A 72,089-nucleotide genomic window follows, 5' to 3' on the forward strand; every position below is an offset into this window, starting at 1 on the left:
CATTGCGTTAACAGCAGCCCGTTCAACACATGCGTTAACGGGCTGCTGTTAATGCAAGTGCCGATATGTCATCACGCTAGCGCAGATAGAGCTAGCAGATGCTCTATCTGCGCTAGCAGTGATGACCCGGAAACGCTGCAGCCCGCGTCCCAGGGTCCGTCACTCAATGACTGCACAACGCTAGGGCACGCCCACTGTGAGCGTGCGCTAGTGATGCATCCGACATTGGACTAAATGGCGGCGTTAACGGACTATGTTACACCGCGTTATGCCATGGTGTAATGTAGTCCGTCTAACGGATGCCAAAAACGTAATGTGAACCTGGCCTAACAAAGTTCAGCAATGACTGTTGACATTTCCACAAATTTGTGTTAACATTAGCAGCAGCAGCCAGAGCAGACACAGAATCCACACTAAAAGTATCACAGAGTGCAGTTACAGGACATGCATCACACTAAAAAAAAATGCAATATCACCTAGTCTATACAGCAGAGGTGTCACACTGCATTCCTCGAGGGCTGCAAACAGGTCATGTTTTCAGGATTTCCTTAGTATTGCACAGGTGATGGAATCATTCTGTGCAGATGATTAAATTATCACCTGTGCAACACAAGGAAATCCTGAAAACATGACCTGTTTGCAGCCTTCGAGGAATGCAGTTTGACACCTCTGCTGTACAGTCTGCGATTGGGGTGCAAAAGTTCTTGGAGTGTCATGACTTTTTCATCTTGATGAAAGTTAGGAGGTCTACACTTTAAGGGGACAGCCGGCTGCACTTATCAGTCAGGAAACCACCAGCAGCGCTGAAGACACACTCTGAGAGAATGCTGGCTGCCGGGCATGATAAGACCTCCAAGGATTGTGAGGTGAGCTCAGGCCACTCATCCATCTCAGAAGACCAAAATGTGAAAGGATTAAATTATCACCTGTGCAACACAAGGAAATCCTGAAAACATGACCTGTTTGCAGCCTTCGAGGAATGCAGTTTGACACCTCTGCTGTACAGTCTGCGATTGGGGTGCAAAAGTTCTTGGAGTGTCATGACTTTTTCATCTTGATGAAAGTTAGGAGGTCTACACTTTAAGGGGACAGCCAGCTGCACTTATCAGTCAGGAATCCACCAGCAGCGCTGAAGACACACTCTGAGAGAATGCTGGCTGCCGGGCATGATAAGACCTCCAAGGATTGTGAGGTGAGCTCAGGCCACTCATCCATCTCAGAAGACCAAAATGTGAAAGGGTCCAAACCCTCCCTGAAGGTGTTGAGATTAAATTCTAGATACATCCTCTCCATTCATCAACCAAGTGTAAGACTTGGACTCTGTTGTGCTGGTGCACGAGCTGGTCTAAAAAAAGTGTCAAAGGACACTTACACCACTGCTGTTGCTGCTGCTAAAATTTTGGCATTGACAAATTGACATGCCGGTGGTTGGAATTCTGGAGCTGCGATGCAACCTGTGTACTTCACTGCTGTCTTGGAGAAAAGCTCTCTTAAGGTTGTGTAAAGGCATGTTTCGATACTCCAGCATTCGCGGGTCCTTTTCCATGTCGAAAAGCATCTGGCAAAATTTGGTTTTATAACGTGTATCTAACAGAGTGGCAACCCAGTAGTAAGCAGCATTCCTAATCACAACTATAAGGGCAGCATGTTGCAGATAGTGTAGCAAGAAGGCACTCATGTGTCGGGCTCTACCATGAGGTCCAAGCCCATGAGGTGTTGGTGGCTGGGTAACAATGATGCTTGTTTCCTCCATCCCATCCCACCAACCACGAACAACACAGGGGGAGGATTATCCTCTTCATCTGATAGATGCTCGCAAATCACCTCTTCCTCCCTTAGTTGTTCCTCGGATGTTGCACCTTCGATAACTGTTTGTCTATTATCACCAGCCCCCCTCAATTGCAGTAATCTACCTCCCTTGGAACCTGCCTGTGTGACCCGCCAGTTTGGAACTTAGAGACAATGTTATTCCTTCGGCATCCACCTCTGCTTTCTTCTCTTATTCTGGGACCACCATCTCCTCCCCCAGGCTATTCAAAGTCTGCTCCAGCATATAGATGACCAGAATAGTGATGCTGATGATGGCATCGTCAGCGCTAACCATCTTAGTAGCCATTTCAAACTGTGCAGAAGGGTGCAGAGGTCCTTAATTTGTGCCCATTCATTAAAGGTGATATGCGCCACGTCCATACTGCCTTGGCCCAGGCTATATGAGATAACATACTGCGTCAGGCTCATTACTGTTTCCACAGTTGCTGCAACATGTGCAGAGTGGAATTCCATTGTCTCGGCACATCGCATATCAACCTGTTAACTGGCATGGACAAAGACCTCTGTATCGATGCAAGTCGATGACATGAGGGGTGCAAACGTTGGAAATGAGCACACAGCTTATGTGCTTTCTAAAGCAGCACACCCAGGCCAAGATAGGATGATGATGTGAGCCATGCAAGGCACATGTGTGAGCTTGCCTTGACATAGGGCCGCCACCAGGTTTGCAACCTTTTTTGGACACGGCATTCCCTGGATGCAGATTCAGCAGAGACAGCCATTGATCAAATTCAGCCTGGAGAGCTGTCCATAACCATTCAGCTGTATGACTGTGATCATGACTGCGATTTCCAAGGCATATCAATTTTAACGCTGCCTGATTGTGGTGAGTCCTGGCTGTGCAATATGGAGGTGCTGGGGATACGCTCTGCACTGTTGGAACGCATATCTCATTAAGCAGAGGATGAGGGCACAGGTGGAAGCCCTAGAGGAGATAGAGGAGGAGGCAGAAGCAGTGGAGAAAGTGTTAAATGTAGAGGTTTGTCCTGCAAGCCTTGGGGATTCCAGGAATTGTTAAGCAGCACCTGCCCTCAGAGTCACCAGAGTCATCCAGTGTCCAGTCAGCGAGATGTATTGACCTTGGCCATGCTTACTCTTCCAAGTGTTTGAAATGCACCCTGGTAGGCATAGATTTAGTCAAGGAATGGGTGATGGTGTCTGTTACATGCTGGTGCAGCACAGGCACAGCTTTCTTAAAAAAGTATTGGCGACTGTGCAATTCGTTCTGGAGGACTGCAATGGCCATCAGCTTTCAGAAACCGTCTATATCTACCAGGCTGAAGGCAGCATTTCCGCGGCCAACAGATTGGAGATGGTGGAGTTAAACCTCTTTGCTTTGTCATGCATATGAGGAAACAATGTTCACGTGACAACAACAACAACTGCAGAACCTTGGGATGGCTGCAGTGTTTGAAAGAGGGCGGAGTACGGTGAGCCAGGCAAACTGCTGGACCATAAGAGAGGTGGATTGAGAAAGTTCTGGCGTGCTCGTTCTCTGAGATCAGTCAAAAAGAGCAGGCATGCCTACTCCCGCTACAGCTGACAGTGGGCTTTCAGTCAGCGTGACTGGAGCAGATAAAGAACCAGATGATCTGCAGTTGAAGACCTGCATCACAATAGTTGGCATGGTAACAGAGGAGGAGGAAGAAGGAGCAGAAGTGATTAATAGGGCAGCTGATGGTTGTTGAGGTCCGCTGGTCTGCATTTTTGCGCAGTGGGATTCCCACAGTGATGCATGTTGATTGCACATGTCAAGGTTCATACATGTTGTAGTCAAAATATTGCACTTTTACCTCTACTCAGATTACTTTGTAAAGTTGGCAGATTCCGTGAGTTGGCTCATCCTTTACAGTGTCAAAAATATCCCACCACTGCGAGCTGCAAACCCGTAGACTTTGCTGATCACAGCAACAGTTGTGGCTGAGGATGCATTGCTCGTTGTGACTGCATAACTATGTGTCTGTGATGTACGGCACAACGTAACCTCCTTGTCTTCTTCCTCAGATGACCTACTCAGCTGTATGTCTTTATGTTCTTGCCCACTGGGATCTAACACTTCATCATCATCATCCTTTGTGTTATCACATTCCTTGGAGTCACCATCTTCCTATTCCTGCTCTGACAGCATAGTACAGTCCACGTGAGCCTCAGATATCTGAGTCTCATCAGGATCACCTCCCCCCAGAGGATAACATCTGATGACGAGGGTCAGGATGCCGTTTGGACCCTACTTCGTCCTGCCAGATCCAAGCTAAAAAAAATTTGGACATTGGTGCAGATTTCCTCCTCTTGACTCTGTGAAGTTTTTAAGTACACTTCTGATGACCATGGCATAGAATGTGCGAACACCTCTTCAGACTCAGGGAGTTGGGATGCTGGGGAGAAGCAAGGGTAATTTGTGTGACACCTCTGTGGACTGTACTGGGTGTGATGTTGAGGTGGAGAAAGAGGAGGAGAGGCCACTTGAAACTGCGCTTACCATCCATTCGAGCACATGCTCTTTCTGGACCTCATCAACAAAGCGTACCGCTATGTGTATGCCAAAGAAAGGTAGTGGAGTAGCCTGTCCAGTAACAGAAGTTGTCAGATGTCTTTGCATTCACTAACCTTACCACCTACCCCACGTACTCCTTGAACGCCAAGCCTAATTCCCCTCCCACCACGGCCTCACTTTTTCACAGGCATGTTGCTCACATAGTGTGGTAGGCACACAGTATTTGCAACAAAAAAATTTTAATCTCTGCACCACCTCTGCGAACAGCTGAATTTCCTCAGCAGTAAATTCCAAGGTGAAATACGGCATGCTGTATCGCGTAAGTCACAGAAGAAACAATTGTTTGTGTGTGGATGAGGCCTATATGACAAAGAAGATATGCTACAAACAATTTGAAAGTCAGATGTCCCATACTGTATGATGTTAGGAACACAAGAATTTTTTTGTGGCCTCTTAATCTGGCCTCTATAACACACTAGATGCTAAAAACTATTTTAAAGTCAGGTCCCTTACTGTATGACACTAGGAACAAAAGATTTTTTTGGTGGCCTCTGTATCAGCCTCTATAACACACTAGATGATACAAACAATTTTAAAGTCAGGTCCCCTACTGTATGAACTGTAAACAGAAGAATTTTTGTGGCCTATAGATCAGGCCTCTATAACACTCTAGATGCTACAAACTATTTTAAAGTCAAGTCACCTACTGTATAATACTAGGAATAGGAGAATTTTTTGGTGGCATCTGTATCAGGCCTCTACAACACATTAGATGCTGCAAACTATTTTAAAGTCTGGTCCCCTACTGTATGACATTTTGCAACAGAAACATTTTTGGGGTTATGTGTTGTGAATTCTGTGGCAGAGCTCCCTCCTGTGGTCACAAGTGGTACTTCGGCTGATTCTCTCTGTGAGCTTCTGTTGGTGGAGGGAAGTGGTACTGCGGCTTCTGAGTTTCCTTCCTCAGGTGATCTGGTGAGGTTGTTAGGTGCTTCTCTACTTAACTCCACCTAATGCTTTGATCCTGGCTTCCTGTCAATGTTCCAGTGTTGGACTTGCTTTTCCCTGGATCATTCCTGTGGCCTGCTGCTCTACATAGCTAAGTTCTTCTTTGCTATTTGTTTGCTATTTTTTCTGTCCAGCTTGTCTAATTTGTTGCTGGAAGCTCTGGGACGCAAAGGGTGTACCTCCGTGCCGTTAGTTCGGTACGGAGGGTCTTTTTGCCCCCTTTGCGTGGTTTTCTTTAGGGTTTTGTGTAGACCGCAAAGTTACCTTTTCTATCCTCGATCTGTTAAGAAAGTCGGGCCTCACTTTGCTGAGTCTATTTAATCTCTACGTTTGTCTTTTCATCTTAACTCACAGTCATTATATGTGGGGGCTGCCTTTTCCTTTGGGGTATTTCTCTGAGGCAAGGTAGGCTTATTTTCTATCTTCAGGCTAGTTAGTTTCTCAGGCTGTGCCGAGTTGCATAGGCAGAGTTAGGCGCAATCCACGGCTGCCTCTAGTGTTGTTTGGAGAGGATTAGGGATTGCGGTCTGCAGAGTTCCCACGTCTCAGAGCTCGTTCTATGATTTTGGGTTATTGTCAGATCACTGTATGTGCTCTGACCGCTATGTCCATTGTAGTACTGAATTGCCTTTCATAACAGTACAGGAAGCCAAAAGTACTAATGATTCTCAATAGAGGGAAAAAAGAAGTTCTGAGACCATTTTTTTTTCTTTGCACTGTGTTTTGCCTTTTTTTTTCTCCTAGACATTTGGATGGTTCAGTACACAGGTGTAGCGATGGACATTAGAAGTCTGTCTTCATTTGTGGATCAGCTCTCGGCAAGAGTACAAAAGATTCAAGACACTATTGATCAGAAAGCTATGTTGGAACCAAGAATTCCTATTCCTGATTTGTTTTTTGGAGATAGAGCTAAGTTTCTGAGTTTCAAAAATAATTGTAAATTATTTCTGGCCTTGAAACCTCGCTCATCTGGTGATCCAGTTCAACAGGTTTTGATTGTTATTTCTTTTTTGCGCGGCGACCCTCAGGACTGGGCATTTTCTCTTGCGCCAGGACATCCTGCATTGAGTAATATCGATGCGTTTTTCCTTCCGCTCGGATTGCTGTATGAAGAACCTAATTCAGTGGATCAGGCAGAGAAAAATTTGCTGGCTCTTTGTCAGGGTCAGGATGAGATAGAGGTATGTTGTCAGAAATTTAGAAAGTGGTCCGTGCTCACTCAATGGAATGAATCTGCGCTGGCAGCTATGTTCAGAAAGGGTCTCTCTGAAGCCCTTAAGGATGTCATGGTGGGATTTCCTATGCCTGCTGGTTTGAATGAGTCTATGTCTTTGGCCATTCAGATCGGTCGATGCTTGCGTGAGCGTAAATCTGTGCACCATTTGGCGGTATTACCTGAGCTTAAACCTGAGCCTATGCAGTGCGATAGGACTTTGACCAGAGTTAAACGGCAAGAACACAGAAGTCTGAATGGGCTGTGTTTCTACTGTGGTGATTCCACTCATGCTATCTCTGATTGTCCTAAGCGCACTAAGCGGTTCGCTAGGTCTGCCACCATTGGTACGGTACAGTCAAAATCTCTTCTGTCCGTTACCTTGATCTGCTCTTTGTCATCGTATTCTGTCATGGCATTTGTGGATTCAGGCGCTGCCCTGAATTTGATGGACTTGGAGTATGCTAAGCGTTGTGGGTTTCTCTTAGAGCCCTTGCAGTGTCCTATTCCATTGAGAGGAATTGATGCCACGCCTTTGGCCAAGAATAAGCCTCAATACTGGACCCAGCTGACCATGTGCATGGCTCCTGCACATCAGGAGGTTATTCGCTTTCTGGTGTTGCATAATCTGCATGATGTGGTCGTGTTGGGGTTGCCATGGCTACAAGCCCATAATCCAGTATTTGATTGGAAATCCATGTCGGTGTCCAGCTGGGGTTGTCAGGGGGTATATGGTGATGTTCCATTTCTGTCAATTTCGTCATCCACCCCTTCTGAGGTTCCATAGTTCTTGTCTGATTACCGGGATGTATTTGATGAGCCCAAGTCCGATGCCCTACCTCCGCATAGGGATTGTGATTGTGCTATCAATTTGATTCCTGGTAGTAAATTCCCAAAAGGTCGACTGTTTAATTTATCCGTGCCTGAGCACGCCGCTATGCGCAGTTATGTGAAGGAATCCCTGGAGAAGGGGCATATTCGCCCGTCATCGTCACCATTAGGAGCAGGGTTCTTTTTTGTAGCCAAGAAGGATGGTTCGCTGAGACCTTGTATAGATTACCGCCTTCTAAATAAGATCACGGTTAAATTTCAGTACCCCTTGCCATTGTTATCTGATTTGTTTGCTCGGATTAAGGGGGCTAGTTGGTTCGCCAAGATAGATCTTCGTGGTGCGTATAATCTGGTGCGAATCAGGCGAGGAGATGAATGGAAAACTGCATTTAATACGCCCGAGGGTCATTTTGAGTATCTAGTGATGCCATTCGGACTTGCCAATGCTCCATCAGTGTTTCAGTCCTTTATGCATGACATCTTCCAAGAGTACCTGGATAAATTCCTGATTGTGTACTTGGATGACATTTTGATCTTCTCGGATGATTGGGAGTCTCATGTGAAGCAGGTCAGAACAGTTTTTCAGGTCCTGCGTGCTAATTCTTTGTTTGTGAAGGGATCAAAGTGTCTCTTTGGTGTGCAGAAGGTTTCATTTTTGGGGTTCATCTTTTCCCCTTCTACTATCGAGATGGATCATGTTAAGGTCCAAGCCATCCATGATTGGACTCAGCCGACATCTCTGAAAAGTCTGCAAAAGTTCCTGGGCTTTGCTAATTTTTATCGTCGCTTCATCTGCAATTTTTCTAGTATTGCCAAATCATTGACCGATTTGACCAAGAAGGGTGCTGATTTGGTCAATTGGTCTTCTGCTGCTGTGGAAGCTTTTCAAGACTTGAAGCGTCGTTTTTCTTCTGCCCCTGTGTTGTGTCAACCAGATGTTTCTCTTCCGTTCCAGGTCGAGGTTGATGCTTCTGAGATTGGAGCAGGGGCTGTTTTGTCGCAGAGAGGTTCTGATTGCTCAGTGATGAAACCATGCGCTTTTTTTTCCAGGAAGTTTTCGCCTGCTGAGCGAAATTATGATGTGGGCAACCGAGAGTTGCTGGCCATGAAGTGGGCATTCGAGGAGTGGCGTCATTGGCTTGAAGGAGCTAAGCATCACGTGGTGTTATTGACTGATCATAAGAACTTGACTTATCTTGAGTCTGCTAAGCGGTTGAATCCTAGACAGGCTCATTGGTCGCTGTTTTTTGCCCATTTTGACTTTGTGATTTCGTACCTTCCGGGCTCTAAAAATGTGAAGGCGGATGCTCTGTCTAGGAGTTTTGTGCCCGACTCTCCGGGTTTGTCTGAGCCAGCGGGTATCCTCAAGGAAGGAGTAATTGTGTCTGCCATCTCCCCTGATTTGCGGCGGGTGCTGCAAAAATTTCAGGCTAATAAACCTGATCGTTGTCCAGCGGAGAGACTGTTTGTTCCTGATAGGTGGACCAATAAAGTAATCTCTGAGGTTCATTGTTCGGTGTTGGCTGGTCATCCTGGAATCTTTGGTACCAGAGAGTTGGTGGCTAGATCCTTTTGGTGGCCGTCTCTGTCACGGGATGTGCGTGTTTTTGTGCAGTCCTGTGGGATTTGTGCTCGGGCTAAGCCCTGCTGTTCTCGTGCCAGTGGGTTGCTTTTGCCCTTGCCGGTCCCGAAGAGGCCTTGGACACATATCTCTATGGATTTTATTTCTGATCTTCCCGTTTCTCAAAAGATGTCAGTCATTTGGGTGGTCTGTGATCGCTTTTCTAAGATGGTCCATCTGGTACCCTTGTCTAAATTGCCTTCCTCCTCTGATTTGGTGCCATTGTTCTTCCAGCATGTGGTTCGTTTACATGGCATTCCAGAGAATATCGTTTCTGACAGAGGTTCCCAGTTTGTTTCAAGGTTTTGGCGAGCCTTTTGTGGTAGGATGGGCATTGACTTGTCTTTTTCCTCGGCTTTCCATCCTCAGACTAATGGCCAGACCGAATGAACCAATCAGACCTTGGAAACATATCTGAGATGCTTTGTTTCTGCCGATCAGGATGACTGGGTGTCCTTTTTGCCTTTGGCTGAGTTCGCCCTTAATAATCGGGCCAGCTCGGCTACCTTGGTTTCGCCATTTTTCTGCAATTCTGGGTTCCATCCTCATTTCTCTTCAGGACAGGTTGAGTCTTCGGACTGTCCTGGTGTGGATACTGTGGTGGACAGGTTGCAGCAGATTTGGACTCATGTAGTGGACAATTTGACCTTGTCCCAGGAGAAGGCTCAACGTTTCGCTAATCGCAGACGCCGTGTGGGTCCCCGACTTCGTGTTGGGGATCTGGTTTGGTTATCTTCTCGTCATATTCCTATGAAGGTTTCCTCTCCTAAGTTTAAACCTCGTTTCATTGGTCCATATAGGATTTCTGAGGTTCTTAATCCTGTGTCTTTTCGTCTGACCCTTCCAGATTCTTTTTCCATACATAACGTATTCCATAGGTCATTGTTGCGGAGATACGTGGCACCTATGGTTCCCTCTGTTGATCCTCCTGCCCCGGTTTTGGTGGAGGGGGAATTGGAGTATATTGTGGAGAAGATTTTGGATTCTCGTGTTTCTAGACGGAAACTCCAGTATCTGGTTAAATGGAAGGGTTATGCTCAGGAAGATAATTCCTGGGTTTTTGCCTCTGATGTCCATGCTCCTGATCTTGTTCGTGCCTTTCATGTGGCTCATCCTGGTCGGCCTGGGGGCTCTGGTGAGGGTTCGGTGACCCCTCCTCAAGGGGGGGGTACTGTTGTGAATTCTGTGGCAGAGCTCCCTCCTGTGGTCACAAGTGGTACTTCGGCTGATTCTCTCTGTGAGCTTCTGTTGGTGGAGGGAAGTGGTACTGCGGCTTCTGAGTTTCCTCCCTCAGGTGATCTGGTGAGGTCGTTAGGTGCTTCTCTACTTAACTCCACCTAATGCTTTGATCCTGGCTTCCTGTCAATGTTCCAGTGTTGGACTTGCTTTTCCCTGGATCATTCCTGTGGCCTGCTGCTCTACATAGCTAAGTTCTTCTTTGCTATTTGTTTGCTATTTTTTCTGTCCAGCTTGTCTAATTTGTTGCTGGAAGCTCTGGGACGCAAAGGGTGTACCTCCGTGCCGTTAGTTCGGTACGGAGGGTCTTTTTGCCCCCTTTGCGTGGTTTTCTTTAGGGTTTTGTGTAGACCGCAAAGTTACCTTTTCTATCCTTGATCTGTTAAGAAAGTCGGGCCTCACTTTGCTGAATCTATTTAATCTCTACGTTTGTCTTTTCATCTTAACTCACAGTCATTATATGTGGGGGGCTGCCTTTTCCTTTGGGGTATTTCTCTGAGGCAAGGTAGGCTTATTTTCTATCTTCAGGCTAGTTAGTTTCTCAGGCTGTGCCGAGTTGCATAGGCAGAGTTAGGCGCAATCCACGGCTGCCTCTAGTGTTGTTTGGAGAGGATTAGGGATTGCGGTCTGCAGAGTTCCCACGTCTCAGAGCTCGTTCTATGATTTTGGGTTATTGTCAGATCACTGTATGTGCTCTGACCGCTATGTCCATTGTAGTACTGAATTGCCTTTCATAACAGTAATGTGCGTAAGATCTGCAGAAAGCTTAATTTCAACTCAACAAGATGACTAAGTGTGATATGGCAAACTGTCTAACTTTTTGCTACAGAAAAATTATAATTTTTTTTAATGTGTGTTAAGTCTGCAGACAGTTACTTATAACAACAGCACTAAATGACAAGGTGAGATACAGTAGGCTGTTTCACATTTAGCCAGTGAAAAAATAGCATTTAGAATGCTATACTCGAGCATGGAGCACAATAAAAGCAGTGCATAACACATTTGTAGGACATGTGCCCTGCTGGCTTTGTCTTTGGGCCTCAGTAATGATGAAAAAAATGCTGGAAGGTAAATTTAAAATCCACACTGGACATTAGCTAGCTACACTATCTGACTGATATACAACTGCCTAGCTAACTAGTTAAAATCTTTCTGCTACAGTGCCTTGCGAAAGTATTCGGCCACCTGGAACTTTTCAACCTTTTCCCACATATCATGCTTCAAACATAAAGATACCAAATGTAAATTTTTGGTGAAGAATCAACAACAAGTGGAACACAGTTGTGAAGTTGAACAAAATTTATTGGTTATTTTTAATTTTTGTGGAAATTCAAAAACTGAAAAGTGGGGCAATCAATATTATTCGGCCCCTTTAACTTAATACTATGTTACGACACCTTTTGCTGCGATTACATCTGCAAGTCACTTGGGGTATGTCTCTATCAGTTTTGTACATCGAGAGACTGAAATTCTTGCCCATTCTTCCTTGGCAAACAGCTCGAGCTCAGTGAGGTTTGATGGAGATCGTTTGTGAACAGCAGTTTTCAGGTCTTTCCACTGATTCTCGATTGGATTGAGGTCTGGACTTTGACTTGGCCATACTAACACCTGGATACATTTATTTGCGAACCATTACATTGCATATTTTGCTTTATGTTTGGGATCATTGTCTTGTTGGAAGACAAATCACCGTCCCAGTCTCAGGTCTTTTGCAGACTCAAACAGGTTTTCTTCAAGAATGGTCCTGTATTTGGCTCCATCCATCTTCCCATCAATTTTAAATATCTTCCCTGTCCCTGCTGAAGAAAAGCAGGTCTAAACCATGGTGCTGCAACCATCATGTTTGACAGTGGGGATGGGGTGTTCAGGGTGATGAGCTGTGTTGCCTTTACGCCCAACATATTGTTTGGCATTGTTGCCAAAAAAGTTCAATTTTGGTTTCATCTGACCAGAGCACCTTCTTCCACATGTTTGGTGTGTCTCCCAGGTGGCTTGTTGCAAACTTTAAATGACACTTTTTATGGATATCTTTGAGAACTGGCTTTCTTCTTGCCACTTTTCCATAAAGGCCAGATTTGTGCAGTGTATGACTGATTGTTGTCCGATGGACAGACTGTCCCACCTCAGCTGTAGATCTATGCAGTTCAACCAGGGTGATCATTGGCCTCTTGGTTGCATCTCTTATCAGTCTTCTCCTTGTTCAAGATGAAAGTTTAGAGGGACGGCCAGGTCTTGGTAGATTTGCAGTGGTATGATACTCCTTCCATTTCATTATGATCACTTGCACAGTGCTCCTTGGGATGTTTAAAGTTTTGGAAAGAATTTTGTATCCAAATCCAGCTTTAAATGTCTCGACAACAGTATCACGGACCTGCCTGTTGTGTTCCTTGGTCTACATTATACAGAGACTTAATTACACACAGGTGGATTATATTTATCATCACTAGGCATTTAGGACAACATTGGATCATTCAGAGATCCACAATGAACTTCTGGAGTGAGTTTGCTGCACTGAAAGTAAAGGCGCCGAATAATATTTTATACGCCCCACTTTTCAATTTTTGAATTTCCACAAAAATTTAAAATAACCAATAAATTCCGTTCAGCTTCACAACTGTATTCCATTTCTTGATTCATGTTTGAAGCATGATATGTGGGAAAAGGTTTAAAAGTTCCAGGTGGCCGAATACTTTCACAAGGCACTGTAACAGTGCCAGCATCAGGAGCAGCCCCTCTGCGCTGACAGTGTCGAAATGGTACTAAAATATGATGACTGCTCTTTATATGGAGAGGGACATGTGATTTCAGCAGCCAATGACACAAGCCATTGTGTCAGGACATTGTGGGTGTTTCCTGCGCCCTGATTGGCTAGCCGCAATGTGCACACATAAAAATTAGGAAACATTTTTTACTAGAACGCCACGCCTCTGAGCTCTGAAAACCCCTCCCCTCAAACACATGCAAAACGCTCATGATACACCACCATTATTGTTGAAAAAGTGCTGAAAATACTTTTAAGGCAACGCAAATATTTTCCCACACTTATTACCGAATGTTACCGATTTTTACCGATTTTATAAAATTTTGCTCGTGTTCCGATCACGAATTCAAATGTGCCATATTTGTGCCGAATTTATGTTTGGCGATCATTTTCCGAACAAATCACTAGTAATATTTACCCCTTTGGAACTCTCCAAAAGACTTGGAGATTCCTTTCATGACTCTGGACAGGATGGTTCCACCTCCACCCTGGTCAGGTCAGGGTTAATTTTAGTTTGCCTCTCTTTGGTTCTGGGGCAGCTACTTAATGTTGACAGTTTCTGGATTTGGTATCGGTGATTCTTCCATACCCTCGGTTTGTGGTTGCTGACCCAGGTTACTTGATCGTAAACGTTGTGCCTCTGTGCTTGTATGCTTTGCTGTGTACGACCCGGTTTGTCCCCTGAGTTTTGCCTCTGTATCCTGCTTTGTACTAGCCTGTCTTTTCCAGTTATCTGACCCCTTGGCTTGTCTCCGTTTACTCTTTGTATTATCCCTAGGTACTACGCTCTTGACTGGCTTTTGACCCTCAACTTTCCTTGACTATGTTTACTGTCTGTACTTTGCACTCCGTGCAGTCATTTGCCTTCCCTGCCCTCATGTGTGGTGACTCCACCCCTGGTCACGTGACTGCTCAGTGCCAGGTCCTGTTCTCACTGCACAGTCTCAGGTCATTGCACACAGCGTGTCGTGTTTCTGCATCCCTGTGCTCATTCCCGTGCCCCCTGCTAGCGCCCCCCTAGGTAGCGCCAGTGACACCATTGGTGTCATCATAATTCCTAACACATAACAAACAAGGCATACTAGAATCATCATCTCCTCTAATAGATCACTTATGACCAGATGGCACCTTTTTGACATTTCGGGCAATGAAGACACTGTCTACACTGTCTAATCTCACCTTCATTATAAATCTCTAAAAAAGACGGTGCTACATACCATGATGCATGGCAATCCTTCCAGATAGCTTAATGTATACGAACGCGACCCCCCCAAAAAAGTCCTCTCATTTCTTTATAATCTATTACTCACACGAGATACACCGCAAAATAGAGCTTTTATTTTAAAATGGGAAGAAGAATTGAAAATATCGTTCTCGGAAAACCAAACTAAACATATATGTAACCTTTCTCAAGGTCCATTACATTGTGTTTAGAGTTCAAGAAAACTCATATAAAATAGTTACACAATGGTACACAACCCCTCTACAAACACACAGATGGTTCGCATCTACCTCCGATCAGTGTTAGTGCTGCAATATGTATAAGGGATCCTACCGGTATTTACATATATGGTGGTCATGCTGGATTATTCAAGGCTTCTGAAAAGAGGTCTCGCAAATTCTATTAGAATTACTTCATTCTCGTATTACTCTGACTCCTGAACAAATTTCCCCTTCCTTACTCTGACTCCTGAACAAATTTCCCCTTCCTTTTCCCCCTTTTTTTTACCCTTTGTTACCTGTTTTACGCTACCCACACCCGTTTACATAATTCCGATTTTATATTGTTGAATTTATCAAAATAATTAAAATGGAAGGTTCCTTGGCATGTTACACAAAGACGTACATAACCAACAACCCTTCAGATGTATTAATCTGAGTTAGAAGACATTATTCAATGATTTCATGCAAAATGTTATTGTAATTGATTTGGACGGACTTCAATTTAACCCCTTAGCGACCGCCGATACGCCTTTTAACGGCGGCCGCTAAGGGTACTTAAGCCACAGCGCCGTTAATTAACGGCGCTGTGGAAAAAGTACATAGCGCCCCCCAGAGGCCGATTTTCTCCGGGGTCTCGGCTGCTGGGGGTAGCCGAGACCCCAGAGAACATGATTCGGGTCGGTTTTCACCGACCCCGCTTTTGCGATCACCGGTAATTAACCGTTTACCGGCGATCGCAAAAAAAAAAAAAAAAACGCGATTAGTATTGTGTTTCTCTCCCCTCTAATGTGATCGGACATTAGAGGGGAGAGAAATAGGGTCCCCCGAGCCCCCCACGGTACCTTATGTACCGGAGAAGGTGCCCCCCCGGTCCCCGACCCTCCTCCTTCCTGCCCGGGCTCCAAAATGGCGGGCGCATGTGCAGATGCGCCCGCCAAAGCCTAGCTTCCCCCGGTGTATTGGGGTCTGTTTTTACAGACCCCCTGGAGCGATTGCAGACCCCCTGGAGCGATCGCAATCCCAGGGGTCTTTACAGACCCCCGGGATTGCGATCGCTGCAAATAGTTTGTAAAAAAAAAAAATGCTTTGCATTTCTCTCCCCTCTGATGTGATCGCACATCAGAGGGGAGAGAAATAGAGCCCCCGAGCCCCCCACCATACCGCCTGCTCCTGTCCCCGGTCCTCAGTAGTGGTCCCCGGTCCTCAGTAGTGGTCCCCGGTCCCCAGCCCACTGCTCCTGGCCCCCCTTCTTCTTCTCTGCTGGAAGAAAATGGCGGGCGCATGCGCAGTGCGCCTGCCATGATCTGCCAGCAGAGACCCAGCAACCTATGAGAATTTTCTCATTGGCTGCTGGGTTTTGATTACTGTAATATGTCCAATTACAGTGATCAAAACCCCTAATATTTGATAAACATGGCAGCACTTGGGCTGTACCTTTCTCTTCTCTCCTTGTAGTTGTTCTAGGAGAGAAGAGAGAGAGACTACAGTTCAAGTGCTGCTCTGTCAGTGACAAAAAACATAATATCTGCCTCCGCCAGCATCCCATTTACCCACCCCCGTTCTCCGTAATCCCTGCATCACCAGCAGAGGATTATAAAAAAAAAAAAAAAAAAAGAAAAAAAAAATTATAATTTTTTTTTTAAATTTTTTTAGGGTTAGGGTTAGGGTTAGGGGTAGGGTTAGGGTTAGGGTTAGGGTTAGGGTTAGGGGAGGAATTAGATAAAATGGCTCGCAGAACTTTTAGCGCGGAGCAAGCTTACAGCCTGCTTTGCTCCGGCAGCTCCGGCAGCGAAACAGATTCTGCCCCTGAAGTTGAGCAGTTTTCAGACAGTGATGACGACTCTTCCTCCACGGGATCCCCCAGCCCGGTGGTAGCGGAGTCGGTCGTCACTGCTGAAGCTTCAGAGGCAGGACCAAGTACCGCAGTCCCCCCACCGCTGTGGTATAATGACACCTCATTTTCCCCTCAAATTCCCCCTTTTTCTGCAGTCCCTGGAATAAAAGTAGATGTCGCCAATTTTACCCCCATTGATTTTTTTGAAATTTTCATTAGCCCCGAAGTCCTGCAATTAATCGTCCACCAAACTAACCTATATGCCCGGCAATATATTTCCCAAAAACCCACTGCCTTTCATTCCCGTTCCTGGATCCCCACAAATGTCCCCGAAATTAAAAAATTCTTAGGCCTCACCCTGAATATGGGTATAGTAAAAAAAACCACTCTCCGCTCTTACTGGGCAACAAAAGCTGTCCACTGCACCCCTGTATTTGCAGCCATCATGTCCCGAGCCCGTTACGAAGCCCTGATGAGATTCCTCCACTTCAGTGACAATGCCCAAGCTCTCCCAAGAACTGACCCCAACTACGATCGGCTAAATAAATTAAGACCCCTAATTTCCCTCCTAAAAACTTCCTTTCTAAATTCCTATACCCCAGAGCAAAATATGGCAGTCGACGAGTCCTTGATGAGCTACAAGGGCCGTCTTTCATTCCGCCAATTTATTCCCTCCAAGAGAGCCAAATACGGCGTAAAATTATATAAAGCTTGCGAGAGCTCATCAGGGTACACGTCCACCTTCCTAATTTACGAAGGTAGGGACCGCCAAATAAACCCCCCAAACTGCCCCCAGACAATTGGTATCCCAGGCAAAATTGTCTGGGAGCTAATGACGCCCTTTCTCAATCAAGGGTACCACGTGTACACAGATAATTATTACACGAGTATCCCCCTATACAAATCCCTCCATGCTGCAAGTACAGGGGCCTGTGGGACAGTGAGGAAAAACAGAGTGGGGTTTCCGTCACAGTTGGTGTCCAGACGTTTGGAGAGGGGGGCGTCATTTTCACTTGCAAGCGACCAACTACTTGCAGTGAAGTGGAAAGACAGGAAGGACGTCTATATGCTTTCCACACTGCATACGGACACCACTGTGACGGTCAGAGAGAGGGGTGCCACCAGGGACAAAGAAAAACCTGTCTGCGTCACAGAATATAATAGACATATGGGTGGCGTAGACCTGTCAGACCAGGTTCTGCAACCATACCTGGTCAAGAGGAAGACCAGGGCGTGGTATAAAAAGGTGGGAATCTATCTAATTCAGACTGCCACCTACAACAGTTTTGTCCTATACAAAAAATCTCAAGGACCACTAACTTTCCTGCACTTTCAGGAAAAAGTAGTAGAGAGCCTCATATTTGAGTCCATGGCACCGGGGGAAGCCTTCGACTCTGAGGATTCCCGGAGACTGTCAGAACGCCATTTTCCTCACCCTGTCCCTGTCACTCCCACCCAAAGGTATCCTCAAAAAAGGTGCCGAGTTTGCAGAAAGCATGGCAGGCGGAGTGATTCCCGATTTTATTGCCCCACATGCCCATCCCAACCAGGCCTTTGTATCTCCCCCTGTTTTGAGACCTACCACACCACCTACAATTATTAGTTTTTTTTTTTTTTTTCAATCATTTTTATTTTCTGCTTAGTGGCCCCAGTAGTACAATTTGGAACAATTGATAAATATTTTAATTAGTAGATCCCATTTTACCCCATTTCACAATTAATTCCAGAATTTGATCAATCCCATACCAAACTACTATTCCAACAAATTCTCATCCACGTACCCACGTCTGTACGCTCTAGAGTGTGGACCCCACAAATGTTCTTGCAAAGTCAGGTCATCTGAAAATTCTACGACTCGATCAATCCCATACCAAACTACTATTCCAACAAATTCTCATCCACGTACCCACGTCTGTACGCTCTAGAGTGTGGACCCCACAAATGTTCTTGCAAAGTCAGGTCATCTGAAAATTCTACGACTCGATCAATCCCATACCAAACTACTATTCCAACAAATTCTCATCCACGTACCCACGTCTGTACGCTCTAGAGTGTGGACCCCACAAATGTTCTTGCAAAGTCAGGTCATCTGAAAATTCTACGACTCGATCAATCCCATACCAAACTACTATTCCAACAAATTCTCATCCACGTACCCACGTCTGTACGCTCTAGAGTGTGGACCCCACAAATGTTCTTGCAAAGTCAGGTCATCTGAAAATTCTACGACTCGATCAATCCCATACCAAACTACTATTCCAACAAATTCTCATCCACGTACCCACGTCTGTACGCTCTAGAGTGTGGACCCCACAAATGTTCTTGCAAAGTCAGGTCATCTGAAAATTCTACGACTCGATCAATCCCATACCAAACTACTATTCCAACAAATTCTCATCCACGTACCCACGTCTGTACGCTCTAGAGTGTGGACCCCACAAATGTTCTTGCAAAGTCAGGTCATCTGAAAATTCTACGACTCGATCAATCCCATACCAAACTACTATTCCAACAAATTCTCATCCACGTACCCACGTCTGTACGCTCTAGAGTGTGGACCCCACAAATGTTCTTGCAAAGTCAGGTCATCTGAAAATTCTACGACTCGATCAATCCCATACCAAACTACTATTCCAACAAATTCTCATCCACGTACCCACGTCTGTACGCTCTAGAGTGTGGACCCCACAAATGTTCTTGCAAAGTGAGATTATCTGAAAATGAATTCTAGGACTTTATTACTCAAACATTTTTGACCATTTATCTAACTTTGACTGTTTTGTTAGCAAGACCAATTTTATAGTCAGCCATTGTGTTTTAGGAGCATGCCTCCCTCTGTGAGTAATAATTCCTGGAAGGATTTTCTTTTTTGCTCAATGTCTCTAGAAGCTTTGAATGGGTCCTGGATCTTCAATTTCAAATAAAGCCAAATTTGTCACATTGTGCCCCTTTCTGTCCAAGCCCTGCCATTTGTCCAAACAGAACTTTTTTACTACATATGGGATATTGCTGCACTCATAATAAAGTGGGTAACGAATTGTGGGGTCCACTTTTTGATGTTATTTCTGAAAAATCGAGACATTCAGGTCTAAAACAAGATTCTCGTGGAAAAAAATGAATTTTTTCAATATGACAACCTAATGTTATCAAACTCTGTGTCATACATGTGGGTTCAAATTGCTCAATATACCCCTGATTAAAATCTTTGAGGGGTGTAGTTTCCAAAACGGGGTCAGTTGTGGGGGTTTCTGCTGTTAGGCACATCTACAAACCCAAAATGACGTCCGCTCTCACAATTAAGAGATTAAAAAGTCAAACGGCGCGCCTTCCCTTCCAAGCTCCGCAGTGCGCCCAAACAGAGGTTTACCCCCACATACAGGGTATCGACATACTCAAGACAAATTGCACAACAACTTTTGGGGTCTATTTTGTCTTGCTACCCTTGGGAAAATAAAAAATTGGGGGTGAAAAGATCATATTTGTGAAAAAAAAATGATTTTTAATTTTTTCGGCTCTACGTTATAAACTTGTGTGAAGCACTTGGGGGTTCAAAGTGTTAACCACACACCTAGATAAGTTCCTTAGGGGGTCTAGTTTCCAAAATGGTGTCACTTGTGGGGGGTTTCCACTGTTTAGGCACATCAGGGGCTCTCCAAACGCGACATGGTGTCCTATCTCAATTCCAGAGAATTCTATGTTGAAAAAGTCAAATGGCGCTCCTTCCCTTCTGAGCTCTACTGTGCACCCAAACAGAGGTTTACCCCCACATACGGGGTATCGACATACTCAGGACAAATTGCACAACAACTTTTGGGGTCTATTTTGTCTTGCTACCCTTGGGAAAATAAAAAATTGGGGGTGAAAAGATCATTTTTGTGAAAAAAAAATGATTTTTAATTTTTTCGGCTCTACGTTATAAACTTGTGTGAAGCACTTGGGGGTTCAAAGTGTTGACCACACACCTAGATAAGTTCCTTAGGGGGTCTAGTTTCCAAAATGGTGTCACTTGTGGGGGGTTTCCACTGTTTAGGCACATCAGGGGCTCTCCAAACGCGACATGGTGTCCGATCTCAATTCCAGAGAATTCTATGTTGAAAAAGTCAAATGGCGCTCCTTCCCTTCTGAGCTCTACTGTGCACCCAAACAGAGGTTTACCCCCACATACGGGGTATCGACATACTCAGGACAAATTGCACAACAACTTTTGGGGTCTATTTTGTCTTGCTACCCTTGGGAAAATAAAAAATTGGGGGTGAAAAGATCATTTTTGTGAAAAAAAAATGATTTTTAATTTTTTCGGCTCTACGTTATAAACTTGTGTGAAGCACTTGGGGGTTCAAAGTGTTGACCACACACCTAGATAAGTTCCTTAGGGGGTCTAGTTTCCAAAATGGTGTCACTTGTGGGGGGTTTCCACTGTTTAGGCACATCAGGGGCTCTCCAAACGTGACATGGTGTCCGATCTCAATTCCAGAGAATTCTATGTTGAAAAAGTCAAATGGCGCTCCTTCCCTTCTGAGCTCTACTGTGCACCCAAACAGAGGTTTACCCCCACATACGGGGTATCGACATACTCAGGACAAATTGCACAACAACTTTTGGGGTCTATTTTGTCTTGCTACCCTTGGGAAAATAAAAAATTGGGGGTGAAAAGATCATTTTTGTGAAAAAAAAATGATTTTTAATTTTTTCGGCTCTACGTTATAAACTTGTGTGAAGCACTTGGGGGTTCAAAGTGTTGACCACACACCTAGATAAGTTCCTTAGGGGGTCTAGTTTCCAAAATGGTGTCACTTGTGGGGGGTTTCCACTGTTTAGGCACATCAGGGGCTCTCCAAACGCGACATGGTGTCCGATCTCAATTCCAGAGAATTCTATGTTGAAAAAGTCAAATGGCGCTCCTTCCCTTCTGAGTAGAGTTGAGCGACCTTGACCTTTTTAGAGTCGAGCCGGGTTTTGCGAAACCCGACTATGTCCAAAGTCGGGTCGAGTGAAATCGGCCGATTATGACGTAAAGTCGGGATCGACCGAAACACGAAACCCAATGCAAGTCAATGGGGCAGCATAGTCGGCAGTGAGTGGGGGCCAGGAAAACACCTAGAGTGCCCATTTTAATGTCAAAACCATCCATTCTTCTTAATGAAGCTTGTCAAGCGTAATTTACCTTATAATAATTGGAAGGCATTTGAAATTGGGGGTCATTTGGCTAAAGTTGTGGGGGGTAGGGCTGGTTCAAGTAATTAGTGGGCCCAGGAAATCTGGACCACGTCACGGCAGTGGAGCAGGGAGAGGTAAGTATTTCAACTTTGCAAGTGCTGTGAACCTGAGCAAGCAGGGGGGGCCCACTCGTTGGCATTGGCACTGGCACAGGGCCCCTCAAAGTACAGCGGTGTGTTTGCACGGCGGGGGCGCCTCCCACCGGCAGCAACACTTTTGCGTACTATGAGAGGCCCTGTGCCAGTGACGTCGCCAACTAGTATTCCTCCCCCCACCTGATGAAGGAACCTGCACTTTCATCTGCACCTTCCTGTTTGTCCCCGTGTAAGGTGGTATGGTATGCGGGAAGAGCAACCTGACTTTCAGCAGGGTCACAATGTTGTTGTGTAGCGTGCACGGGGAATGTTGCGTTATGGGTCAATGTACCAGCAGACTCATCTATCACTGGCTGGGCAATGGGCACGATGAAGTGGAAACACAGATATAGGCCCAAAGAAGAAAGTGGGCTAAATGCAGTTCAAAATTGGTAACACAGGAATAACCAGGGGGCATTGCAGTGGAGGACAACTGGAATGAGAGGCTGACACAGAGAGTAGGGCCAAATCAGTAAGTAGTCGAAATGCAGTTCAAAATTGGCAACCGTAGTAAACAGGCGGCACAGCTTTGTTCAGTGGAGGAGAACAGCAAGGAGTGGCAGACACCGATAGTAGGCCCCAACCCAACTAGTAGGCCAAATGCAGTTTAACATTAACAACTACTTAACGAGAGGCTGAAAATGGAATTTCAGGACAGGAAACCAGGAGAACAGCAAGGAGCGGCAGACACCGATAGTAGGCCCCAAACCAACTAGTACGCCAAATGCAGTTGTTCCATTTAACCACAATTTAATGAGAGCCTGAAGATAGAAGCTCAGGAAAGGCAACCTGGTGAAAACCTTGGAGTGTAACACAACCTGTCTCTACACCCCATACCAAATTTGTAGGCCTAATGCAGCGTAGTTTCCACCAACTACTAAACGAGAGCCGGAAGATCGAAGCTCATGAAAGGCAACCCGGGGAACACCTTGGAGTGTAACACAACCTCTCTCTACACCACGAAAGGGCTGATTCTTAGGAAGGAAGGCTGTTGTAAATAAGCATTGCGCGTCCGAGGGTGATTATATTCTTATTCGGTATCTACTCACCCTCGGACGCGCCATGCTTCTTGATTTGTAATTAATGTTTATTTGCAATGTGCTTTTGACTTACTCAATTATTTTTTTAATTATTGATTTTATTAAATTAATAGTTTAACATCTTATTGGAAATAATTTAAAGGAGACGCGACAGGACAACACTCGGTGGATGCCATATCTGTGTTAACAACTCCAAAAAACTTTCAGTTAACTTCTTGCAGGAGAAAGAAATTGTAGCTGTTGGACCTTTGTAGTACAGTTCCAGATATTTGTTGTGTGTTTGTTTTGATTGTTAAAATGTCTGCATTTGAGATCTCAACACGATCTTATTTTTTATAATCAAATTAATTTTTTAAATATTTTATTAGGTTGGTTCAAGGGGTACACGGGCCGCAGTAGACAGGTCAGTGGAGGCCTAGTGGAAGGAGGGACCGCAGATGCGCCACTGTTTCACCCATACACAATTAGTAGGCCTAATGCAGCGTAGTTTCCAACAGCTACTAAACGAGAGCCGGAAGATCGAAGCTCAGGAAAGGCAACCTGGGGAACACCTTGGAGTGTAACACAACCTCTCTCTACACCACGGAAGGGCTGATTCTTAGGAAGGAAGGCTGATGTAAATAAGCATTGCGCGTCCGAGGGTGATTATATTCTTATTCGGTATCTACTCACCCTCGGACGCGCCATGCTTCTTGATTTGTAATTAATGTTTATTTGCAATGTGCTTTTGACTTACTCAATTATTTTTTTAATTATTGATTTTATTAAATTAATAGTTTAACATCTTATTGGAAATAATTTAAAGGAGACGCGACAGGACAACACTCGGTGGATGCCATATCTGTGTTAACAACTCCAAAAAACTTTCAGTTAACTTCTTGCAGGAGAAAGAAATTGTAGCTGTTGGACCTTTGTAGTACAGTTCCAGATATTTGTTGTGTGTTTGTTTTGATTGTTAAAATGTCTGCATTTGAGATCTCAACACGATCTTATTTTTTATAATCAAATTAATTTTTTTTATATTTAATGATGTTGGTTCAAGGGGTACACGGGCAGCAATAGACAGGTCAGTGGAGGCCTAGTGGAAGGAGTGACGGCAGACAGGCATCAAAGGCCTAACATTGGGCTGGCTGTAGGCAAGTTAAAATTGGTTCCAGGGGAACACGGCCATCAGTGGCCTGGTCAGTGTAGTTGTAGTTGAAAGAACGGGACGCAGACAGGCTTCGAAGGCCTAACATAATAACATAGGGCTGGCTGTAGGCAAGTTAAAATTGGTTCCAGGGGAACACGGCCATCAGTGGCCTGGTCAGTGTAGTTGTAGTTGAAAGAACGGGACGCAGACAGGCTTCGAAGGCCTAACATAACAAACTTGGGCTGGCTGTAGGCACTTTTAAATTTGTTCCAGGGGTACATGGGCAGCAGTGTATGGTCAGTGGAAGTCTAGTGGAAGGAGTGACCGCAGACAGGCTTCCAAGGCCTAACATAACAAACTTGGGCTGGCTGTAGGCACTTTTAAATTGGTTCCAGGGGTACACGGGCAGCAGTGGTCTGGTCAGTGGAAGTCTAGTGGAAGGAGTGACCGCAGACAGGCTTCCAAGGCCTAACATAACAAACTTGGGCTGGCTGTAGGCACTTTTAAATTGGTTCCAGGGGTACACGGGCAGCAGTGGTCTGGTCTGTGGAAGTCTAGTGGAAGGAGTGACCGCAGACAGGCTTCGAAGGCCTAACATAACAAACTTGGGCTGGCTGTAGGCACTTTTAAATTGGTTCCAGGGGTACACGGGCAGCAGTGGTCTGGTCAGTGGAAGTTTAGTGGAAGGAGTGACTGCAGACAGGCTTCCAAGGCCTAACATAACAAACTTGGGCTGGCTGTAGGCACTTTTAAATTGGTTCCAGGGGTACACGGGCAGCAGTGGTCTGGTCTGTGGAAGTCTAGTGGAAGGAGTGACCGCAGACAGGCTTCGAAGGCCTAACATAACAAACTTGGGCTGGCTGTAGGCACTTTTAAATTGGTTCCAGGGGTACACGGGCAGCAGTGGTCTGGTCAGTGGAAGTCTAGTGGAAGGAGTGACCGCAGACAGGTTTCGAAGGCCTAACATAACAAACTTGGGCTGGCTGTAGGCACTTTTAAATTGGTTGCAGGGGTACACGGGCAGCAGTGGTCTGGTCAGTGGAAGTCTAGTGGAAGGAGTGACCGCAGACAGGCTTCGAAGGCCTAACATAACAAAATTGGGCTGGCTGTAGGCACTTTTAAATTGGTTCCAGGGGTACATGGGCAGCAGTGTATGGTCAGTGGAAGTCTAGTGGAAGGAGTGACGGCAGACAGTCTTCGAAGGCCTAACATAACAAAATTGGGCTGACTGTAGGCACTTTTAAATTGGTTCCAGGGTAACACGGCCAGCAGTGGCCTGGTCAGTGTAGTAGTTGTAGAAAGAAGGGACCGCAGACAGGCTTCGAAGGCCTAACATAACAAAAATGTCAAAACAATGGTATTGTCAGTGCCAGGCATTGAAGGATGTCAGCGCCTAGACTACACATTGGTGAAGCTGTGAGAGATAATTTTGCTAGTGGTAGAGCACTGTTTGAGCTGGGGGGGGGAACTGTCTTGTGGCCGGCGGTACAGGCACAGGGCCCCTCATATTACAACGGTGTGTCTGACGTTGGGTGCGCACCACCACCGCCAGAGACACTTTATTGTACTATGAGGGACCCAGTGGCAGTGCCGTCGACCAAAAGCGGCCACACCCACCTCTTCAGACAAACAGCACTCTCAAGGGTCCAAGCGCAAAGTGGCGATAGCACGGCCCCGTGTGGGGAGTTTGGCCATTTCGTGAGGTGGAAACATGTCGTATGCTGGACAATCAGGTGAAGAAAATTACGAGATTGGAAAAGTCATTCAGAATAGTCCACAGGCAAGACCTTTTCATAGGAAAGCTAGGTGTCAGCCGGGCAGGGTGGGGCAAAAGATTTTGAAATCCAGTTGTGGTTCATTTTAATGAAGGTTAGATCATCTACATTTTGGGTAGCCAGACGAGTCCTTTTTTCTGTTAGTATTGAACCTGCAGCACTGAATACTCTTTCTGATAGGACACTAGCTGCCGGGCAAGCAAGCTCCTGCAATGCATATTCTGCCAATTCTGGCCAGGTGTCTAATTTGGATGCCCAGTAATCAAATGGGAATGACGGTTGAGGGAGAACGTCGATAAGGGATGAAAAATAGTTTGTAACCATACTGGACAAATGTTGTCTCCTGTCACTTTGAATTGATGCTGCAGTACCTGTCCTGTCTGCGGTCATAGAAAAATCACTCCACAACCTGGTCAGAAAACCCCTCTGGCCAACGCCACTTCTGATTTCTGCCCCTCTAACACCTCTGGTCTGCTGGCCCCTGGAGCTCGTGTGAGAACGATCACGGGCGCTGTGTGCAGGGAATGCCAGAAGCAAACGGTCAACAAGAGTTGATTGTTTTGTTGCTAATATTAGTTCCAAGTTCTCATGTGGCATAATATTTTGCAATTTGCCTTTATAGCGAGGATCAAGGAGGCAGGCCAACCAGTAATCGTCATCGTTCATCATTTTTGTAATGCGTGTGTCCCTTTTGAGGATACGCAAGGCATAATCCGCCATGTGGGCCAAAGTTCCCGTTGTCAAATCTGCGGTTGTGCTTGGTTGAGGGGCAGTTGCAGGCAAATCTACGTCACTTGTGTCCCTCAAAAAACCAGAACCCGGCCTTGCCACGCCACCAATTTCCCGTGCCCCCGGGAAAGCTTCCTCATTAAAAATATACTCATCCCCATCATCCTCCTCATCCTCCACCTCCTCTTCGCCCGGTACCTCGTCATGTACACTGCCCTGACCAGACAATCGCTGACTGTCATCAAGGCTTTCCTCTTCCTCTGGTGCAGACGCCTGATCCTTTATGTGCGTCAAACTTTGCATCAGCAGACGCATTAGGGGGATGCTCATGCTTATTATGGCGTTGTCTGCACTAACCAGCCGTGTGCATTCCTCAAAACACTGAAGGACTTGACACATGTCTTGAATCTTCGACCACTGCACACCTGACAACTCCATGTCTGCCATCCTACTGCCTGCCCGTGTATGTGTATCCTCCCACAAAAACATAACAGCCCGCCTCTGTTCGCACAGTCTCTGAAGCATGTGCAGTGTTGAGTTCCACCTTGTTGCAACGTCTATGATTAGGCGATGCTGGGGAAGGTTCAAAGAACGCTGATAGGTCTGCATACGGCTGGAGTGTACAGGCGAACGGCGGATATGTGCGCAAAGTCCACGCACTTTGAGGAGCAGGTCGGATAACCCCGGATAACTTTTCAGGAAGCACTGCACCACCAGGTTTAAGGTGTGAGCCAGGCAAGGAATGTGTTTCAGTTGGGAAAGGGAGATGGCAGCCATGAAATTCCTTCCGTTATCACTCACTACCTTGCCTGCCTCAAGATCTACAGTGCCCAGCCACGACTGCGTTTCTTGCTGCAAGAACTCGGACAGAACTTCCGCGGTGTGTCTATTGTCGCCCAAACACTTCATAGCCAATTCAGCCTGCTGACGTTTGCCAGTAGCTGCCCCATAATGGGAGACCTGGTGTGCAACAGTGGCAGGTGCGGATGGAGTGTTTGTGCGACTGCGGTCTGTGGACGAGCTCTTGCTTCTGCAGGAGGACGAGGAGGAGGAGGAGGAGGAGGGGGTGCGAACGGCTACAGACAACTGTTTACTAGACCGTGGGCTAGGCAGAACTGTCCCAAACTTGCTGTCCCCTGTGGACCCTGAATCCACCACATTTACCCAGTGTGCCGTGATGGACACGTAACGTCCCTGGCCATGCCTACTGGTCCATGCATCTGTTGTCAGGTGCACCTTTGTGCTCACAGATTGCCTGAGTGCATGGACGATGCGCTCTTTAACATGCTGGTGGAGGGCTGGGATGGCTTTTCTGGAAAAAAAGTGTCGACTGGGTAGCTCGTAGCGTGGTACAGCGTAGTCCATCAGGTCTTTGAAAGCTTCGCTTTCAACTAACCGGTAGGGCATCATCTCTAACGAGATTAGTCTAGCTATGTGGGCGTTCAAACCCTGTGTACGCGGATGCGAGGCTAAGTATTTCCTTTTTCTAACCATAGTCTCATGTAGGGTGAGCTGGACTGGAGAGCTGGAGATCGTGGAACTAGCGGGGGTGCCGGTGGACATGGCAGACTGAGAGACGGTGGGAGATGGTATTGTTGCCGCCGGTGCCCTAGATGCAGTGTTTCCTACTACGAAACTGGTGATTCCCTGACCCTGACTGCTTTGGCCTGGCAAAGATACCTGCACAGATACAGCAGGTGGTGCGCTAAATGGTGGTCCTACACTGCCGGAAGGGATGTTGCGTTGATGACTAGCTTCATTGGCCGAGGGTGCAACAACCTTAAGGGACGTTTGGTAGTTAGTCCAAGCTTTCAAATGCATGGTGGTTAAATGTCTATGCATGCAACTAGTATTGAGACTTTTCAGATTCTGACCTCTGCTTAAGGAAGTAGAACATTTTTGACAGATGACTTTGCGCTGATCAATTGGATGTTGTTTAAAAAAATGCCAGACTGCACTCTTTCTAGCATCGGATACCTTTTCAGGCATTGCAGACTGAGCTTTAACCGGATGGCCACGCTGTCCTCCACCAGGTTTTGGCTTTGCCACGCGTTTTGGGCAAGATACGGGCCCGGCAGATGGAACCTGTGGCGATGTTGATGCCTGCTGCGGCCCCTCCTCCTCCTCTGCTTCAGAACTGCTGCCGCCTGCACCCTGTTCCCCCAATGGCTGCCAATCGGGGTCAAGAACTGGGTCATCTAATAACTCTTCTTGTACCTCCTGCGCAACTTCGTCTGTGTCACCGTGTCGTTTGGTGGTATAGCGTTCGTGATGGGGCAACATAGTCTCATCAGGGTCTGATTCTTGATCAGCACCCTGCGAGGGCAATGTTGTGGTCTGAGTCAAAGGACCAGCATAGTAGTCTGGCTGTGGCTGTGCGTCAGTGCACTCCATGTCAGATTCAACTTGTAATGGGCATGGACTGTTAACTGCTTCACTTTCTAAGCCAGGGACGGTATGTGTAAAGAGCTCCATGGAGTAACCCGTTGTGTCGCCTGCTGCATTCTTCTCTGTTGTTGTTTTTGCTGAAGAGGACAAGGAAGTGACTTGTCCCTGACCGTGAACATCCACTAACGACGCGCTGCTTTTACTTTTACCAGTTTCACGAGAGGAGGCAAAAGAGCTAGAGGCTGAGTCAGCAAGATAAGCCAAAACTTGCTCTTGCTGCTCCGGCTTTAAAAGCGGTTTTCCTAATCCCAGAAAAGGGAGCGTTCGAGGCCTTGTGTAGCCGGACGACGAACCTGGCTCCACAGCTCCAGACTTAGGTGCAATATTTTTTTCCCCACGACCACCTGATGCTCCACCACTACCACTACCCTCATTACCAGCTGACAATGAACGCCCCCGGCCACGACCTCTTCCACTAGACTTCCTCATTGTTTTAAAAACGTAACCAAACTAACGTTATTTGTTGCAGTCACACAACTTACACGGTGAGCTATAACTTCAGTATGATTTAGCTACCCCTTTACAGGTTGGTGAGACCACAGCGAAAATCAGGCCCAATGTTACACACTCTGTTTTTGGTGGCTGCAAATTAGAGAGATGCCCCACACGCAGGACTGTCACTGAAGCACAAATGTTAATATTAATGTCACACTATTATTTTTTTTTTATTTTTATTTTTTTCAGGAACACTTTAGAAACCCCCCAAAAAAAAAAAAATAGATTTTTGCAGGGAGAATTTAGAAAACAAATGTAACAAACTATATGCTTTCTATGGGCCACTGAGTGAGAGATGACGCACACAGGAATCAGGAGTGGCACACAAGCCCAGAGGCCAATATTTTTCTACCAATGATTGATGGAGTTATTTTCTCTGGTAGATTTTGGAACCCAAATCAAGGAAAAAAAATATAGGCTTTCTATGGACCACAATTGGAGAGAGAGAGAGAGAGAGAGAGAGAGAGAGAGAGAGAGATGGCACACCCAGGAGTCAAGACTGGCACACAAGCAGAAAGGCCAATATTAATCTCCCATTTTTTTGGGGTTTTTTTTTTTTTTTTTTTTTTTTTTCAGGGAGACTTTAGAAAAAAAAATAATAAAAAAAATATGATTTTATCAGGAAGAATTTAGAAACCAAATAAAATAAAATGATTTTTTCAGGAAGAATTTATAAAACAAATAAAACCAAAAATAGGCGTTCTATGGCCCACTGACTGAGAGATGACGCACACAGGAGTCAAGACTGGCACACAAGCAGAAAGGCCAATATTAATCTCCCACTGTTTTTTTTTTTTTTTTTCAGGGAGACTTTAGAAAAAAAAATAATAAAAAAAATATGATTTTATCAGGAAGAATTTAGAAACCAAATAAAATAAAATGATTTTTTCAGGGAGAATTTATAAAACTAATAAAACAAAAAATAGGCGTTCTATGGCCCACTGAGTGAGAGATGACGCACACAGGAGTCAAGACTGGCACACAAGCAGAAAGGCCAATATTAATCCCCCACTGTTTTTTTTGTTTGTTTTTTTTTTTGTTTTGTTTTTTTCAGGGAGACTTTAGAAAAAAAAATAAAAAAAATATGATTTTATCAGGAAGAATTTAGAAACCAAATAAAATAAAATGATTTTTTCAGGGAGAATTTAGAAAACAAATAAAACCAAAAATAGGCGTTCTATGGCCCACTGACTGAGAGAGAGAGAGAGAGAGATGGCACGCTTAGTACTGGCACACAAGCCCAAAGGGCAATATTAATCTCCCTTTTTTTCAGGGAGAATTTCTAAAACCCCAAAAAAAAAAAAAATAGGCTTTCTATGGCCCACTATTTGTGAGAGAGATGGGACGCTCAGGACTGGCACAGATGGCACGCTCAGGACTGGCACAGAAGCCCAGAGGCCAATATTAATCTCCCTTTTTTTCTGGGAGAATTTATAAAACCAAAAAAATATTTAAATAGGCTTTCTATGGCCCACTATTTGTGAGAGAGATGGCACGCTCAGGACTGGCACAGATGGCACGCTCACAACTGGCACACAAGCCCAGAGGCCAATATTAATCTCCCTTTTTTTCAGGGAGAATTTATAAAACCAAAAAAAAAATTAAATAGGCTTTCTATGGCCCACTATTTGTGAGAGAGATGGCACGCTCAGGACTGGCACAGATGGCACGCTCACAACTGGCACACAAGCCCAGAGGCCAATATTAATCTCCCTTTTTTTCAGGGAGAATTTATAAAACCAAAAAAAAAATTAAATAGGCTTTCTATGGCCCACTATTTGTGAGAGAGATGGCACGCTCAGGGCTGGCACAGATGGCACGCTCAGGACTGGCACACAAGCCCAGAGGCCAATATTAATCTCCCTTTTTTTCAGGGAGAATTTATAAAACCCAAAAAAAAATAAAATAGGCTTTCTATGGCCCACTATTTGTGAGAGAGATGGCACACTCAGGACTGGCACACAAGCCCAAAGGCTAATATTAATCTCCCACTGTATTTTTATCAGGGAGAATTTATACACCCCACAAAAAAAAATACAGAAAAATGAAAAGGCTTTCTATGGCCCACTATGTGAGAGAGATGGCACACACAGGGATGGCACTCTAGCAGAAATGCCAAATTGCCAATCTTAATCTCCCACCAAAAAAAAAAAAAAACAGGGAATGTCCTACAATTACTATCTCCCTGCCTGCAGTAATCTCAGCCAGGTATGGCAGGCAGCAATAAGGAGTGGACTGATGCACAAATCAAATAAAAAGTGTGGACAAACAAAAAAGATAGCTGTGCAGAAAGGAAGGAACAAGAGGATTTGTGCTTTGAAAAAAGCAGTTGGTTTGCACAGCGGCGTACACACAGCAATGCAGCTATCAGGGAGCCTTCTAGGGCAGCCCAATGAGCTACAGCGCTGAGGGGGAAAAACAAAAAAAAAACTTCCACTGTCCCTGCACACCGAGGGTGGTGTTGGACAGTGCAAATCGCTGCAGCACAAGCGGTTTTGTGGTTAATGGACCCTGCCTAACGCTATCCCTGCTTCTGACAAAGCGGCAGCAACCTCTCCCTAAGCTCAGATCAGCAGCAGTAAGATGGCGGTCGGCGGGAACGCCTCTTTATAGCCCCTGTGACGTCGCAGACAGCAAGCCAATCACTGCAATGCCCTTCTCAAAGATGGTGGGGACCAGGACCTATGTCATCACGCTGCCCACACTCTGCGTTTACCTTCATTGGCTGAGAAATGGCGCTTTTCGCGTCATTGAAACGCGACTTTGGCGCGAAAGTCGCGTACCGCATGGCCGACCCCGCACAGGGGTCGGATCGGGTTTCATGAAACCCCGACTTAGCCAAAAGTCGGCGACTTTTGAAAATGTTCGACCCGTTTCGCTCAACCCTACTTCTGAGCTCTACTGTGCACCCAAACAGAGGTTTACCCCCACATACGGGGTATCGACATACTCAGGACAAATTGCACAACAACTTTTGGGGTCTATTTTGTCTTGCTACCCTTGGGAAAATAAAAAATTGGGGGTGAAAAGATCATTTTTGTGAAAAAAAAAATGATTTTTAATTTTTTCGGCTCTACGTTATAAACTTGTGTGAAGCACTTGGGGGTTCAAAGTGTTGACCACACACCTAGATAAGTTCCTTAGGGGGTCTAGTTTCCAAAATGGTGTCACTTGTGGGGGGTTTCCACTGTTTAGGCACATCAAGGGCTCTCCAAACGCGACATGGTGTCCGATCTCAATTCCAGGGAATTCTATGTTGAAAAAGCCAAATGGCGCTCCTTCCCTCCTGAGCTCTACTGTGCACCCAAATAGTGGTCCCTCCCCACATATGGGGTATCGGCATTCTCCGGACAAATTGCACAACAAATTATGTGGTTCATTTTCTTTTTTTACACATGTGAAAATAAAAAAAATTGATTCTGAAGTAAAATATTTGTGAAAAAAAGTAAAATGTTCATTTTTTCCTTCCACATTGCTTTAGTTCCTGTGCAGCAACTGAAGGGTTAATAAACTTCTTAAATGTGGTTTTGCGCACCTTGAGGGGTGCAGTTTTTAGAATGGTGTCAATTTTGGGCATTTTCTGCTACATAGACCCCTCAAACTGACTTCAAATGTGAGGTGGTCCCTAAAAAAAATGGTTTTGTAAATTTTGCTGTAAAAATAAGAAATTGCTGGTCAAATTTTAACCCTTATAACTCCCTAATAATTTTTTTTTTTTTCCAAAATTGTGCTGATGTAAAGTAGACATATGGGAAATGTTATTTATTGACCATTTTGTGTGACATATCTCTCTGATGTAAGGGCATAAAAATTCAAAGTTTGAAAATTGCAAAATTTTCAAAATTTTCGCCATATTTCCGTTTTTTTAATAAATAAACGCAAGTAATATCGAAGAAATGTTACCACTAACATGAAGTGCAATATGTCACGAAAAAACAATCTCAGAATCAGCGGGATCCGTTGAAGCGTTCCAGAGTTATAACCTCATAAAGTGACAGTGGTCAGAATTGTAAAAATTGGCCTGGTCATTAAGTACCAAATTGGCTCTGTCACTAAGGGGTTAAGTATTGTTATGTGAATCATCTAACAAATAAAACATTGAAAAGAGCTGTAGTATGATCAGACCATGTTCCTGCATGGTAAGACCCAGACATTACACAACACATAGCAGGGGCACATTTAAATGATTATCTCAGCACAGGAACATTTTATTTTTAACTTATTTTTATTCCAAGATCTAGTAAATAAAATGAACTTATGTTCATGGGAAAATACCTTTAAATCTCCAAGGGAGCCACAAATACCACATTCCATTCTTAACAAAGCTTTACCATGATTGGGCTTACAGTTTTCGAAAACTACTCAAATATCTATAGATCTGGTGAATAGAGTTGAGCGACCTTGACCTTTTTAGAGTCGAGCCGGGTTTCGCGAAACCCGACTATCTCAAAAGTCGGGTCGAGTGAAATCGGCCGATTATGACGTAAAGTCGGGATCGACCGAAACACGAAACCCAATGCAAGTCAATGGGGCAGCATAGTCGGCAGTGAGTGGGGGCCAGGAAAACACCTAGAGTGCCCATTTTAATGTCAAAACCATCCATTCTTCTTAATGAAGCTTGTCAAGCGTAATTTACCTTATAATAATTGGAAGGCATTTGAAATTGGGGGTCTTTGGCTAAAGTTGTGGTGGGTAGGGCTGGTTCAAGTAATTAGTGGGCCCAGGAAATCTGGACCACGTCACGGCAGTGGAGCAGGGAGAGGTAAGTATTTCAACTTTGCAAGTGCTGTGAACCTGAGCAAGCAGGGGGGGCCCACTCGTTGGCATTGGCACTGGCACAGGGCCCCTCAAAGTACAGCGGTGTGTTTGCACGGCGGGGGCGCCTCCCACCGGCAGCAACACTTTTGAGTACCATGAGAGGCCCTGTGCCAGTGACGTCGCCAACTAGTATTCCTCCCCCCACCTGATGAAGGAACCTGCACTTTCATCTGCACCTTCCTGTTTGTCCCCGTGTAAGGTGGTATGGTATGCGGGAAGGGGGACCTGACTTTCAGCAGGGTCACAATCTTGCAGTGTAGCGTGCACGGGAAATGTTGCGTTATGGGTCAATGTACCAGCAGACTCATCTATCACTGGCTGGGCAATGGGCAGGATGAGGAGGAAACACAGATATAGGCCCAAAGAATAAAGTGGGCTAAATGCAGTTCAAAATTGGTAACACAGGACTAATCAGGGGGCATTGCAGTGGAGGACAACTGGAATGAGAGGCTGACACAGAGAGTAGGCCCAAATCAGTAAGTAGTCGAAATGCAGTTCAAAATTGGCAACAGTAGTAAACAGGCGGCACAGCTTTGTTCAGTGGAGGAGAACAGCAAGGAGTGGCAGACTCCGATAGTAGGCCCCAACCCAACTAGTAGGCCAAATGCAGTCTAACATTAACAACTACTTAACGAGCGCCTGAAAATGGAATTTCAGGACAGGAAACCAGGAGAACAGCAAGGAGCGGCAGACACCGATAGTAGGCCCCAAACCAACTAGTACGCCAAATGCAGTTGTTCCGTTTAACCACAATTTAATGAGAGCCTGAAGATAAAAGTTCAGGAAAAGCAACCTGGAGAACACCTTGGAGTGGAACACACCATCTCTCTACACCCCATACCCAATTTGTAGGTCTAATGCAGCGTAGTTTCCAACAACTACTAAACGAGAGCATGATGATCGAAGCATTGGCGAGGAAACCTGGGGAACACCTTGGAGTGGAACACACCATCTCTCTACAGTGGAACACACCATCTCTCTACACCCCATACCCAATTTGTAGGCCTAATGCAGCGTAGTTTCCAACAACTACTAAACGAGAGCCGGAAGATCGAAGCAATGGAGAGGAAACCTGGGGAACACCTTGGAGTGTAACACACCATCTCTCTACACCCCATACCCAATTTGTAGGCCTAATGCAGCGTAGTTTCCAACAACTACTAAACGAGAGCCGGAAGATCGAAGCAATGGAGAGGAAACCTGGGGAACACCTTGGAGTGTAACACACCATCTCTCTACACCCCATACCCAATTTGTAGGTCTAATGCAGCGTAGTTTCCAACAACTACTAAACGAGAGCCGGAAGATCGAAGCAATGGAGAGGAAACCTGGGGAACACCTTGGAGTGTAACACACCATCTCTCTACACCCCATACCCAATTTGTAGGCCTAATGCAGCGTAGTTTCCAACAACTACTAAACGAGAGCCGGAAGATCGAAGCAATGGAGAGGAAACCTGGGGAACACCTTGGAGTGTAACACACCATCTCTCTACACCCCATACCCAATTTGTAGGCCTAATGCAGCGTAGTTTCCAACAACTACTAAACGAGAGCATGATGATCGAAGCATTGGCGAGGAAACCTGGGGAACACCTTGGAGTGGAACACACCATCTCTCTACAGTGGAACACACCATCTCTCTACACCCCATACCCAATTTGTAGGCCTAATGCAGCGTAGTTTCCAACAACTACTAAACGAGAGCCGGAAGATCGAAGCTCAGGAAAGGCAACCTGGAGAACACCTTGGAGTGGAACACACCATCTCTCTACACCCCATACCCAATTTGTAGGCCTAATGCAGCGTAGTTTCCAACAACTACTAAACGAGAGCCGGAAGATCGAAGCAATGGAGAGGAAACCTGGGGAACACCTTGGAGTGTAACACACCATCTCTCTACAGCCAATACCCAATTTGTAGGCCTAATGCAGCGTAGTTTCCAACAACTACTAAACGAGAGCCGGAAGATCGAAGCTCAGGAAAGGCAACCTGGGGAACACCTTGGAGTGTAACAAACCCTCTCTCTACACCACGGAAGGGCTGATTCTTAGGAAGGAAGGCTGTCGGAAAGAAGCAGGGCGCGTCCGAGGGTGATTATATTCTTATTAGGTATATACTCACCCTCGGACGCGCCCTGCTTCTTTATTTGTAATGAATGTTTATTTGCAATGTGGTTTTGACTTACTCTATTTTTTTGGTAAATAATGATTTTATTATTTTCATTGTTTTGCATCTTCTTGGCAATAATATAAAGAAGACGCGACAGGACAACACTCGGTGGATGCCATATCTGTGTTTAAAATTGAAAAAACCTTTCAGTTAACTACTTGCAGGAGAAAGTTATTGTAGCTGGTGGCCATTTTTAGTACTGTACCAGATTTTTGTTGTATGTGTTTGTTTTAATGTTAAAATGTCTGCATTTGATATCTCTCCAGTATATTCTTTTTTATAAGCAAAATACTTATTTTTATATTTTCTGATGTTGGTTCCAGGGGTACACGGGCAGCAGTGGTGTGGTCAGTGGAGGCCTAGTGGAAGGAGTGACCGCAGACAGGCATCAAAGGCCTAAAATAATAACACATGGCTGTAGGCAATTTTAAATTGGTTCCAGGGGTACACGGGCAGCAGTGGTGTGGTCAGTGGAGGACTAGTGGAAGGAGTGACCGCAGACAGGCATCGAAGGCCTAAAATAATAACACATGGCTGTAGGCAATTTTAAATTGGTTCCAGGGGTACACGGGCAGCAGTGGTGTGGTCAGTGGAGGCCTAGTGGAAGGAGTCACCGCAGACAGGCATCGAAGGCCTAAAATAATAACACATGGCTGTAGGCAATTTTAAATTGGTTACAGGGGTACACGGGCAGCAGTGGTGTGGTCAGTGGAGGCCTAGTGGAAGGAGTGACCGCAGACAGGCATCGAAGGCCTAAAATAATAACACATGGCTGTAGGCAATTTTAAATTGGTTCCAGGGGTACACGGGCAGCAGTGGTGTGGTCAGTGGAGGCCTAGTGGAAGGAGTGACCGCAGACAGGCATCGAAGGCCTAAAATAATAACACATGGCTGTAGGCAATTTTAAATAGGTTCCAGGGGTACACGGGCAGCAGTGGTGTGGTCAGTGGAGGCCTAGTGGAAGGAGTGACCGCAGACAGGCATCGAAGGCCTAAAATAATAACATATGGCTGTAGGCAATTTTAAATTGGTTCCAGGGGTACACGGGCAGCAGTGGTGTGGTCAGTGGAGGCCTAGTGGAAGGAGTGACCACAGACAGGCATCGAAGGCCTAAAATAATAACACATGGCTGTAGGCAATTTTAAATTGGTTACAGGGGTACACGGGCAGCAGTGGTGTGGTCAGTGGAGGCCTAGTGGAAGGAGTGACCACAGACAGGCATCGAAGGCCTAACATAACAAAAATGTCAATACAATGGTATTGTCAGTGGCAGGCATTGAAGGATGTCAGCGCATAGACTAAACATTGGTGGAGCTGTGAGATAATTTTGCAAGTGGTAGAGCACTGTTTGAGCTGGGGTGGGGGGAAACTGTCTTGTGGCCGGCGGTACAGGCCCAGGGCCCCTCATATTACAACGGTGTGTCTGACGTTGGGTGCGCACCACCACCGCCAGAGACACTTTATTGTACTAGGAGGGACCCAGTGGCAGTGCCGTCGACCAAAAGCGGGCTCACCCACCTCTGCAGACAAACTGCACTCTCACGGGTGCTGTCGCCAAGTGTCGATACCACGGCCCCGTGTGGGGAGTTTGGCCATTTAGTGAGGTGTAAACATGTCGTATGCTGGACAATCAGGTGCAGAAAATTACGAGATTGGAAAAGGCATTCAGAATAGTCCACAGGCAAGACCTTTTCATAGGAAAGCTAGGTGTCAGCCGGGCAAGGTGGGGCAAAAGGTTTCGAAATCCAGTTGTGGTTCATTTTAATAAAGGTTAGATCATCTACATTTTGGGTAGCCAGACGAGTCCTTTTTTCTGTTAGTATTGAACCTGCAGCACTGAATACTCTTTCTGATAGGACACTAGCTGCCGGGCAAGCAAGCTCCTGCAATGCATATTCTGCCAATTCTGGCCAGGTGTCTAATTTTGATGCCCAGTAATCAAATGGGAATGACGGTTGAGGGAGAACATCGATAAGGGATGAAAAATAGTTTGTAACCATACTGGACAAATGTTGTCTCCTGTCACTTTGAATTGATGCTGCAGTACCTGTCCTGTCTGCGGTCATAGCAAAATCACTCCACAACCTGGTCAGAAAACCCCTCTGGCCAACGCCACTTCTGATTTCTGCCCCTCTAACTCCTCTGGTCTGCTGGCCCCTGCAGCTCGTGTGAGAACGATCACGGGCGCTGTGTGCAGGGAATGCCAGGTGCAAACGGTCAACAAGAGTTGATTGTTTGGTTGCTAATATTAGTTCCAAGTTCTCATGTGGCATTATATTTTGCAATTTGCCTTTATAGCGAGGATCAAGGAGGCAGGCCAACCAGTAATCGTCATCATTCATCATTTTAGTTATGCGTGTGTCCCTTTTGAGGATACGTAAGGCATAATCCGCCATGTGGGCCAAAGTTCCAATTCTCAAATCTGCGGTTGTGCTTGGTTGAGGGGCAGTTTCAGGCAAATCCACGTCACTTGTGTCCCTCAAAAAACCAGAACCCGGCCTTGCTGCGCCACCAATTTCCAGTGGCCCCGGAAAAGCTTCCTCATTAAAAATATAATCATCCCCATCATCCTCCTCGTCCTCCTCCTCCTCTTCGCCCGCTACCTCGTCCTTTACACTGCCCTGGCCAGACAATGGCTGACTGTCATCAAGGCTTTCCTCTTCCTCAGCTGCAGACGCCTGATCCTTTATGTGCGTCAAACTTTGCATCAGCAGACGCATTAGGGGGATGCTCATGCTTATTATGGCGTTGTCTGCACTAACCAGCCGTGTGCATTCCTCAAAACACTGAAGGACTTGGCACATGTCTTGAATCTTCGACCACTGCACACCTGACAACTCCATGTCTGCCATCCTACTGCCTGCCAGTGTATGTGTATCCTCCCACAAAAACATAACAGCCCGCCTCTGTTCACACAGTCTCTGAAGCATGTGCAGTGTTGAGTTCCACCTTGTTGCAACGTCTATGATTAGGCGATGCTGGGGAAGGTTCAAAGAACGCTGATAGGTCTGCATACGGCTGGAGTGTACGGGCGAACGGCGGATATGTGAGCAAAGTCCACGCACTTTGAGGAGCAGGTCGGATAACCCCGGATAACTTTTCAGGAAGCACTGCACCACCAGGTTTAAGGTGTGAGCCAGGCAAGGAATGTGTTTCAGTTGGGAAAGGGAGATGGCAGCCATGAAATTCCTTCCGTTATCACTCACTACCTTGCCTGCCTCAAGATCTACAGTGCCCAGCCACGACTGCGTTTCTTTCTGCAAGAACTCGGACAGAACTTCCGCGGTGTGTCTGTTGTCGCCCAAACACTTCATAGCCAATACAGCCTGCTGACGTTTGCCAGTAGCTGCCCCATAATGGGAGACCTGGTGTGCAACAGTGGCAGCTGCGGATGGAGTGGTTGTGCGACTGCGGTCTGTGGACGAGCTCTCGCTTCTGCAGGAGGATGAAGAGGTGGAGGAGGGGGTGCGAACGGCTACAGCCAATTGTTTCCTAGACCGTGGGCTAGGCAGAACTGTCCCAAACTTGCTGTCCCCTGTGGACCCTGCATCCACCACTAGTGTTGAGCATTCCGATACCGCAAGTATCGGGTATCGGCCGATATTTGCGGTATCGGAATTCCGATACCGAATTCCGATACTTCCCGCGTATCGGATACCGGAATCGGAAGTTCCCAGAATTCAAATTGAACGCAGCAGCCAATGAGGAATGAATGAAAGTGTGGGCACATCCTGTTCAGCATGGTGGGCATGTAAGTACTGGCAAGGCTGGGATTGGCTGCTGAAATGATGTCACTCTGCACTATAAAAAAGCGCTGCCGCCATTTTGCGCTCACTCTGCTGTGATTTCAGTTAGGGACAGGACGCTGTGTTCTAACTGAGGGCCAGTTGAGCTTGCTAATTGCTTTATTTTCCTTTCCAAAGGCTAATTTAGCAAAACGCTGTGTGTTCTTCACTGTTCACCTTGCTCTTGCCTTGCAGCGCTGTTTTAACAGCGTTCTGCAAGGTCTCTGTGTGTGTGTGTGTGTGCAGCTCACTCTGTAGTCTGTGTGCAGCCATATACCCGGTTGTATTCAGCTCAGGGGGGGTTCACACTGCCTCACACAGTTGTTCTTTTTTGCTCTTAGTGCAGCCTGCTGCACATTTTTTCTCAAATTTCCTATTAGTGTTTTTCCACCAGTCTCCAGCTCTATTGTGGAAAAACACTACATAGGATAACCTAGAGGGGGGTTTTAGGGCCTTGCAGCGCCGTTTACGGCTGTCTGCACGCTCTCCGTGTGAGCCCAGCTCGCCCTGCAGTCTGTGTGCAGCCATAGCCGGTTGGATTCAGCTCAGGGTTCGTTACTGGCTCATACCTTGAGAAAAATTTTCCTTTTTTTCAAATAGTGCAGCCTGTTTAAAATTTGAAAAAAAAAATTCCTATTAGTGTCTTTCCACTCGTATCCAGCTAAATAGTGGAAAAACACTATATAGGATAACCTAGAGGAGGGTTTTTTGGCCTTGCAGCGCCGTTTACGGCTGTCTGCACGGTCTCCGTGTGAGCCCAGCTCGCCCTGTAGTCTGTGTGCAGCCATAGCCGGTTGGATTCAGCTCAGGGTGCGTTACTGCCTCATACCTTGAAAAACAATTTCCTTTTTTTCAAATAGTGCAGCCAGTTTAAAATTTGAAAAAAAAAATTCCTATTAGTGTCTTTCCACTTGTATCCAGCTAAATAGTGGAAAAACACTATATAGGATAACCTAGAGGAGGGTTTTTTGGCCTTGCAGCGCCGTTTACGGCTGTCTGCACGGTCTCCGTGTGAGCCCAGCTCGCCCTGTAGTCTGTGTGCAGCCATAGCCGGTTGGATTCAGCTCAGGGTTCGTTACTGGCTCATACCTTGAGAAAAATTTTCCTTTTTTTTCAAATAGTGCAGCCTGTTTAAAATTTGAAAAAAAATCCTATAAGTGTCTTTCCACTCGTATCCAGCTAAATAGTGGAAAAACACTATATAGGATAACCTAGAGGGTTTTTTTTGGGCCTTGCAGCGCCATTTACGGCTGTCTGCACGGTCTCTGTGTGAGCGCAGCTCGCCCTGTAGTCTGTGTGCAGCCATAGCCGGTTGGATTCAGCTCAGGGTGCGTTACTGCCTCATACCTTGAAAAACAATTTCCTTTTTTTCAAATAGTGCAGCCAGTTTAAAATTTGAAAAAAAAAATTCCTATTAGTGTCTTTCCACTTGTATCCAGCTAAATAGTGGAAAAACACTATATAGGATAACCTAGAGGAGGGTTTTTTGGCCTTACAGCGCCGTTTACGGCTGTCTGCACGGTCTCCGTGTGATTTAAACTAGCTCTGTAGCCCGATCTGCACCAAAAAAAAAGTTAAGTTCACCAAACACAACTTAACACTTGTGTAGGCCACATTTGAAAAATAATAAAGTTTAGTCCACAATTTACAACATTAGTGTTTCTTACACCTGTTAGGAGGAGCATTACAGGAATAAGCACACTAAGGCCTTAGTACTTTTCTGCTTATCTTTATCTGTCAACCAAGATGAAGAGGGCAGGGAGTAAGTGGGCGTGGGCGCGGAGCAGGGAGAGGAGCAGGGAGAGGACGTGGTGATTCTGTGCCTGCTGCGGGCGCCGGTGACTCGTCGTCACTCAGTTTCAGCAGGGAACAGTCCTTCATGCGCAGCTTTGTCGGAGAGCGCCGTGCACCGCTGCTGCGTGAAGACCAAATTGAAGCTGTTGTCGGGTGGATGGCAGCTAACGCCTCGGCATCGACTTCAGTTAGTGCCACATCCTCTCAGGCACAGAGCACTGGAGAGCAGCCATCTGTCTCTTCACCACCTGCCAAATTGGCCAGGCAGTCAGAGAGCCCAGGACAGGAGCCGTCTCTACTTCTGTTCTCTGAATCTCTTGGCTTGGAAACAGGGGGCCAGCCAAGCAGCATTGGAGAAATGGAAGAAGAGGCAGTGTGCAGTGATGCCCAACACCTTTTTCTCTCTGACTCTGAAGAGGCAGGTGGGCCAGTGCCTCCGGTGACCACAGCGCAGTACGCATCTGATGATGAAACTCAGGTGCCGCTTTCTCGTGCGTACTGTGCTGCTGAGACTACCCAGGAGGAGCAGTTGGTGGCAGAGGGTAGTGGAGATGATGAGGTCCTTGACCCATCGTGGCGTGAGGAACAGGAAGGTGGTGGGAGCAGCTCAGAGGAAGAGCTTCCTCTTACGGGCCAAAGAGGGAGAGGGAGGGGGAAGACTGCGGAGCCTGTAGCCTCCACTTTGGCACCCGTTAGGAGCCTGTCTCTTTCCAAAGCCAAAAAGGGCGCTCCCAAGACTTGCAGTGCCTGGTCCTTTTTTGACACAGTTGCAGATGACATTTGTTTTGTCAAATGCAAGCTCTGTCATCATAAAGTAAAAAGAGGGAAAAATGTCAGCAACCTCAATACCACAAATATGTGGAAACATGTGCGGACCAGGCACGCGGTGGAGTTACAGAAACACACTGAAGATGTAGGCCAACCAACAGCGGCAGCTACCACCTCTTCAGCTCGTGTTGCCTCTTCCTCCAGCTCACGCACAGCTGGTTTGGCTTCCTCCCAGAGACCTTGTGTAATTCCACCCACAGCACCACCTTCCCAGTCATCCTCACACTCCCAGTCTACTCTACAGCCATCGGTAGTACAGGCATGGGAGAAAAGGCGGGCATTCTCGGCCAACCACCCACGAGCACAGGCTCTGAATGCAGGCATTGCCAAACTGTTGTCCCTGGAAATGCTCTCGTTCAGGCTGGTGGAGACTGACAGCTTCCGTCACTTGATGGCATTGGCAGTCCCACAGTACAAGGTGCCCAGCCGCTTTTACTTCAGCAGGCAGGCTGTCCCTGCCCTGCACAGGTATGTTGAGGCAAACATAAAACATGCGCTACTGAACGCCGTCAGTAGCAAGGTCCACCTCACCACCGATGCGTGGACCAGTCAGCATGGACAGGGGCGATATGTTTCCCTCACTGCCCATTGGGTTAATGTTGTTGAGCCAGGTACAGATCGTGCGAGTGGCGCAGGACGTGTCCTGCCCACTCCAAGGATTGCAGGAATCCAGTCTGTACGCATCGACTCCTCCTCTTACACCAGTTCCTCTGATTCCTCTCTGCAGGATCCGTCACAGTCCACCCCCACATGGACCCGTGAACGTTTACCTATGACCGACATGAGCACAGCCGTGGCCAAACGTCAGCAGGCCGTCTTGAAACTAGTTTCATTGGGGCATCGAAGCCACACAGCGCAGGAGCTCTGGAATGCCATCAAGCAGGAGAGCGATGTGTGGTTACTGCCAGTGAATCTCCAGCCAGGCATGGTAGTGTGTGACAATGGCCGAAATCTGGTGGCAGCTTTGGCCCTTGGCAACCTCACTCACATCCGATGTCTGGCACATGTGCTCAATTTGGTTGTGCAGAGTTTTCTGAGGGACTATCCGGATCTTGATGCCCTGCTGCACAAGGTCCGCCTAGAGTGTGCTCACTTGCGGCGTTCCAGCTTGGCCAGATCCCGCATTGCTGCTCTGCAGCGCAGATTCCGCCTTCCGGAACACCGCATCATATGTGACCTACCTACCCGGTGGAATTCCACGTTACATATGTTGGAGCGGTTGTGTGAGCAGCAGCAAGCAGTTATGGAGTACCAGCTGCATCAGGCGCAAAGAAGTCGCAGTCAGCGCCGATCAGACTTCACAACCACAGAGTGGGCCACTCTGAAGGACGTCTGCCAGGTTTTGCGTCCTTTTGATTATTCCACGCGGATGGCAAGTGCAGATGATGCACTAGTCAGCATGACTGTCCCCCTTATCTGCCTGCTTCAGCAAACTTTGCAAGGGTTAAGGGATGATGTGGTGGAAGAGGTGGAGGATGAGGAGTCACCTTTTCCATCAGCTTCTGGAGAGTCAGCGCCACGTGGTTCCTCACAAAGGGGTACGCAGGGGCCAATTTGTGAGGAGGATGAGGAGGAGTCAATGGACGAGGAAGAGCTCCGTCCAGAGGAGGGAGCGACACAATTGTCCAGTGGTCAGTGTGTACAGCGAGGGTGGGGTGATGACGAGCGGGCAGAGATCATGTCTCAAGCAGGGGACAGCGTTTCTGGGCCGGTTGGCACTCTGCAGTACATGGTGGATTTTATGATGCAGTGCCTGAGAAATGACCGCCGCATCGACCACATTCTCAACATGCCTGATTATTGGGTGTTCACCCTCCTCGATTCTCGCTACCGGGACAACGTCCAAAACCTCATCCCTGCGTTGACCCGGGAGCGTAAATTGCGGGAGTACCACGACACACTGGTGAATTCCATCATCTTCTCCTGTCCAACTGAGAGGAGTGCTGCTAGTGCTTTACAAAGCAGCTCAGTGCGTCGAGGCAGTGGGGGAGGCTCTGCCCAAAGAGGGAGCAGAAGCAGTGCCTCTGCCCAAGGCAAGCCGAGTATGGCACAACTCTGGCACACTTTTGTGTGCCCGCCCCAAATGTCTACACCATCACCGGCGGCTCCAGTCAGCAGGAGGCAACGGTTCCGTCAGATGGTGACAGACTACATGGCTTGCCCTATTACTGTACTCCCCGACGGCTCTTCCCCGTTCAAGTTTTGGGTCTCTAAGCTGGATACATGGCCAGAGCTAAGTCAGTATGCATTGGAGGTGCTGGCTTGCCCTGCGGCCAGTGTCTTTTTGGAACGTGTCTTTAGTGCCGCAGGTGGTGTTCCAACAGACCGTCGCATGCGACTATCCTCCGATAACGTTGACCGGCTTACTTTCCTGAAAATGAACCAGGCCTGGATCTCGCAGGAATTTGCCACTCCTCTGCCTGATTAATTAATTGGGTGTCATCCAGGTCTTCTGCTGTGTTCATCTTTCTACCACCTGAAATGCTATTCCTGGGCTCCAACACCGCCAGTTGCGGCTCAGAAGTGCAGGCTGCACAGTCAAAACATACGACCCAGTGTTATTGGGTTTCAGTAACGTCAGCTGATCCCCAGCTGTGTAGCCGGCAATGTGTCCTGCGACCGCTACGCTGGCACAACAACCTGAATGTAAGGGAACCTGCCCCCCCCCCCCACGTCGTTTGTTACTGAAAGAGCCATCTTGTGCAGCAGTAATGCTGCACAAGGAAAAGGTAGCTATTTTTTTTGGGCTCCTTGCACACGCAGAACTTAACACTTATAAAATGTGTTCACTGATACCGTTATACCGTCCCAGAGCTGGGACTTTCCTTCGTAATGTGACGCAGCACAGCCGTCATTCCTACCCCCTTGGTGCCATGCGCTGCCTCCTCAGCGTTGTTTTAAGCTGTCACGGAGCCTGCGCTGTTCTGTTATCCCTTGGCCATGCCCTATTTGTGCTGCCTGTCTTCTGACATAATTTGGTGTCAGGCTGGCTGCGCCTGTGCGGCCGCGCTGCCATAGATCCCGCCTCGCAGTGTCTTCTGATTGAGTCACACTGCGGGCCTGGGATCCATGGGCATGCGCAGTGCATATCTTCCCCTCGGGCTCTCGCTCATTTCCCTCCGCCTTCTTTAGACTGTGCGCCGTCAGCTGATCCCTAATAGTATGCCACGGCCGTGACAACGCACAGTCTGAAGAAGAGGGAAGGAGGGGAGTGAGAGTCGAGGATATGCACTGTGCATGCCCATGGATCCAAGGCCCGCAGTGGGATTACGTTAGACGAGACTGCGAGGTGGGATCTGGAGCAGCGTGGACGCACAGGCACTGACAGCCTGACACCAAATTATGTCAGAAGACAGGCAGCGCTAATTGGGCATGGCCAAGGGATAACAGAACAGCGCAGGCTCCGTGACAGCTTAAAACAACGCTGAGGAGGCAGCACACGGCACCAAGGGGATAGGAATGACAGCTGTGCTGTGTCCCATTACGAAGGAAATTCGCACCTCCGTGACGGTTTAACGGTATAAGGGGACACATTTTTAGTGTTTACTTCTGTGTTTGCAAGGAGCATAATTAAAAGAGCAACCTTTTCCTTTTGCATCCTTAGCGCTGCACAAGATGGCTCTTTCAGCTACAAACGTCTTGGGGGGGGGGGTTAAAGGTTCCCTTTCAACTTGCTCCAATCAGGCTTCGGCCTACACTCTGTTCCTCTGCTCCTCCTGCTGTCCCTGGGCTCTAACACCGCCAGTTGGTGCCTGGAAGTGCTGTGTGCACAGTCAACAGTCGCTCCTCTGTTATTGGGGTTCAGTAACGTCAGCTAATCCCCAGCTGTGTGTGCGGTAATACCTCCAATCTGCTCCTCCTGCTGTCCCTGGGCTCTAACACCGCCAGTTGGTGCCTGGAAGTGCTGTGTGCACAGTCAACAGTCGCTCCTCTGTTATTGGGGTTCAGTAACGTCAGCTGATCCCCAGCTGTGTGTGCGGTAATACCTCCAATCTGCTCCTCCTGCTGTCCCTGGGCTCTAACACCGCCAGTTGGTGCCTGGAAGTGCTGTGTGCACAGTCAACAGTCGCTCCTCTGTTATTGGGGTTCAGTAACGTCAGCTGATCCCCAGCTGTGTATCCGGCAACGTGTCATGCGACCGCCACGCTGGCACAACTAAAATGTAAGGGGACCTGTCCCCCCCCCCCCTAGGCGTTTGTTACTGAAAGAGCCACCATGTGCAGCACTAATACTGCACAAGGGAAAGGTCGCTCTTGAAATTAGGCTCCTTGGAAACGCTGAACTACACACTCATGTAATGTGTCCCCTCACACCGTCCAACCGTCCCAGAGGTGGGACTTTCCTTTGTAATGTGACGCAGCACAGCCGTCATTGCTACCCCCTTGGCACCGTGCGCTGCCTCCTTAGCGTTGTTTGATTCCGTCATGGACCCTGCACTGTTATGTTATCCCTTGGCCATGCACAGTTTGCGCTGCCCTTCCTCTGACATCATTTGTTGTCATCCTGGCTGCGCCTGTGCGTCCACGCTGCCCGAAATCCCACCTCGCAGTGTCGTCTAATGTGATCCCACAGTGGGCCTGGTATCCATGGCCATGCGCAGTGCATATACTAGCCTCTCATTCCCCTTCTTCATGCTTCTTCAGACTAGGCGGCGTCAGCTGATCCCTAATAGCATGCCACGGCCGTGACGCCGCACAGTCTGAAGAAGCATGAAGGAGGTGAGTGAGAGGCGATGATATGCACTGCGCATGCCCATGGATCCCTGGCCCGCAGTGGGATTACATTTGATGACACTGCAAGGTTGGATCTCGGGCAGCTTTGACGCACAGGCACTGCCAGCCTGACACCTAAATGATGTCAGAAGACGGGCACCGCTAACTGTGCATGGCCAAGGGATAACATTACAGCGCGGGCTCCGTGACAGAACCAAACAACGTTGAGGAGGTGGCGCACGGCACCAAGGGGGTTGGAATGACGGCTGTGCTGTGTCACATTACAAAGGAAAGTCCCACTTCCGGGATGGTTTGACGGTGTGAGGGGACACATTATATGAGTGTGTACTTCAGCGTTTGCAAGGAGCATTATTTTCGGAGCCACCATTTTCCATGTGCGGTATTACTGCTGTACAAGATGGCTCTTTCAGCAACAAATGCCTGGGGGGGGGGTTAAAGGTTCCCTTTACACTTGCTCCACTGCAGGCTTCGGCCTACACTCTGCTCCTCTTTGATTCCCTGGGTTTCAACACTGTCAGTTGACACCTGGAAGTGTTGTCTACACAGAAAAAACACTAGGTGATGTGTCAGTGGGGTTCAGCACCGCCAGCTGTTCCCCTGCTGTGTAGTCGGCATCGTGTCCAGCACAAGCCACGCTGGCACAACCGACCAAAAGCTTCCACCAGTGCAGGCTTCGGCCTACACTTTGCTCCTCTCCTCCTCCTCCTGCTGACCCTGGGCTCTAACACCGCTAGTTTTTGCCCGGAACTGCTAGCTGCACAGAGAAAAACACCAGCCAATGTGTTAGTGGGGTTCAGCAACGCCAGCTGTTCCCCTGCTGTGTAGCTGGCAACGTGTCCTGCAAACGCCACGCAGGCACATGAACTGAAATTGAAGGGAGCTTGGCCCCCTCTCCCCCAGGTGTTTCTATGTATAACAGCCACCTTGTACAGCAGTACTGCTGCATTTGTACAAGGTGGCTGACTTTTTCTCCTTGCCCACGTGGAACTCAACACGTACAAAATGTGTCTCATTAGAGACCATTACAATGTCCCTGAGGTGTGACTTTCCTTTGTAATGACACGCAGCACCACCCTTGTTAGCGCTGCCCGTCTTTTGACATCATTTGACATCTCCCCTGCTCGAAACAACGCCCCTCGGTGTCTTATTTTTTTGGACAGCGAGGGTGTGATTGATGGGCATGTGCAGTGCATATGTTTGCCTGTGTTCTCTCATCTCCTTCCGCCTTCTTCAGACTGGGTGTCCTCATGGCCGCGGCATGCGATAAGGGATCAGATGAGGCCGCCCAGTCTGAAGCAGGTGTAAGGACATGTGTGAGCGTCAAACATATTTACTGCACAAGGCCACGAATCCCAGCAACGCAGTGTGATTTTTTGAAAACACACTGTGGGTCTGGGATTCATGTCCATCGCTAACCGCAACGGCCAACATAAAATGAGGTCAGAAGACAGGAAGCGCTCACAGCGCATGGCCAAGGGATCACACAATAGCGCAGACTCCTGTACAGCAAATAACAACGCTCAGGAATCTGCGCACAGCAGCTATGTGTTAATTTTGACACCTGTGCTGCATCTCCGTAAAAAGGAAAGTCACGCCTCCACTACTGTTTGACAGTATAATGGGCTAAATAGTGTACGTGTTTTATTCATCGTGTGCAAGGAGCAAATTAAATAGAGCAACCTTTTACTTGTGCAGCATTAATGCTGCACAAGGTGTGGCTCTTGTACCTTGCAACACCTGAGGGGGGGGTTAAAGGTAACCTTTGAAATTGGTTCAACTAGGCTTCGGCCTACACTCTGCTCCTCTACTCCTCCTGCTGACCCTGGGCTCTAACAACGCTAGTTTTTGCCCGGAAATGCTAGCTGCACAGAGAAAAACACCAGCCAATGTGTTAGTGGGGTTCAGCAACGCCCGCTGTTCCCCCGCTGTGTAGCCGGCATCGTGTCCAGCAAAAGCCACACTGGCACAACCGACCAAAAGCTGCCACCAGTGCAGGCTTCGGCCTACACTTTGCTCCTCTCCTCCTCCTGCTGACCCTGGGCTCAAACACCGCTAGTTTTTGCCCGGAAATGCTAGCTGCACAGAGAAAAACACCAGCCAATGTGTTAGTGGGGTTCAGCAACGCCAGCTGTTTCCCTGCTGTGTAGCTTGCATCGTGTCCAGCACAAGCCACGCTGGCACAACCGACCAAAAGCTGCCACCAGTGAAGGCTTCGGCCTACACTTTGCTCCTCTCCTCCTCCTCCTGCTGACCCTGGGCTCTAACACCGCTAGTTTTTGCCCGGACATGCAATCTGCACAGAGAAAAACAACAGTCAATGTGTCAGTGGGGTTCAGCAACGCCAGCTGTTCCCCTGCTGTGTAGCTTGCAACGTGACCTGCAAACGCCACGCAGGCACATGAACTGAAATTGAAGGGAGCCTGCCCCCCACCCCCAGGTGTTTCTATGTATAACAGCCACCTTGTACAGCAGTACTGCTGCATTTGTACAAGGTGGCTGACTTTTTCTCCTTGCCCACGTGGAACTCAACACGTACAAAATGTGTCTCATTAGAGACCATTACAATGTCCCTGAGGTGTGACTTTCCTTTGTAATGACACGCAGCACCACCATTGTTAGCGCTGCCCGTCTTTTGACATCATTGGTTAGCTGGCTGCGCCTGTGCATCTCCCCTGCTCGAAACAACGCCCCTCGGTGTCTTATTTTTTTGGACAGCGAGGGTGTGATTGATGGGCATGTGCAGTGCATATGTTTGCCTGTGTTCACTCATCTCCTTCCGCCTTCTTCAGACTGGGTGTCCTCATGGCCGCGGCATGCGATAAGGGATCAGATGAGGCCGCCCTGTCTGAAGCAGGTGTAAGGACATGTGTGAGCGGCAAACATATTTAGTGCACAAGGGCAAGAATCCCAGCACCGCAGTGTGATTTTTTAAAAAAACACTGTGGGTCTGGGATTCATGTCCACCGCTAACCGCAACGGCCAACATGAAATGAGGTCATAAGACAGGAAGCGCTCACAGCGCATAGCCAAGGGATCACAAGAGCGCAGACTCCTGTACAGCAACTAACAACGCTCAGGAAGCTGCGCCCATGCAAAAAGGTGTTATTTTCGACACCTGTGCTGCTTTTCTTTAAAAAGACAAGTCACGCCTCCACTACTGTTTAACAGTATAATGGGCTAAATAGTGTACGTGTTGCATTCAGCGTGTGCAAGTAGACAAATTAATAGAGCAACCTTTTACTTGTGCAGCATTAATGCTGCAGAAGGAGTGGCTCTTGTACTTTGTAACACCTGAGGGGGGGTTAAAGGTAACCTTTGAAATTGGTTCAACTAGGCTTCAGCCTACACTCTGCTCCTCTCCTCCTCCTGCTGACCCTGGGCTCTAACACCGCTAGTTTTTGCCCGGAAATGCTAGCTGCACAGAGAAAAACACCAGCCAATGTGTTAGTGGGGTTCAGCACCGCCAGCTGTTCCCCCGCTGTGTAGCCGGCATCGTGTCCAGCAAAAGCCACGCTGGCACAACCGACCAAAAGCTGCCACCAGTGCAGGCTTCGGCCTACACTTTGCTCCTCTCCTCCTCCTCCTGCTGACCCTGGGCTCTAACACCGCTAGTTTTTGCCCGGACATGCGATCTGCACAGAGAAAAACACCAGTCAATGTGTCAGTGGGGTTCAGCAACGCCAGCTGTTCCCCTGCTGTGTAGCTTGCAACGTGACCTGCAAACGCCACGCAGGCACATGAACTGAAATTGAAGGGAGCCTGCCCCCCACCCCCAGGTGTTTCTATGTATAACAGCCACCTTGTACAGCAGTACTGCTGCATTTGTACAAGGTGGCTGATGTTTTCTCCTTGCCCACGTGGATCTCAACACGTACAAAATGTGTCTCATTAGAGACCAATGCTAATGTCCCTGAGGTGTGACTTTCCTTTTTAATGACACGCAGCACCCCCATTGTTAGCGCTGCCCGTCTTCTGACATCATTGGTTGGCTGCCTGTGCCTGTGCGTCCGCCCTGCCCGACACAACGCCCCTCGTTGTCTCATATTTTGGATGCGAGGGTGTTATTGATGGGCATGTGCAGTGCATATGTTCGCCTGTTTTAAGTCACCTCCTTCCGCCTTCTTCAGACTTGGTGTCCTCATGGCCGCGGCATGCGATAAGGGATCAGATGAGGCCGCCCAGTCTGAAGCAGGTGTAAGGACATGTGTGAGCGGCAAACATATTTAGTGCACAAGGGCAAGAATCCCAGCACCGCAGTGTGATTTTTTAAAAAAACACTGTGGGTCTGGGATTCATGTCCACCGCTAACCGCAACGGCCAACATGAAATGAGGTCATAAGACAGGAAGCGCTCACAGCGCATAGCCAAGGGATCACAAGAGCGCAGACTCCTGTACAGCAACTAACAACGCTCAGGAAGCTGCGCCCATGCAAAAAGGTGTTATTTTCGACACCTGTGCTGCTTTTCTTTAAAAAGACAAGTCATGCCTCCACTACTGTTTAACAGTATAATGGGCTAAATAGTGTACGTGTTGCATTCAGCGTGTGCAAGTAGACAAATTAATAGAGCAACCTTTTACTTGTGCAGCATTAATGCTGCAGAAGGAGTGGCTCTTGTACTTTGTAACACCTGAGGGGGGGTTAAAGGTAACCTTCGAAATTGGTTCAACTAGGCTTCGGCCTACACTCTGCTCCTCTCCTCCTCCTGCTGACCCTGGGCTCTAACACCGCTAGTTTTTGCCCGGAAATGCTAGCTGCACAGAGAAAAACACCAGCCAATGTGTTAGTGGGGTTCAGCACCGCCAGCTGTTCCCCCGCTGTGTAGCCGGCATCGTGTCCAGCAAAAGCCACGCTGGCACAATCGACCAAAAGCTGCCACCAGTGCAGGCTTCGGCCTACACTTTGCTCCTCTCCTCCTCCTCCTGCTGACCCTGGGCTCTAACACCGCTAGTTTTTGCCCGGACATGCGATCTGCACAGAGAAAAACACCAGTCAATGTGTCAGTGGGGTTCAGCAACGCCAGCTGTTCCCCTGCTGTGTAGCTTGCAACGTGACCTGCAAACGCCACGCAGGCACATGAACTGAAATTGAAGGGAGCCTGCCCCCCACCCCCAGGTGTTTCTATGTATAACAGCCACCTTGTACAGCAGTACTGCTGCATTTGTACAAGGTGGCTGATGTTTTCTCCTTGCCCACGTGGAACTCAACACGTACAAAATGTGTCTCATTAGAGACCAATGCTAATGTCCCTGAGGTGTGACTTTCCTTTTTAATGACACGCAGCACCCCCATTGTATTAAAGCAAAAAGGAAAAAGAAGCCACTAGAACATATTCGCACACCACCAATACTACATATCAAAAAGGAACAACTTTATTGGAAGCATAATTAAAAACAATTAAAATCAGTACAAATAACAGCTACCTCCACCCACATATAAAGCCTGGACAATACTTCAAATACTGCAGAAATAGCGCCAAAATGGTAGAGAATTATTATATACAATAAACATATATCGGGATACAATGCACAGAATCAAAAATCTGCTACTGGGCAAGGGTACATCCACATCATTTTATGGCCCCACCAGATGTATGTGGAGGAGGCTCGTAGACAGCTGGAGAATGTGCGCTTTTATCGTAGGCTGCCTTCGGATCCGACAGGGGTCTATTCCAGTAAACTGAGAGTACTGTTGGATAGAACTTTTGAACTAGGTATCATTAATGTGCATGAGCGGAACTTTATTTGGGTGGAACATTCTATCACGCCGACTTTTTATATGCTACCAAAAGTTCATAAATGCACTAGTAAGCCTCCTGGTCGCCCAATAGTCTCCAGTATTGGGAGTTTATGTGAAAAGGCATGTTCTTACATAGATTTCTTTCTACAGCCTTTGGTTACCACACTCCCTTCATATATCAGGGATTCCTCTCACTTCATCAGTATGCACAAAGGGGTTCGGCTGAATCCTGGGGACCTCCTGGTCACTTGCGACGTTGAGTCGTTATACTCTAATATTAATCATGATGACGGCATGCAAGCGGTTCTATTCTTTTTGGACCTACAGGTAAACTCCGATAGATTACATGATTCTTTTATTATTGATTTACTTGATTTTGCGTTAAGGCACAATTTTTTCTTATTTGACAGGGTATATTATTTACAGACATCGGGTGTGGCGATGGGGGCGCGATGTGCCCCCTCGTTCGCAAATCTTTTTTTAGGGTGGTGGGAGGCTACTATTGTTTTTGCTTCTGATTACTTTAGGAATAGGGTGCGACAGTGGTCACGTTTCATTGATGACGTTTTTTTCATTTGGTCAGGTTCATCTGAGGAACTGTGTCAGTTTATGGACCTTCTCAACAATAATTCCATCAATGTTTTTTTGACTTATCAATTCTCTTCTATTTCAGTCAATTTTCTGGATTTGGAGATAGGGTTTCAGGACGGCACACTCTCAACATGCCTTTACCGTAAGCCCACAGCAGCTAATGGACTTTTGGATTATCGGAGTTTTCACCCCAGGCACACGAAGGATGGAGTGCCGACTGGCCAATTCCTTAGAGCCAGGCGTAATTGCACTCGGGACGTGGATTTTAGGAGAGAGGCTCAGGATCTTACGAGCAGGTTTAAAACCAGGAACTATCCCAAGAAATGCATTTCTCGTGCATTCCAGAGGGCTAATCAACAGTCGCAGGATTCTCTATTGGTTGCGAGGGAAAGGAAATCGGATGGCCTTGTACGTTTTATTACGGGCTATCATACCCATTGGTCTGAGGTGAGTAGGATTCTCAATAATCATTGGAGAATTTTGACCTCTGACACGCAAACATCTCAAATCATTAGTACTCGGCCACTAATCACGGCCAGGAGGGCACCAAATTTTAAGGACATACTCACGCAGAGTCACTATAGAAGGCCAACACAGAGATTGAATCGCGGGGTAATCATGAGGGGGTCTTTTCCATGCGGTGACTGCAGCATTTGCCAGTTTATGCATCCTACGCGTGATGTTTTTTGTGACCCTGTTGATCACACACAGCATAAATTGAGGGCCTACATAAACTGCAAAACGAACAATGTTGTCTATGCCTTGATTTGTCCATGTCCTTGCATCTATGTAGGCCAGACCTCGCAAGAACTACGACGCAGGATTCAAAGTCATCTCTCTACCATCAACACGGCAGCAGTAGACAAACGGAAGGGCAAGACGCTCAGCACGGTTGCCTCTCACTTTCTTCTGCAACATGGGGGCAGCTGCGCTAACATCAAGATAATTGGCTTGGAACATATCAGGAGCTCGGGCAGAGGTGGTTCTCTACATAAAAGACTGTTACAAACTGAGTCACGATGGATTTATTCCCTCCATTCCACAGCACCTCAGGGGATCAATGAGGACCTGCTATTTACGGGCTTCCTGGGTTAAACTGTCCTCTTTGTGGGGTATGCTTTGGTATCTTTGTATATTGGAGATGCTTTCTATTTCCATCTAGGGGTCTGGATACTGGACTATATATCACTGGATGATAGATTATTGGGTCCATGCGTTTATGATTCAGTGGGTTCTCCATTGATATTAGTGGACATGATTAGAGCTGACAAGATATTCATCGTATCAGTCCCGACTCTGAGACAGCCAGCCCTATTTTATTTTATTTTATGTTTTGTATTTGTCAGTTATTGTGTTTTATTACTTTTTGTCAATATTCCATGTTTTTTGAGTTTTTGTTCAATATCTCAGGGTTGGTGTGTTTTTTTTTTTTTTTTTTTTTTTTTTTTTTTTTGGGGGGGTTTTTTGGTCCGTTGCTCTATCTGGGTGATATAACATCTATATGTCCCTCCACTATGACCCTAATAGCCCTGTGCCCTTGTTCTGGCTTTGCCTTCCCTGAAGAGGTTAATGCGGACCGCTGGCTCCCTTGCCGGGGTGTGCGCATTCTCCTCTTTGGTTCTGATGCGGACCGCGGGCTTTCCTGCCGGCGCGTGCGCATTTGATCCTTGTGGGCAGAGACGTCTGCCCACTTTGTATATGCTGGGTCCATTGCGCAGCTGCGTTCTGCTCTGATTTCCGGTCTTCTGGCTTCCGGTCCGCGGCGGTGCACACGCCGGCGTCTGGGGACAATTGCTGTCGATTATAAAAGGAGTGCACTTATGGAGGTAAGCATTTCCCCTGACGAAGCGGCTTTTTTCTGCCGCGATACGCGTTGGGCTCAGCTGCCTCCCGGGCCTGTGACACTGCTTGGTTGCCATTTTAACCCTCTCTATTGCAGGTGACTATTGGGTGCCTGGGTTATACTCTGTCTTGTCTGGGATATTTTTCCCTATGGTATTGCTCTGGGCTTTGGCCTCTATACAGAGGTGACCGGGGTGGCTTCATCTTTATTATGTCTTGGTCTTGAATATGTGCCCACTTCCTGGTCAAATAGGGTTATGAAGGACCATTAATGTATTATGTCTATTAGACTTTGATGTTCCTTATCTGTGGATGTACCCTTGCCCAGTAGCAGATTTTTGATTCTGTGCATTGTATCCCGATATATGTTTATTGTATATAATAATTCTCTACCATTTTGGCGCTATTTCTGCAGTATTTGCAGTATTGTCCAGGCTTTATATGTGGGTGGAGGTAGCTGTTATTTGTACTGATTTTAATTGTTTTTAATTATGCTTCCAATAAAGTTGTTCCTTTTTGATATGTAGTATTGGTGGTGTGCGAATATGTTCTAGTGGCTTCTTTTTCCTTTTTGCTTTAATACTATTTCAGCCACTTTGGTTCGCACCCCCATTTTGTTTATATTAGTATGTGGCATTAGAGTTGTTCATGTTGTAGATTTTGAACATCTCTTTGATGTTCTTTCTTGCTTGGCAGCACCGGGTTTATTAGGACCAATTGTCTATATTAATTCCTTATTTTCATATATTTTGTTTTGTGCAGTGTTGGGCCAGACGGTGTCTGGCGTGTGCATCATGGACTGGGACACCAGAGAGGCCGCATGGAGGGCTTCGGCTTCCACGGCCTTCATGGATAATATACAGAGTGGCCCTGATTCGGACTTTATACGGGTTTCCTCTAAACTTATGGCGGCCCAGAAGCAGGGGATTAAATTATTATGGAACATCAGATGCTTGGAGGAATATCTCAAACTAAAATTGGTGCCCAGGGGCTTGAGGATTCCTATCTTCCCTGCCTGGGAACCATCTGATAGCTTTCGGGCTACCTGGGAAGGAGGGCTTTTGCAGTGCTCGCAGATTTTGATCAATTTATTGGTGTCACATGATAGGGACCTGTTGGGTCAGGTGAAAATGGAGATCAAGAGTTTGGAAGGTGATCTCAGTAAGTTTGATGAAGTGTCGCAAATCCAGCCTTTTAAGGTTAAAATCAAAGAAGTTCTGGACAAATATGACCGAGAAATCATGGACAAAAAGAGGTCCAAATTCTTGAGAGACAAATCGGACTTTGACCAGAATAGGGCTTATAAGTGGAAACATCAGGGGAATCAAAGACGGGGTCATGTAACCAAAGCCCATGTCGGTGAGCCAGCGGCTCATGGCTCAACTTTTGAAAGACAATCGTCTAGTGATTTTTTATCCTCCACGGAAAGCGAGCCAGAAGGAGGGTCAGGACCAGGCGTGGTCGGAGGAGATACAAATCTCTTCACCCGGATCACCAGGAATGGAGGCTACAGGCCGGTTTATCACAACCAACGGAAGAAGAATCGCAAGTAACTCCTGAGACCACCGATGACGCCCGTGAGTATGATAACTCTACAGTAAATGATCCTTTACAAATTATAAATCTGTCTGAACATCAGCTAAGCCCTATTGAAATATCAGTACTTAGGAGAGGCTTGACTTTTTCACCATCACAGGTGATTGATAAATTCACCTTGATCAAAGACCTTTTTCTTTTTTGTAGAAAAATTATTCTACAAGTTTTACACAACCAATCAGGCCCTGCACCAACTTCCGATCAGATTGAACAAAGAGTTCTTCAGGACCTTCTGGATTTGCTACAAGATGAGGAGTCCGCTAGAGGTAGGCCACGATTTCCATATAGGAATAGATCAATGGTATGCCCCCCTCTGTCTACAGTGCCTGCAGTAAAGATCTTCTTTGATATGGTCAAACAGGACATTGAGGCATTGTCCAGTCGGCCTCACATTGGTGTCAATCTTACCAACCAAGAGCGTAAGGCGCTTTATGGCCTGCGAGATAATCAGGACTTTGTGATTAGAGAGGCGGATAAGGGGGGTAACATCATTTTATGGCCCCACCAGATGTATGTGGAGGAGGCTCGTAGACAGCTGGAGAATGTGCGCTTTTATCGTAGGCTGCCTTCGGATCCGACAGGGGTCTATTCCAGTAAACTGAGAGTACTGTTGGATAGAACTTTTGAACTAGGTATCATTAATGTGCATGAGCGGAACTTTATTTGGGTGGAGCATTCTATCACGCCGACTTTTTATATGCTACCAAAAGTTCATAAATGCACTAGTAAGCCTCCTGGTCGCCCAATAGTCTCCAGTATTGGGAGTTTATGTGAAAAGGCATGTTCTTACATAGATTTCTTTCTACAGCCTTTGGTTACCACACTCCCTTCATATATCAGGGATTCCTCTCACTTCATCAGTATGCACAAAGGGGTTCGGCTGAATCCTGGGGACCTCCTGGTCACTTGCGACGTTGAGTCGTTATACTCTAATATTAATCATGATGACGGCATGCAAGCGGTTCTATTCTTTTTGGACCTACAGGTAAACTCCGATAGATTACATGATTCTTTTATTATTGATTTACTTGATTTTGCGTTAAGGCACAATTTTTTCTTATTTGACAGGGTATATTATTTACAGACATCGGGTGTGGCGATGGGGGCGCGATGTGCCCCCTCGTTCGCAAATCTTTTTTTAGGGTGGTGGGAGGCTACTATTGTTTTTGCTTCTGATTACTTTAGGAATAGGGTGCGACAGTGGTCACGTTTCATTGATGACGTTTTTTTCATTTGGTCAGGTTCATCTGAGGAACTGTGTCAGTTTATGGACCTTCTCAACAATAATTCCATCAATGTTTTTTTGACTTATCAATTCTCTTCTATTTCAGTCAATTTTCTGGATTTGGAGATAGGGTTTCAGGACGGCACACTCTCAACATGCCTTTACCGTAAGCCCACAGCAGCTAATGGACTTTTGGATTATCGGAGTTTTCACCCCAGGCACACGAAGGATGGAGTGCCGACTGGCCAATTCCTTAGAGCCAGGCGTAATTGCACTCGGGACGTGGATTTTAGGAGAGAGGCTCAGGATCTTACGAGCAGGTTTAAAACCAGGAACTATCCCAAGAAATGCATTTCTCGTGCATTCCAGAGGGCTAATCAACAGTCGCAGGATTCTCTATTGGTTGCGAGGGAAAGGAAATCGGATGGCCTTGTACGTTTTATTACGGGCTATCATACCCATTGGTCTGAGGTGAGTAGGATTCTCAATAATCATTGGAGAATTTTGACCTCTGACACGCAAACATCTCAAATCATTAGTACTCGGCCACTAATCACGGCCAGGAGGGCACCAAATTTTAAGGACATACTCACGCAGAGTCACTATAGAAGGCCAACACAGAGATTGAATCGCGGGGTAATCATGAGGGGGTCTTTTCCATGCGGTGACTGCAGCATTTGCCAGTTTATGCATCCTACGCGTGATGTTTTTTGTGACCCTGTTGATCACACACAGCATAAATTGAGGGCCTACATAAACTGCAAAACGAACAATGTTGTCTATGCCTTGATTTGTCCATGTCCTTGCATCTATGTAGGCCAGACCTCGCAAGAACTACGATGCAGGATTCAAAGTCATCTCTCTACCATCAACACGGCAGCAGTAGACAAACGGAAGGGCAAGACGCTCAGCACGGTTGCCTCTCACTTTCTTCTGCAACATGGGGGCAGCTGCGCTAACATCAAGATAATTGGCTTGGAACATATCAGGAGCTCGGGCAGAGGTGGTTCTCTACATAAAAGACTGTTACAAACTGAGTCACGATGGATTTATTCCCTCCATTCCACAGCACCTCAGGGGATCAATGAGGACCTGCTATTTACGGGCTTCCTGGGTTAAACTGTCCTCTTTGTGGGGTATGCTTTGGTATCTTTGTATATTGGAGATGCTTTCTATTTCCATCTAGGGGTCTGGATACTGGACTATATATCACTGGATGATAGATTATTGGGTCCATGCGTTTATGATTCAGTGGGTTCTCCATTGATATTAGTGGACATGATTAGAGCTGACAAGATATTCATCGTATCAGTCCCGACTCTGAGACAGCCAGCCCTATTTTATTTTATTTTATGTTTTGTATTTGTCAGTTATTGTGTTTTATTACTTTTTGTCAATATTCCATGTTTTTTGAGTTTTTGTTCAATATCTCAGGGTTGGTGTGTTTTTTTTTTCTTTTTTTTTTTTTTTTTTTTTTTTGGGGGGGTTTTTTGGTCCGTTGCTCTATCTGGGTGATATAACATCTATATGTCCCTCCACTATGACCCTAATAGCCCTGTGCCCTTGTTCTGGCTTTGCCTTCCCTGAAGAGGTTAATGCGGACCGCTGGCTCCCTTGCCGGGGTGTGCGCATTCTCCTCTTTGGTTCTGATGCGGACCGCGGGCTTTCCTGCCGGCGCGTGCGCATTTGATCCTTGTGGGCAGAGACGTCTGCCCACTTTGTATATGCTGGGTCCATTGCGCAGCTGCGTTCTGCTCTGATTTCCGGTCTTCTGGCTTCCGGTCCGCGGCGGTGCACACGCCGGCGTCTGGGGACAATTGCTGTCGATTATAAAAGGAGTGCACTTATGGAGGTAAGCATTTCCCCTGACGAAGCGGCTTTTTTCTGCCGCGATACGCGTTGGGCTCAGCTGCCTCCCGGGCCTGTGACACTGCTTGGTTGCCATTTTAACCCTCTCTATTGCAGGTGACTATTGGGTGCCTGGGTTATACTCTGTCTTGTCTGGGATATTTTTCCCTATGGTATTGCTCTGGGCTTTGGCCTCTATACAGAGGTGACCGGGGTGGCTTCATCTTTATTATGTCTTGGTCTTGAATATGTGCCCACTTCCTGGTCAAATAGGGTTATGAAGGACCATTAATGTATTATGTCTATTAGACTTTGATGTTCCTTATCTGTGGATGTACCCTTGCCCAGTAGCAGATTTTTGATTCTGTGCATTGTATCCCGATATATGTTTATTGTATATAATAATTCTCTACCATTTTGGCGCTATTTCTGCAGTATTTGCAGTATTGTCCAGGCTTTATATGTGGGTGGAGGTAGCTGTTATTTGTACTGATTTTAATTGTTTTTAATTATGCTTCCAATAAAGTTGTTCCTTTTTGATATGTAGTATTGGTGGTGTGCGAATATGTTCTAGTGGCTTCTTTTTCCTTTTTGCTTTAATACTATTTCAGCCACTTTGGTTCGCACCCCCATTTTGTTTATATTAGTATGTGGCATTAGAGTGCGCCAGCTTTTTTCTTGTTTCAGCACCCCCATTGTTAGCGCTGCCCGTCTTCTGACATCATTGGTTGGCTGCCTGTGCCTGTGCGTCCGCCCTGCCCGACACAACGCCCCTCGTTGTCTCATATTTTGGATGCGAGGGTGTTATTGATGGGCATGTGCAGTGCATATGTTCGCCTGTTTTAAGTCACCTCCTTCCGCCTTCTTCAGACTGGGTGTCCTCATGGCCGCGGCATGCGATAAGGGATCAGATGAGGCCGCCCAGTCTGAAGCAGGTGTAAGGACATGTGTGAGCGGCAAACATATTTAGTGCACAAGGGCAAGAATCCCAGCACCGCAGTGTGATTTTTTAAAAAAACACTGTGGGTCTGGGATTCATGTCCACCGCTAACCGCAACGGCCAACATGAAATGAGGTCATAAGACAGGAAGCGCTCACAGTGCATAGCCAAGGGATCACAAGAGCGCAGACTCCTGTACAGCAACTAACAACGCTCAGGAAGCTGCGCCCATGCAAAAAGGTGTTATTTTCGACACCTGTGCTGCTTTTCTTTAAAAAGACAAGTCACGCCTCCACTACTGTTTAACAGTATAATGGGCTAAATAGTGTACGTGTTGCATTCAGCGTGTGCAAGTAGACAAATTAATAGAGCAACCTTTTACTTGTGCAGCATTAATGCTGCAGAAGGAGTGGCTCTTGTACTTTGTAACACCTGAGGGGGGGTTAAAGGTAACCTTTGAAATTGGTTCAACTAGGCTTCGGCCTACACTCTGCTCCTCTCCTCCTCCTGCTGACCCTGGGCTCTAACACCGCTAGTTTTTGCCCGGAAATGCTAGCTGCACAGAGAAAAACACCAGCCAATGTGTTAGTGGGGTTCAGCACCGCCAGCTGTTCCCCCGCTGTGTAGCCGGCATCGTGTCCAGCAAAAGCCACGCTGGCACAACCGACCAAAAGCTGCCACCAGTGCAGGCTTCGGCCTACACTTTGCTCCTCTCCTCCTCCTCCTGCTGACCCTGGGCTCTAACACCGCTAGTTTTTGCCCGGACATGCGATCTGCACAGAGAAAAACACCAGTCAATGTGTCAGTGGGGTTCAGCAACGCCAGCTGTTCCCCTGCTGTGTAGCTTGCAACGTGACCTGCAAACGCCACGCAGGCACATGAACTGAAATTGAAGGGAGCCTGCCCCCCACCCCCAGGTGTTTCTATGTATAACAGCCACCTTGTACAGCAGTACTGCTGCATTTGTACAAGGTGGCTGATGTTTTCTCCTTGCCCACGTGGAACTCAACACGTACAAAATGTGTCTCTTTGAGACCATTCCACTGTCCCTGAGGGGTGACTTTCCTTTCTAATGATACGCAGCACCCCCCTTGGTAGCGCTTCCCGTCTTCTGACATCATTGGTTGGCTACTTGCGCCTGTTCGTCCGCCCTGCCTGAATAAAATGCTCCTCGTTGTCTTACTTATTTTGACTGCGAGGGTGTGATTGATGGGCACGAGCAGTGCATATCTTCGCCTGTCTTAACTCATCTCCTTCCGCCTTCTTCAGACTGTGCAGCCTCATGGCCGCGGCATGCGAGAAGGGATCAGCAGAGGCCGCCCAGTCTGAAGCAGGTGTAAGGACGTGTGTGAGCGGCCAAAATATTTACTGCTCAAGGCCACGAATCCCAGCACCGCAGTGTGGCTTTATGAAAAGACACTGTGGGTCTGGGATTTATGGCCATCGTTAACCGCACCGGCCAACATGAAATGATGTCATAAGATGGGCAGCGCTAACAGGGCATTGCCAAGGGATAACACAAGAGCGCAGACTCCTGTACAGCAAATAACAACGCTCAGGAAGCTGCGCCAAGCACCAAGGCGTTATTTTGGACACCTGTGCTGCGTCTCATCAAAAAACCAAGTCACGCATCCACTACAGTTTGACTGTAGAATGGGGTAAATTGTGTATGTCTTTCATTCAGCGTGTGCAAGTAGACAAATTAATAGAGCAACCTTTCACTTGTGCAGCATTAATACTGCACAAGGTGTGTCTCTTGTACTTTGTAACACCTGAGGGGGGGGGTTAAAGGTTTCCTTTGAAATTGGTTCAACTAGGCTTCGGCCTACACTCTGCTCCTCTCCTCCTCCTCCTGCTTCAACACGGGCTCTAACATCGCTAGTTTTTGCCCGCAAGTGCTAGCTGCACAGAGAAAAACACACGCCATTGTGTTAGTGGGGTTCAGCAACGCCAGCTGTTCCCCCAGTGTGTAGCCGGCAAAGTGTCCTTCAAACGCAACGCAGACACAAAGCTGCCTCCAGTGCAGGCTTCGGCCTACACTCATCTCCCCCTGCTTACCCTTTGCTTCAACACCGCTAGTTGGGGCTCTAGGAAGACAATCTTTAATAGGCAACGCATCCGGGTTCCAGCACCGCCAGCTGGTTCTCGGCAGTGTTCTTGTCACAGGTACTCCCTCGTGCCAAGCCTGGTTTCAGCACCGTCAGCTGTTTCCGGGTTGTGTCAAGCTCACTGAGACGCCTATGCTTGCCCCGTCGTGGTGCGGTCGAGTTAGCCAACTCCAGGGTGCCTCCAGTTTAGGAGCTTCCTATGTGGGCTGCGTGAACTGGTAGTCAAGGCTGGTTCTGTAGTGCCAGTAGGCCCAGCTCCCCCTGTAGGACTGTTGGGGTTCGGTAACTGCGGCTGCCTCGCGGCCTAGCTGTTCTCTCCTCTCCTGTAGACCTTCGGGTCCACCACCTGGTTCCAGCACCGTCAGCTGGTTCCGGGCCGAGCCTTTGGCTTAGGTGCCTCCTCCTGGGTATCCGAGTTCCGCCAACACCAGGCGGTCCTTGGTAGTGCTTTTAAGCGCGGGCACCTACAGCTTAGTAACCGGGTTCCAGCACCGTCAGCTGGTCCTCGGTCGTGCCATTGGCTCTTGCACACTGGGGCAACGCATCTGGGTTCCAGCACCGCCAGCTGGTTCTCGGCAGTGTTCTTGTCACAGGTACTCCCTCGTGCCAAGCCTGGTTTCAGCACCGTCAGCTGTTTCCGGGTTGTGTCAACTTCACTGAGACGCCTATGCTTGCCCCGTCGTGGTGCGGTCGAGTTAGCCAACTCCAGGGTGCCTCCAGTTTAGGAGCTTCCTATGTGGGCTGCGTGAACTGGTAGTCAAGGCTGGTTCTGTAGTGCCAGTAGGCCCAGCTCCCCCTGTAGGACTGTTGGGGTTCGGTAACTGCGGCTGCCTCGCGGCCTAGCTGTTCTCACCTCTCCTGTGGACCTTCGGGTCCACCACCTGGTTCCAGCACCGTCAGCTGGTTCCGGGCCGAGCCTTTGGCTTAGGTGCCTCCTCCTGGGTATCCGAGTTCTGCCAACGCCAGGCGGTCCTTGGTAGTGCTTTTAAGCGCGGGCACCTACAGCTTAGTAACCGGGTTCCAGCACCGTCAGCTGGTCCTCGGTCGTGCCATTGGCTCTTGCACACTGGGGCAACGCATCCGGGTTCCAGCACCGCCAGCTGGTTCTCGGCAGTGTTCTTGTCACAGGTACTCCCTCGTGCCAAGCCTGGTTTCAGCACCGTCAGCTGTTTCCGGGTTGTGTCAACTTCACTGAGACGCCTATGCTTGCCCCGTCGTGGTGCGGTCGAGTTAGCCAACTCCAGGGTGCCTCCAGTTTAGGAGCTTCCTATGTGGGCTGCGTGAACTGGTAGTCAAGGCTGGTTCTGTAGTGCCAGTAGGCCCAGCTCCCCCTGTAGGACTGTTGGGGTTCGGTAACTGCGGCTGCCTCGCGGCCTAGCTGTTCTCTCCTCTCCTGTGGACCTTCGGGTCCACCACCTGGTTCCAGCACCGTCAGCTGGTTCCGGGCCGAGCCTTTGGCTTAGGTGCCTCCTCCTGGGTATCCGAGTTCCGCCAACGCCAGGCGGTCTGTTGTGAATTCTGTGGCTGAGTTCACTTCTGTGGTCACAAGTGGTATTGCAGTCTCTGGGCTTCCTCCCTCAGGTGTTTTGGTGAGCTCGTTGGCTGCCTTGCTATTTAGCTCCACCTGAGTCTGTCTTCCTTGCTCCTTGTCAATGTTCCAGTGTTGGATCTGAGCTACTGCATCTTTCCTTGGGCCTGCTGCTCTGCTAGATAAGTGCTTCTAGTTTGTTTTCTGTTTTTTCTGTCCAGCTTGCTATTAACTTTTGCTGGAAGCTCTGAGAAGCAAAGGGGTGCACCGCCGTGCTGTTAGTTCGGCACGGTGGGTCTTTTTGCCCCTTTGCGTGGTTTTCGTTTTAGGGTTTTTTGTAGACTGCATAGTTCTCTTTGCTATCCTCGCTCTGTCTAGAATATCGGGCCTCACTTTGCTGAATCTATTTCATTCCTACGTTTGTCTTTTCATCTTGCTAACAGTCATTATATGTGGGGGGCTGCCTATTCCTTTGGGGTATTTCTCTGAGGTAAGTCAGGCTTGTATTTCTATCTTCAGGCTAGTCAGCTCCTCAGGCAGTGCCGAGTTGCATAGGTAGTGATAGGCGCAATCCACTGCTGCTTATAGTTGTGTGAGGATAGATCAGGTACTGCAGTCTACAGAGATTCCACGTCTCAGAGCTCGTCCTATTGTTTTTGGTTATTGCCAGATCTCTGTATGTGCGCTGATTACTGCACGCTGTGTTGCCTGATTGCCAGCCATAACAGCGGTCCTTGGTAGTGCTTTTAAGCGCGGGCACCTACAGCTTAGTAACCGGGTTCCAGCACCGTCAGCTGGTCCTCAGTCGTGCCATTGGCTCTTGCACACTGGGGCAACGCATCCGGGTTCCAGCACCGCCAGCTGGTTCTCGGCAGTGTTCTTGTCACAGGTACTCCCTCGTGCCAAGCCTGGTTTCAGCACCGTCAGCTGTTTCCGGGTTGTGTCAACTTCACTGAGACGCCTATGCTTGCCCCGTCGTGGTGCGGTCGAGTTAGCCAACTCCAGGGTGCCTCCAGTTTAGGAGCTTCCTATGTGGGCTGCGTGAACTGGTAGTCAAGGCTGGTTCTGTAGTGCCAGTAGGCCCAGCTCCCCCTGTAGGACTGTTGGGGTTCGGTAACTGCGGCTGCCTCGTGGCCTAGCTGTTCTCTCCTCTCCTGTGGACCTTCGGGTCCACCACCTGGTTCCAGCACCGTCAGCTGGTTCCGGGCCGAGCCTTTGGCTTAGGTGCCTCCTCCTGGGTATCCGAGTTCCGCCAACGCCAGGCGGTCCTTGGTAGTGCTTTTAAGCGCGGGCACCTACAGCTTAGTAACCGGGTTCCAGCACCGTCAGCTGGTCCTCGGTCGTGCCATTGGCTCTTGCACACTGGGGCAACGCATCCGGGTTCCAGCACCGCCAGCTGGTTCTCGGCAGTGTTCTTGTCACAGGTACTCCCTCGTGCCAAGCCTGGTTTCAGCACCGTCAGCTGTTTCCGGGTTGTGTCAAGCTCACTGAGACGCCTATGCTTGTCCCGTCATGGTGCGGTCGAGTTAGCCAACTCCAGGGTGCCTCCAGTTTAGGAGCTTCCTATGTGGGCTGCGTGAACTGGTAGTCAAGGCTGGTTCTGTAGTGCCAGTAGGCCCAGCTCCCCCTGTAGGACTGTTGGGGTTCGGTAACTGCGGCTGCCTCGCGGCCTAGCTGTTCTCTCCTCTCCTGTGGACCTTCGGGTCCACCACCTGGTTCCAGCACCGTCAGCTGGTTCCGGGCCGAGCCTTTGGCTTAGGTGCCTCCTCCTGGGTATCCGAGTTCCGCCAACGCCAGGCGGTCCTTGGTAGTGCTTTTAAGCGCGGGCACCTACAGCTTAGTAACCGGGTTCCAGCACTGTCAGCTGGTCCTCGGTCGTGCCATTGGCTCTTGCACACTGGGGCAACGCATCCGGGTTCCAGCACCGCCAGCTGGTTCTCGGCAGTGTTCTTGTCACAGGTACTCCCTCGTGCCAAGCCTGGTTTCAGCACCGTCAGCTGTTTCCGGGTTGTGTCAACTTCACTGAGACGCCTATGCTTGCCCCGTCGTGGTGCGGTCGAGTTAGCCAACTCCAGGGTACCTCCAGTTTAGGAGCTTCCTATGTGGGCTGCGTGAACTGGTAGTCAAGGCTGGTTCTGTAGTGCCAGTAGGCCCAGCTCCCCCTGTAGGACTGTTGGGGTTCGGTAACTGCGGCTGCCTCGCGGCCTAGCTGTTCTCTCCTCTCCTGTGGACCTTCGGGTCCACCACCTGGTTCCAGCACCGTCAGCTGGTTCCGGGCCGAGCCTTTGGCTTAGGTGCCTCCTCCTGGGTATCCGAGTTCCGCCAACGCCAGGCGATCCTTGGTAGTGCTTTTAAGCGCGGGCACCTACAGCTTAGTAACCGGGTTCCAGCACCGTCAGCTGGTCCTCGGTCGTGCCATTGGCTCTTGCACACTGGGGCAACGCATCCGGGTTCCAGCACCGCCAGCTGGTTCTCGGCAGTGTTCTTGTCACAGGTACTCCCTCGTGCCAAGCCTGGTTTCAGCACCGTCAGCTGTTTCCGGGTTGTGTCAAGCTCACTGAGACGCCTATGCTTGCCCCGTCGTGGTGCGGTCGAGTTAGCCAACTCCAGGGTGCCTCCAGTTTAGGAGCTTCCTATGTGGGCTGCGTGAACTGGTAGTCAAGGCTGGTTCTGTAGTGCCAGTAGGCCCAGCTCCCCCTGTAGGACTGTTGGGGTTTGGTAACTGCGGCTGCCTCGCGGCCTAGCTGTTCTCACCTCTCCTGTGGACCTTCGGGTCCACCACCTGGTTCCAGCACCGTCAGCTGGTTCCGGGCCGAGCCTTTGGCTTAGGTGCCTCCTCCTGGGTATCCGAGTTCCGCCAACGCCAGGCGGTCCTTGGTAGTGCTTTTAAGCGCGGGCACCTACAGCTTAGTAACCGGGTTCCAGCACCGTCAGCTGGTCCTCGGTCGTGCCATTGGCTCTTGCACACTGGGGCAACGCATCCGGGTTCCAGCACCGCCAGCTGGTTCTCGGCAGTGTTCTTGTCACAGGTACTCCCTCGTGCCAAGCCTGGTTTCAGCACCGTCAGCTGTTTCCGGGTTGTGTCAACTTCACTGAGACGCCTATGCTTGCCCCGTCGTGGTGCGGTCGAGTTAGCCAACTCCAGGGTGCCTCCAGTTTAGGAGCTTCCTATGTGGGCTGCGTGAACTGGTAGTCAAGGCTGGTTCTGTAGTGCCAGTAGGCCCAGCTCCCCCTGTAGGACTGTTGGGGTTCGGTAACTGCGGCTGCCTTGCGGCCTAGCTGTTCTCTCCTCTCCTGTGGACCTTCGGGTCCACCACCTGGTTCCAGCACTGTCAGCTGGTTCCGGGCCGAGCCTTTAGCTTAGGTGCCTCCTCCTGGGTATCCGAGTTCCGCCAACGCCAGGCGGTCCTTGGTAGTGCTTTTAAGCGCGGGCACCTACAGCTTAGTAACCGGGTTCCAGCACCGTCAGCTGGTCCTCGGTCGTGCCATTGGCTCTTGCACACTGGGACAACGCATCCGGGTTCCAGCACCGCCAGCTGGTTCTCGGCAGTGTTCTTGTCACAGGTACTCCCTCGTGCCAAGCCTGGTTTCAGCACCGTCAGCTGTTTCCGGGTTGTGTCAACTTCACTGAGACGCCTATGCTTGCCCCGTCGTGGTGCGGTCGAGTTAGCCAACTCCAGGGTGCCTCCAGTTTAGGAGCTTCCTATGTGGGCTGCGTGAACTGGTAGTCAAGGCTGGTTCTGTAGTGCCAGTAGGCCCAGCTCCCCCTGTAGGACTGTTGGGGTTCGGTAACTGCGGCTGCCTCGCGGCCTAGCTGTTCTCTCCTCTCCTGTGGACCTTCGGGTCCACCACCTGGTTCCAGCACCGTCAGCTGGTTCTGGGCCGAGCCTTTGGCTTAGGTGCCTCCTCCTGGGTATCCGAGTTCCGCCAACGCCAGGCGGTCCTTGGTAGTGCTTTTAAGCGCGGGCACCTACAGCTTAGTAACCGGGTTCCAGCACCGTCAGCTGGTCCTCGGTCGTGCCATTGGCTCTTGCACACTGGGGCAACGCATCCGGGTTCCAGCACCGCCAGCTGGTTCTCGGCAGTGTTCTTGTCACAGGTACTCCCTCGTGCCAAGCCTGGTTTCAGCACCGTCAGCTGTTTCCGGGTTGTGTCAACTTCACTGAGACGCCTATGCTTGCCCCGTCGTGGTGCGGTCGAGTTAGCCAACTCCAGGGTGCCTCCAGTTTAGGAGCTTCCTATGTGGGCTGCGTGAACTGGTAGTCAAGGCTGGTTCTGTAGTGCCAGTAGGCCCAGCTCCCCCTGTAGGACTGTTGGGGTTCGGTAACTGCGGCTGCCTCGCGGCCTAGCTGTTCTCTCCTCTCCTGTGGGCCTTCGGGTCCACCACCTGGTTCCAGCACCGTCAGCTGGTTCTAGGCAGTGTCTTTTGCTCTTGTACCTTCTGCTCCCCATCCTGGTTCCAGTAACGTCAGCTGGTTCCGGGCAGAGCCTTTGGCTTAGGTGCCTCCTTCTGGGTATCCAAGTTCCACCAACGTCAGGTGGTCCTTGGTAGTGCTTTCAGGCACGGGTACCTCCTGCTTAGTAACCGGGTTCCAGTAACATCAGCTGGTCCTCGGTAGTTCCATTGGCTCTTGGACCTTCGGCTACCCATCCGGGTTCCAGTACCGTCAGCTGGTTCTCGGCAGTGTCTTTTGCTCTTGTACCTTCTGCTCCCCATCCTGGTTCCAGTAACGTCAGCTGGTTCCGGGTAGAGCCTTTGGCTTAGGTGCCTCCTTCTGGGTATCCGAGTTCCGCCAACGTCAGGCGGTCCTTGGTAGTGCTTTTTAGCACGGGTACCTCCTGCTTAGTAACCGGGTTCCAGTAACGTCAGCTGGTCCTCGGTAGTTCCATAGGCTCTTGAACCTTCGGGTAGCCATCCGAGTTCCAGTTCCATCAGCTGGTTCTTGGCATTTTCTCAGCCTTCTTGTACCTTCTGCTACATTTCCAAGTTTAAGACCCTAAAGTCGACGACCCGGAAGACCACCCCGATGACGACGACGACGACCCGGAAGACCACCCCGATGACGACGACGACGACGGCGGAGACGACGACGACGATGGCGGAGACGACGACGGCGGAGACGACGACGGCGGAGACGACGACGGCGGAGATGACGACACTGAAGACGACGACCCTGGAGACGACGACATGGAAGACCGAGAAGCAGAAGAACAAGAGGCTGCAGAACAAAGAGCAGAAGAACATTAAGCATAACACTTAATATCAGAGCAAAAGATATTATCTAAATTATATGCAGAAGAAGACTAAGCAGTGTATGGGGGTGAGTCCGTTCCTCCTCGTGGTGCCCCTGGATAAAGCCTGATGCTGCAGGCCAAACTGAACGCGGACAAATGTAACTTTTTGACTGGCAGAACGGAAGGTGTAATCTTCAAACTTTTATAGATAACAACTACGGGAATGCCTGTCACAAATGAGAATGTGATGAAGAAGTAGAATAGGAAGAATAATAACAGTGGAATAAAAAGAATATGTAGAATAGGAAGAATAATAATAGTTGAAGAAAATGAATATGAAGAATGTAATAAAAAAAAAAAATAGGTAGAAGATGAAGAAGAAGATGAATAAGGTGAAGAAGTTGATGTCAAAGATGCTGATGATGATGAAGATGAAAGTGTGGGAAAAGGAAAAAAAAGAAGGGGAAGGTCGTGGAATAGTGAAACATCAATATCTGACAAAATAAAAAAAAATTTACATAGTCAATATCTTTTTCAATCCGAACGTCTTTAAAAAAAAAAAAAATCATGCTATTCTATTTGATTGGGCTAATCCTCATTGCCTTTAATGTCTCCGCCACCTCCCCCAATACATCCTACATTATTCTTAGTTGTTTTCCTTCATGTAGAATGAACCTACAAGGAAAGAAAGGGTTTATTTTAATTCCGATATTTTGGTCCCATTGACTTGCATTGGGATCGGGTATCGGTATCGGCGATATCCGATATTTTTTGAATATCGGCTGATCCAAACCGATACCGATACTTTCCGATATCGGAAGGTATCGCTCAACACTATCCACCACATTTACCCAGTGTGCCGTGATGGACACGTAACGTCCCTGGCCATGCCTACTGGTCCATGCATCTGTTGTCAGGTGCACCTTTGTGCTCACAGATTGCCTGAGTGCATGGACGATGCGCTCTTTAACATGCTGGTGGAGGGCTGGGATGGCTTTTCTGGAAAAAAAGTGTCGACTGGGTAGCTCGTAGCGTGGTACAGCGTAGTCCATCAGGGCTTTGAAAGCTTCGCTTTCAACTAACCGGTAGGGCATCATCTCTAACGAGATTAGTCTAGCTATGTGTGCGTTCAAACCCTGTGTACGCGGATGCGAGGCTAAGTACTTCCTTTTTCTAACCATAGTCTCATGTAGGGTGAGCTGGACTGGAGAGCTGGAGATCGTGGAACTAGCGGGGGTGCCGGTGGACATGGCAGACTGAGAGACGGTGGGAGATGGTATTGTTGCCACCGGTGCCCTAGATGCAGTGTTTCCTACTACGAAACTGGTGATTCCCTGACCCTGACTGCTTTGGCCTGGCAAAGAAACCTGCACAGATACTGCAGGTGGTGCGGAAAATGGTGGCCCTACACTGCTGGAAGGGATGTTGCGTTGCTGACTAGCTTCATTGGCCGAGGGTGCTACAACCTTAAGGGACGTTTGGTAGTTAGTCCAGGCTTGCAAATGCATGGTGGTTAAATGTCTATGCATGCAACTTGTATTGAGACTTTTCAGATTCTGACCTCTGCTTAAGGTAGTTGAACATTTTTGACAGATGACTTTGCGCTGATCAATTGGATGTTGTTTAAAAAAATGCCAGACTGCACTCTTTCTAGCATCGGATACCTTTTCAGGCATTGCAGACTGAGCTTTAACCGGATGGCCACGCTGTCCTCCAACAGGTTTTGGCTTTGCCACGCGTTTTGGGCAAGATACGGGCCCGGCAGATGGAACCTGTTGCGATGTTGATGCCTGCTGCGGCCCCTCCTCCTCCGCTTCAGAACTGCTGCCGCCTGCACCCTGTTCCCCCAATGGCTGCCAATCGGGGTCAAGAACTGGGTCATCTATTACCTCTTCTTGTAGCTCGTGTGCAACTTCGTCTGTGTCACCGTGTCGGTTGGTGGTATAGCGTTCGTGATGGGGCAACATAGTCTCATCAGGGTCTGATTCTTGATCAGCACCCTGCGAGGGCAATGTTGTGGTCTGAGTCAAAGGACCAGCATAGTAGTCTGGCTGTGGCTGTGCATCAG

This window comes from Ranitomeya imitator, chromosome 3 (genome assembly GCF_032444005.1).
Source record: "Ranitomeya imitator isolate aRanImi1 chromosome 3, aRanImi1.pri, whole genome shotgun sequence".
Classification (NCBI taxonomy): Eukaryota; Metazoa; Chordata; class Amphibia; order Anura; family Dendrobatidae; genus Ranitomeya; species Ranitomeya imitator.